The sequence below is a fragment of the Centropristis striata genome, chromosome 14 (genome assembly GCF_030273125.1).
Source record: "Centropristis striata isolate RG_2023a ecotype Rhode Island chromosome 14, C.striata_1.0, whole genome shotgun sequence".
In the NCBI taxonomy this organism is placed as follows: Eukaryota; Metazoa; Chordata; class Actinopteri; order Perciformes; family Serranidae; genus Centropristis; species Centropristis striata.
The window spans coordinates 10,078,815-10,150,903 of record NC_081530.1 but is presented as its reverse complement, the minus strand read 5'-3'; the positions used below and the strand labels follow the sequence as shown (position 1 = coordinate 10,150,903).

Genomic DNA, 72,089 nt, shown 5'->3' with positions numbered 1-72,089 from the left:
CATCACCCACTATCAGAGTTTGGGGCCCAGTGGTTAGCTCTTTCTGTAGCCTTTTAGCATATGAATTAGCCTCATACCTTTCTCTGGAGCTGGAAGATGAGCCCACTTTCGGGGAGTCAGGATTCTGGGAGAGTGGAGCAAATCTGTTCTTCCGTAGAATTCCTGTGTCTTGGAGCAATTTGCTCTTCGTTTTTGTTGTAACCTTGGTCCATGGTTGCTTTCTCTTTGGTACTGGGGTTGAAGCGACATTCCTGTATGATGGTAGTGCAGGCCACTCTGTGTCATCGTAAGTCTCCAGGTGCTGGGTTCTGCCTGATAACCGTCTTCCCAAAACTGAGGGAGGTGATTTGTAGTGCTTTGGCTTTGCACCAAGAGAGTTCCAGGGAGGACTTGTTGGTTTATTGCCATTTACACCCAGCTCCTGCTGCGTCTTGGTGGTGCTAGTTAGCTTTCCGTTAGCCTGCTCCCTTTCACTGTTAAGGGAAATCGGCAGAGTAGTTTCATCCCCATTCTGTCCATTTACCTCCGCATTCACTTCGAGCCGGTGAATTTTTGTTTCCAGTACTGCTATCTTCTGGAACAGTTTGTGGTAATCATCCGTGGAAAAGGGAGGCATCTTGCTGCTGTAGTCTGCTAATCTTATAAGAGCTCACAAATACACGTCTGCACTCCTCTGCTGCCGGAAGTACTTAAGAGGCAACTGCCTCTTAAGAGGCAACTAAGGTCTCAACACCCCAGTCCTTCAATCCCATCTGGGACCTATTCACTCTACAGAGAGTAAAGAATGTGCAAGTGTTGCCTTGGTCAAGGATAATTTAACATGTTATATATGAATGTGTCTCTGTGGACTGTTTGTGTCTCATTTCTAAGTTTAAAAATGGACTAAGTCAATTTTCAGCATTGTGTAGACTTTATTTTGTTAATTTATCTGCGGTTGATGAAGTTATCACTGCAAACCACAACACAACAGAAGTGTTTCCAGAGGACACTTAAAAGTGATGCACATGTGGACATGCATGTGATATTATCACATTTTTTCAAGATAATGATATTTCACGTTATAACCTTAAATTACCACTTTATTTCAAGATAATGATATTTCACGTTATAACCTAAAATTACCACTTTATTTCAAGATAATGATATTTCACGTTATAACATTAAATTACCACGTTATTTCATGAGAATTATATTTTCATGCTATAACGTGCTAGCCTGTATCAATCACAATGCAGTTAAACAAATCAAATAAATGAATCATACACATTTTAGTTGGTCTCTCTCAAAGGCACGAGTTGGTCTTGGTCTTGCTAGCCTGCTAACGTTAGCATGCTATCGATTGCTCGTAAGCACGATATAATCATTATAAAAATAAAGGAATTAATAATTATCTTAAAATAACGTGATAATATCACAAGCTTATCCAGACGTGTGCATCACTTTTAAGTGTCCTCTGGAAACACTTCTGTTGTGTTGTGGTCTTTGCATGTGTTTTCTTATTGTGTTGTGTTGTGGTCTATTTGCAGGACTTTTTCTCATTGGGTTGTGTTGTGGTCTTTGCGGCGCGTTTTCTAAATGCTGCGCTTGTGTTGTCAAATTGATGAAGATGTTTTCTCAATTTGCTTGTGTTTTGTGTATTTGCATGTGTTTTCTTAAGTTGCAGCGCTGTGAGCTCTCAGGGCCACCATAATTATTTATTACAAAACTCTTTGATCACAAGTGTAAAAGAACAATTTACAGAACATCTAAACTTTAAAAGTCAATTTTCAACATTGTGTAGACTGGTCCTCTGTATTTTGTTAGTTTATCTGTAGTTGATGAAGTTATCTACACGAGTATACTTTATTATTCTTGAAATGGTTTTGATGATAATTTAACGAGTGTACACAGTGTATATATTTATATATGCCATACTTGTTTACACAGAGGAGTAACAAAACTAGTGAAAGAGTATGGTTTAGTCAAAACAACCAGAGAAATCTCCCAGATGACCTGGGAGAAAGGCACGTTTGGAGGTAAGCAATAACCTAGAGTTAGGTTTTACCCCAGCATGAATGGAGAAACACAAGGAGATAAAGAAAGCTGTGATAGGAACAATTATGTTGTGAATGAACCAAAATAGATTTAACCATAACAATTGACAACCATGGCCAAGGTTTTGAAAGGTGGAAATTTGCTGATTGTTTGCAGAAAAGAACAGAGAGAGCATGCTGGCAGGATGTAGGAAGTAGAGCGGTTTAAAGTGGTTAAGTGCAAGACGTATTGAAAGGAGAAAAAGGTAGTGATTTGAGGGGTGCCAGACAGAGTCAGGTAAAAGGAAAGATTCTGAAAGGTGCAAAGTGATGGCTGAGGGAATGAGGTAAGATGGTATGCATGTTGTGTTTGATTTTGAGGAAGAACTGCTTGCAAAAAAAGAGACTCTAGGCTTCTTGTGCTGTAGCATAGGAGAATACCCAAAGCCAATGAGATGTTACACCTGTATCTAAATGACTGGGTTCTTAGGGTTCCCACAAGCTCCCCTTTACAGACATGCACACTTTATGTTAATCTCACCAAGGTATGGAAATCATATGATTTCCTAAGAAAACTTTTGCCGCATTATAAGTATAATATCCTACAAAATGTAACATGTGATTAGCGCTGTTTTCAACGTGTGACCACTATACTGCCCTACAAAGTCTAACTGCAACGTTTTTAAACTACATGTATTGATGATGTAATTTTTATGCTCAAAAATCATGACGATTTATTTGACCCTCGACCCCAAAAATGTAGTTACTGAACTCTGGTTTTGCATTACAATTAGAACCTTTTACAGCAATGGAAAAAAACAGAGTGCAGTAACTACAATGTTGTTGTCTTCTTTCAGCTTTTATACTTTGTTTTCAGTGAATAAACATTTTAAAATTGATTTTGTTAAGTAAGTAAGTGCATTTAAAGTGTTTAACAACTCTATTCAAATATTTGTGTATTTTAGACTTAATATTGTAAAGTAATGTTATATTTTAGTCTTAATCTAATTTGATTTGATTGAATTTGAATTTATAATATAGTTGTCTTCACTATTCAACACAATAAAGAAATAAAAGGCTACTCTGCTTTTGTTTTTCTTTAAATGTGTGTGTGTGTGTGTGTGTGTGTGTGTGTGTATATATATATAAAGCAGACCATGGTAAGTGCAATTACTGTGGTTTGCTTTGGTTTTGAGTTGGATTTTGCAGTTACTGCAATTTTTATATCATTATTTCTCTGAAATAAAGCAAAATTGGAATCTAAAACTCTGTCCCAAGATAAAACAGACATCAAGGAGTTCATTTTTATTCATTACTTAATTAATTAATTAATTGAACTTAAATCGACCAAAAATGTAGTTACTGCAGTTAGACTTTGTAGGGCAGTACACATTGTCCCAACAATTGGACATGAACACCGACCTCCTGGCTACAGGCTATCAACTTGGGAGGAATCTACCTTTTTTTCCTGGGACATGAAGCTTTAGCTACTGATGTCGATCCTCATGCTTTTCATGACTGATCTGAAGGTCGGTGGTTCGATCCCTGACCGTGGCAGCCTACATGTGGAAGTATCCTTGGGCAAGATACTGAACCCCAAATTTCTTCCAATGCTGCGTTCATTGGTGTGTGAATGAATCCATGGTAGTGGCAGGTGGCACCATGTAGAGTCGCCTCAGCAACCAGTGGAGAAATCTGTGTGTGAATGAGCACTGCCTGTAGTGTTAAAGCACTTTAAATGGTTGCTTGATGTAGAAAGTTGCTATACAAGTGCAGTCCACTGACCATTTACCATATAAAATAGTCACATAATACTCAAAGACAGTTATCTCATGGAGAAGAAATCAGCCCTGATCATAAGACATAAAGTTAAACATGAAATACTTTCATTGAAACAATTTGAACTCTACATTCGTGTAGCTTGTCAGCCTGTTTGTTTGTCTTTTAAAAATCTGGGATATAATTAAAAAATGTGTTTTAGGAAAAATAGAGTGTCAATTAGAACATTCCAGGGGGTCCACCCCAAAATGAGGAATAATTTAATTTAATGGTAATTTCATTCAATATCCATTATCACTCTGTCCCATTTTGCACAATGCACACACTATACACCATTATATAGTTTATTACAAAACAACATGGTAATACTCCCAAATGGCTGCTGCTTCATGTGGGTCTGTTTGGAGGTGGCTGACCTCGGTGCCTCGGACCATATCTCCCTCCTGCTGGTACCTGCATACTGTCCAGTGTCAAGGAATCAGAAGATGGACACAAAGACCATCACTGTGTGGCCTGATGGTGCTGTGGCCATGCTCCAGGACTGTTTTGAGACCACGGACTGGCAAATTTTCAGGGAGGCTGCAACATCTTTTCCAGAATTTCTGGATCTAGTCCAGGTGGAATTATAAATGTTCACAAGTGTCACTGCTTTATTCTCTACATTTCCTATAACTAACACATATCTCCCTTCTGTCTTTTACATTTTTTTCAACTTAAATGCACTGAAAAGTATAACCTTGCTCAAACTAAAGAAAATGGTGTCCAGATATCACATCTAAAATATTTGACTTCATAGAATCTAAATTGAGTAACTTCTTATGACCTGATTATTTTATGTTGATGTAAACAATAATTCTGCACTTGACTCAAACCTTAATTCTTTGCCTTGATCCAAATTATTTTCTTAACATTTTAGTTATTGAACCAAACTAATAAATTTAAATTGAACCAACCTAATATATTCACTTTCAACTGAATTAATGTGTGCATTGACACCATTTATTAATCTTTAACATATGAACCATATGCAACATATTACATACACAGTCTGACTGTGCAGTGCGCAGTGCTTTCGACTCAAACTAAAAATATTACCTGCAGGTCATGAAGAAGAAAATAAAAACTCAAAAATCTCAGAAAACTCTCAGAAATCAAAAACTTTGTTTTGGGTCCTTAGGACGTATATTTAGTTCAATATGAATCAAACTTGATGTCTCTAAATGCAAAAAGAATGAGTTTTACAATCAAATCAATAATTATATCCTCTTTTAAATGGCCGGTTTTAGTTTGAATGAACAACTGCATGTTACACTTTTTTCAGTGTGGGATGTTCTTTTGAATGGGGATAGCTACACCTCTTTCAGTTATACTGTGGAATGTTGCAAATATCTGAGCTTTTTTCAAACTTAAGATATTCCTCGTTATTCAAATATGTTTCATCTAAAGATATTATCTCCCATTTTCTTCAGTCGTTGTAAGGTTTATAAAAACTTGACACTTATCTTCCCCTTAAGAGCCCCTGTCCCCCTAAAACACTGGTATATGGGAGAAGTGGACTGGAAGAGGCCAAACCTTTTGTCTGATTTGGTGAAATGTGTATGCTCAAGGGCACTTCAACAAGGCAGATTCTCTGAACTCTATGCCATGAACTGGCAGAGAAACTTGCAATGGCCAGGAATCGAACCCGGGTCAGCTGCTTAGAAGCAGCTATGCTAACCACTACACCACCATCACTATTGTAGAGAATGCTGAGCTTGTAGAGAGCCCCCCCCCCCCCCCCCCACACACACACACGGACACAAGTCCCCCCCCCAACACACACACAGACACAAGTCCCTACCCCCCCCCCACACACACACACACACACGCACACACACACACACAAACACACACACACAGACACACACAGACAAGTACAGGACAGGATAAAGGACAGTACGATGAGAAACGCTAATAACAATATGATATGTGTGCGTTTGTCCGCCCGTAATTACTTATTTTGAATTTCTCTTTGATTATTATTTTTAATTTTTTAATTTTAAATTCATTATTATTATCATGTTAGCATTTTACATTGTTTGCTGTCCTTTCCTGGACTTTTAAATTTTTTTTATTATTATCATTACTGTTATTATTATTATTATTGGTAATTGGTAATTTTTTTGTCCTAGAATAAAGTTGAATCTCATTATTATTATTATTATTATTGTTATTATTATTATCATTAGCGTTTCCCATTGTTTGCTGTCCTTTGTCCTTTCCTGTACTGTGTCTGCATGTGTCTGTGAGTGTGTATGTGTATGTGTGTGTGTATGTGTGTGTGTGTGTGCTAGTGTCTGTTTGTGTGTTGACTGTGATCTGTGTAGCTCTTAAAAGAGCTTTCTGTACCACTTCTCTTTCTTTTTTTTTATCTGGCTCTCTAGATCTTCCAGCTGGCTTCTCATCAAGCTCTCGTTCTGCTGCCACTCCTGCTCCTTTTCCTGCAGCGTCTGCTCTAGGTCCTCTGTGGTCTGAAGGAGGGAAGACATCTCCTCCTTCCACTGGATATGATTACTGTCCAGCTGCTGCTCAGCCTGCTTCAGAGCGGCCACCAGGTTCTTATTTTCTTCTGCTTGCACTTCCAACAGGGCACGATGGGTGGCCTGTGTTGTTACCACCTGTGCCTGGAGGAAAGACTTGTCCTCCTGCCACTGGAGGTGTCCAATCGTCAACTGCTTCTCAGCCTCTTTAAGTGCAGCCATAATGGTGGTGTTGTCCTGTTTTTTCTCTTCCAGCTGAAACAGATAGGATGCTCTGGTCTTGTTGTTCTCCTGTAGCAGGAAGGTCTTCTCTTGCTGCCATTGGAGACGGCTACTCTCCAGCTGATCTTCTAGTTTTTTCTTCAGTGCAGCCATGGAGTTCTTGTTTTCGTCAGCCTGCATCTTTATGTGGGCGAGGTGGTCGGCCTGGGATAATTCCATCTGGGCCAGGAGGGAAGACCTGTCCTCCTGCCACTGGAGATGTCTCATCTTCAGCTGCTGTTGGACTTCTTTAAGAGCAGCTGCAATGATGTCCTTGTCTTGTTTTAGCTCATCTATCTGAGACTTCTGTGATGCTCTCGTCTCCTCGTGTTCTACGGCTTGTATCTTTAGCTGGGAAAGATGACAGGCCTTGGATTTTTCCAGCTCAGCAACGAGAGAAGACTTGTCTTGCTTCATGGTCTCTACCTCAGCCATTAGCTTCCTGTTCTTGTCTGTCTGCTCATTGAGTTGAGCCAGACAGCAAGCTGTGGAGTTCTCTGTCTTTTGCAGGATAGACTTTTTTTCCTGCTGAAAGCGATGGCGTTCTGTCTCCAGCAGATCTTGTGTATTTTTCAGGGCTGCTGCAAACCTTGTAGCCTCCACTCTCTGTTCTTCTTTGTGTTTTAGGAGAGTTTCTTCCATCTTGCTCAACTCGTGGCGTAGCTTCTGAGTTTGAGCCCTCTCTATTTCCAAATAGCTCTCCAGCTCCAACTCCACATTGGTTTTGGCCACTGCAATCAGCCTCTTGTAAGCACGGAGCTCGTCGTTCTTTGCCTCCAAATGGTTTTGAAGGGCCTCATTCTCTGCTTTCATCTGCTCTAACTCTGTTTGCAGATCTTTGGTGTTGGAGGTCTGATGTTTGACATCCTTGTGTTCTTGAAGCTCATCCAAGAAAGTGGCTAGTGAGTCTTCGTGGATGTCCAGGAGGACTCGACCCTGAGTGTTAGTTTGGGTGAGCCTCGCTTCTTTGTCTATCAGCTGACACTGGATTTGTTCCTCCAGTGAGCTGAGGTAGAAATTAATCGGGGGTTCAACCTCCCTGGAGTTAGACTGCTTGTTTTCCAGCGTTGTTGCTTGCTGGATTTCAGCCTGTCTACTCCCCTGTCTTTGTTTTTTACAATTACCGCCTGCCATTGTCAAAGTCAATTCTCTAAGAATCAAACTTTGGATTGAGTGAAATTGTGTCTGAAGTGAAACTCTGTCGTAACTGAATCTCTGTCTAAACTGGATCCCTCTCTGAAGTTAAATTTCTGTCCCCCATACACAGACTTCGATTCAAACAGATTGTGACATCAGAATGTGACATCATGAAAACATCAAAGCACCGGAATCCGATGGCATCATAGTCATCATGACATCACACATTCTAATCCTTGATCTACTGGATACCAGCTTGTTTTGATATTAACTAGAAAATGCTGTCTGGTTGCTATGGTGATGAGTGCAGCATTAGAGAGTTGAGAGGGGCACAAACCCAAACTCCTTATTGACCTCAGTGACTATAACAAAGGAAACCTCAACCATGATCTCCCCAAATACAACTCCCCCTTAATTACTCTACAAGCTCAGTCTACAATAGTGATGGTGGTGTAGTGGTAAGCATAGCTGCTTCTAAGCACCTCTAACGGGAGGCGCCCGGGAGGCATCCTTACCAGATGCCCAAACCACCTCAGCTGGCTCCTTTCGACGCGAAGGAGCAGCGGCTCTACTCCGAGCTCCCTCCGGATGTCTGAGCTCCTCACCCTATCTCTAAGGCTGAGCCCAGCCACCCTACGGAGGAAGCTCATTTCGGCCGCTTGTACCCGCGATCTCATTCTTTCGGTCACTACCCAAAGCTCATGACCATAGGTGAGGGTTGGAACGTAGATGGACCGGTAAATCGAGACCTTTGCCTTCAGGCTCAGCTCCTTCTTCATCACGACGGTCCGGTACAACGCCCGCATCACTGCTGACGCTGCACCAAACCGCCTGTCCATCTCACGCTCCATTCTACCCTCACTCGTGAACAAGACCCCGAGATACTTGAACTCCTTCACTTGAAGCAGTACCTCTCTCCCCACCCAGAGGGGGCAGTCCACCGTTTTCCGGCAGAGAACCATGGCCTCAGACTTGGAGGTGCTGACTCTCATCCCAACCGCTTCACACTCGGCTGCAAACCGCCCCAGTGAGTGCTGGAGGTCCCGGCTTGATGAAGCCAAAAGAACCACATCATCTGCAAAAAGCAGAGATGCAATTCTGAGGTCACCAAACCGGATCCCTTCCTCCCCCCGGCTGCGCCTTGAGATCCTGTCCATGAAGACCACGAACAGAATCGGAGACAAGGGGCAACCCTGGCGGAGGCCAACACCCACCGGGAACGTGTTTGACGTTGTGCCGAGTATGCGGACACTGCTCTCACTTTGGTTATATAGTTTTTATTTATTTTTTGCACTACCTCAGACCTGAAGTGAACTTGTTATCATAGGTGCAGTTTCTTTTTGCACAACTGTATTTTATTATAAATATTTAACCTGTGGTTCTGTTCATTTTTACATGTTGCATTTTTCTTGTTAATAAAAATATTTCTGTTAAATTTTGGGGTCTTTGTTTTTATCCTGGTGGTCGAAAATGGTATTGAGTATCGAATATTTTCCTGAGTATCGGTATCAAATTGAAAATTTTAGTATCGTGACAACCCTTCTTGATATAATATAGTTTCCATTGACTTCCATTCATCAAGAATTGTATCCGTTATTGTATTCTTGATTCTCTGTGGAAAAATCACATTTTCTTTAAGACTCTTACACAAATGGTCATTTTGTGGTTGAAGTACCGGTATTCATTTCAGAAGATGTCATAAATTCAAGAATATAATTAATTTAATATCAATATAAACAAGTATAAGCAAATGATAGGAACTTTATACGTAAAGCAAGGTGAAGCTGGCAGATTTTTTGTATTCAAATTGGTCGATCAATACATACAGGATCATTAGGAGTATGAGAAGAATGACAGGGGAACAGCTGTATGCAGTAGAGGGCAGAGGAAGCAGCTGGGTCCGATAAAGAGAAGGCAGAAATGGGAGTGAAGGCATTGTCTCAAATCCTAAATTATGTTAACTTGGCTGAGGAGGGTAAAAGAGGAAGGGTACACTGCAAAAAAGGTGTGTCTAAAACCAAAATAAAAACACTAAATCTGAGGGAAATTATCTTGCCGCATGGACAGATAATTTCACTTGACTAGATTTCTTAAATTAAGATTATTAAATATAGAAATAAGCATGTGGTATGCTTAAAATAAGAAATTAACTCTTAAAACAAGACAAATTAAAGCTGCAAGCAGCAATGAACTGGCCCGAGCAGAGTGCACTGCAAATTATTTGTTTCTTACCAAGATAAAAAAAACCTTTAGATTTAGAAGTGTTACATAATGTATCTTGTTTTAAGAGTTAATTTCTCATTTTAAGCGTTAAACATGCTTATTTCTAGATTTAATAATCTTAATTTAAGAAATCTTGTCAAGTGAAATTATCTGTCCATGCAGCAAGATAATTTCCCTCAGATTTAGTGTTTTTATCTTGTTTTTAGACACCTATTTTTTTGCAGTGGAATTCTTGAGAGAAGAGATGATATTAACAGTAAAATGTATGTTCCATTAACAATGTAAAAAATGAACGGGGGGGGGGGGGGGGGGGTATATAATCTGTTATGTCATGTAAAAGCATGTCTTTAAGCACGCATGAAGCTGCTAGATTATAATAAAGTCATCTTGGGAAGTGGGAAAATGCCATCTGGTTGAAAAGAGGTAGTTATTATTCCTATCAGGAAGCCAGGGAGGGACCCATCAAGTCTAATAACCTATAGGCCTATAGCACTGACAGCACATATAGAAAAAGTAATGGAAAGAACGATTCCAGAAAGATTGCAATTTTAGAGAGAAATTCTACCATCTCATCAGAGTGGATTTAGGAGGAGTAGAGGATCCATGGACCCTGTTATGGAGCAAAGTTAAAGAAAGCTCAAATAATATAGAATCTGGGAAAAAAAACGTTATGACATAAAACTTGCGAAGATATGATTTGGAAGGAAGGAAGGCTTAATGATTATATTAAATATGATAGGAATGGCAGGTAGAGCATAAAATTGGATTGTAGACTTTATTTGATAGATTTATGCAGGTCATAATAAGGACAGCCTTATCATGAAGATATATGGTAGATAATGGTACCCCTCAGGGTGGTATCATTGGCCCACTACTCTTTTCTATTATGATAAATTATGTTTCTTCTCTCGCTCAGGGCGATGTGGACGGTCATTGTTAGCTGATGACGGAGCATGTGGAAAAAGGCAAAGAACAGCAATCATATTAAGAAAGATGTCTAAGAGGCTGTTAATGTGGTTGAAAAAATGATATTCACTGGGATTTAAGTTTTGAATAGAAGAAACCAAAACTGCTAATTAGATCAGTCTTAGGCTATGGGTGTGTTGCTTATAGGTCATCAACAAAACCCTCATTAAAGAAATTGCAGGTGGTGTAAGCTTTTGGTGTTCTGTGTCTCTTTGTAGTCATTACGCATCACTCTGAGGTTCTGTTTCTCTTTGACACAAAACAACTAGGGCCAGGACTCCATTTTTAAAAATAATCTTAATAATTAGAGGCTTTGTAATTAATTTATCGAAATGAATCGCATTTTAATCGCATATAAATATTTGACCTTCCGTAGGTAGACCTTCTGTAAACTATAATACTTTTGTTTTTTAAGTAAAACACAATACTTTCAAGTATATTCAGAACATTGGAAACCCTGACTATTATTATTACTTATCGACGCTTCCATCCGTTGTTTTTTTTGTAACAAAATGTCCCATCATCCACGGGGCAAACCAAAGCGCTCTCATCAGCTTCTTCCTTCATGTTCACTGTGGTTTTTTGTTGTCTTAACTCATGAACGCTAGTTGGTGCTCCAGTATAATCGGTCCACCTGAAACTCATCCAGTGAGAAACGTTCCTCGGTGCAAAAATAAGTGCAATTAAAATGCGTCAATTTTTTTTACGCATCCATTTTTGTGTCAACAAAAAATTAAAACAAAAAATGCACACAAAATCAACACACTTTATAAATGTTTTTCTTTTTGTAGAGCTGTTTTACGTCTCTTTGTTCATTTTGAGCCTCTTTGTGATTGCTTGTAGTTGTTTGATGTCTCATTGTAGTTTTCTCCTTTCATAATGATCATGGTCTTCCATGTGAGTCTTTGTGTAGGTTTTTTTGTTTTTTGTGGTCATTTTTCTGGCCAAACCATAGACTGTATATAAATAATGGACGTAGTCACCGTGACATCACCCATTGGTTTGTGGCCCGTTGGAAGCCTCGAGTTCAGCATTACACTCGTCGGCATCTTGTTTCTGATACGGGGAGCAGACCATATCTGGACTGTGGAGGAGTGAGAGGGATCTGATCACTGACTACAGCCTCTCTACACCTCAACCTGACTGAGAGAAGTCGCTGCTAATTCATGTTAGCATTAACTGGAGCATTAACTGGGATGCTAGTTTTGGCTAGCAACAAACAAAAACAAAATGTATGTTACTTACCTCAGAAAACTGACCAGCGACTCCTTGAAGTGTCTGTTAGTCCAACCAAACGCTGAACAAGACATTTTTACTGAACAAAACGTTCAAATAAACTGTCATGAAGTGAAAATACAGTGAACGGGTCAAAGTTATGAGACCAAATCTGGAAACGTCCTCTTTTCTTTCTATATAACGTTATATATAACTTTATTGACTCGTTGCCATGGATACGCATTGCTCTGCTTCTCTCCTGATGACGCCTCGCCTTGTCAGTGACCTGTCAATCAAAGCTAGAAATGCCCCAAATCATACGATTCTTTATCTTCTATTTTCTTCTAAATGGGGCCATTATTAGAACTATTGACATCAAATTGTCATGAAGATGATTTTTTACTAGCGATTGAGACCATAGTGTTGTCCTGAAAAAAATTTCTGAAGTAATAAATCAAGTGAGAAGTTTTCAAATTTTGCACTGAAATGAATGGGCAGATTTTTTTTGCAGCCAAACTTGGCGCCCCCTGCTGGAATTTTCGGTGGATTGCAGGCTTAAGGCAATTCCTGGTTTGCCTCCATGCTCAGACATGGAGCTTGCCGCCTGGGCCAAACTCATTAATCCAGCCATGAATACAGGGAGCACAGGTTTTGCTTTAAGTACCCAAGCCTTATAAGTTATTGTAAAAAAAATAGCATCAGCATCAAATAATGACTTAGTATACACAGTTGAAATGCAGCGACAATACAGTGGAGAAGAGCTACAAAAAAGGATCAAAAGAAGGTATTTTTCTCAGTTGTTTTTCGCTGAGGTTATTGCAGTTGTTTACAGCTTGCATTAGGCAGGATATAGATTTTTAAATACAATAACATTCATGCGTATATCATTTCACAGAGGGGGTTAAGGACAACGCAATTACCACGGGATTCCAGTGGATGCGTAACGACTCCGAAAGGGGTCTGTCCGCAACGGCTGCATATCTCTGCAGTCCGTCAACACACACCTGATCCGTCCGTGTCGGAGCTGTTGCGGACAGCGTAGTCCCGAGGACGCACGAGATCTCGCAAATTCACGCCTAATCAATTGATATAACTGGAAGATAATCAACATCTCCTCCTTAATGACTGGAGACAAATCCAGCGACTCCGTCTTAACGAGCGCTAACGAGGTCGGCCGGCTTGTTAACAAGAGCCTCTTGTTAACAAGAGCCTCTTGTTAACAAGCCTTACGCCTGGATTCCACTGGATGCGTAACGACTCCGACAGGGGTCTGTCCGCAACGGCTGCGTATCTACGCAGTCCGTCAACACCCACCGGATCCGTCTGTGTCGGAGCTGTTGCGGACAGCAGAGTCCCGAGGACGCACGAGATCTCGCGAATTCACGCCTAATCAATTGATATAACTGGAAGATAATCAACATCTCCTCGTTAATGACTGGAGACAAATCCAGCGACTCCGTCTTAACGAGCGCTAACGAGGTCGGCCGGCTTGTTAACGAGCCGGCCGACCTCGTTAGCGAACCCGAGGTATTTTATTTTGAAAATATACCGGTGTTTTATTTTGTGTCTGTGCAAGACTTCCTGTCCCGAACGATCTGCTCTGTGCTGAATTTATGCGTCGTGCTCCGTTGTCCGACAAAAATAGAAGCTCTGCGCAAGTGTTGCGAGGGCTGTCGGATGGCCCTGCGTTGTCGGACTCATTACGCAGCGGATCTGCAGTCGGTGGAATCTCACACATTGATTATAATGGGTGCGTAACGGCTCCGACGACGGATCTGCAGCCGTTACGCATCCAGTGGAATCCAGGCGTAAGTGATCTCTGTTTGTTTACAACAAGCACCGGAGTGAGCGGTGTCAGTGGGGTGAAAAGACGAGTGAAAACCTCTAACCTGTTGATTTCAGGTCTTCAAGTTATGAAATACGATCAGCCGTGAACCCGATGTATTTTATTTTGTAAATATACCGGATGTTTTATTTTGTGTCTGTGCACGACTTCCTGTCCCGAACGATCTGTTCTGTGCTGAATTAATGCGCCGTGCCCCGTCGTCCGACAAAAATAGAAGCTCTGCGCAAGTGTTGCGAGGGCTGTCGGATGGCCATGCGTCGTCGGACTCATTACGCAGCGGATCTGCAGTCGGTGGAATCTCACACATTGATTATAATGGGTGCGTAACGGCTCCAGATCTGCAGCCGTTACGCATCCAGTGGAATCCAGGGGTTATGCATGCATTAGCAAAACAGGCCCTGAAAGACAACGATATGGACATTTCACTCTTTATATCTGAAGCAACACACTTTAATACAGTACAGTGAGAAATGGGCACAGTGAGCACTGCTATAAAGAGAACCATAGAAGAGAAAATCTCTGTAAGACTGAGTGTAGGACATACCAGACTTAATAATATACTGCACTCCAGAAGTAAACATTTCTCAGGATTATACAAGCACTGTCGAGAAGAGGAATCAGTGAAGTGTGTTATTTTTCACTGCCAAAATTACTCTGAAGAATGAGAAACATTAAAGAGGGAAATCAGAAAGCTTGGAGACAAAAAATGGTCCCTGGTATTTCTGGCCCAGACTGGCTCGCCACAATCACTGCGCTTCCCTTTATAACCGGACCTAATGTGCCATACAGATCTGTCTTTATGTTAATGGTGCAATTATGTTATCTCGCCTTATGATCATTGACATTAATGGAATGACTCTAATGGAATATTTGGGAGGACAGCATAGTGTCGCAAGAGAGCTCTGCCCTACAAAGCCTAACTGCAGTCACTAAATTTTTTGTCAAAATTGAGTTATAACTAAAAATGAACTACTTGATGTCTGTGCTATCTTGTGACAAAGTTTTAGATTTCAACTAACCGTGGTCTGCTTTGGCTATATATACTAATTCAGACATAAAAATAATAGAAATTATAAGTTTATTTGAAAGGGAAAATATTATGTAGATAGTGATGAAGTAAAAAAGTCAGATAAAATTATATCAAGACTAAAATATAACATTTCTTTATAATATTAAGTCTAAAATACACAAATCTTTGAATAGCGTTATTAAACACTTTAAAATACACTTATAACAAAATCAATTTGAAAATGTTTATTAACTTACTAACTATATAAAAGCTGAAAGAAGACAACAACATTGTTGTTACTGCACTGTCGTTTACATTACTATTAGAACCTTTGACAGCAATGCAGTAACTATGTTTTTGGGGTCAAAGGTAAAATAAATCATCATGATTTTTGAGCATAAAATTTACATCATCAATACATGTAGAAATAAGTGTCATATCACTGACCTAACTATAATCTGTTTGGCTGGCCGGTTAAAAACGCTTTATTTAGACAGAGTTCTGCCTCAACTACCCGGATGTTCGTAGCAGAAAATTTAATTTGAATTGTGAGAACTGAATGTTCAGTTCCAAACTAATAAACTCAATTTCAAATTACAATTCAGATTCAGTTTTTCAATGCAGTAATTCAAATTGAACAATACAAATTCAAATTATGTGATTCAAATTCAGTTTTTTAATGCAATTATTCAAGTTAAGCAATTCAAATTCAAATATAAATAATTCAAATTCAGTTTCTGGTGGCACATATTTCAGCCCATAGATATAAGACAGGTGGAGTGGAGTGTCTGAAAGATGGGTACATCAACTTCAATGACTGTCTTTTAAACATTGGGAAATAAAAAACTTTACGTCAAGGTTTAAAATAGTCGTATTTTTCAATTATTCCAGATAGGTCTTGCGCTGGAGGGGAAGTCTGCTGCTCTCTTCTTCTTGGTGAATAAATAAAGCTGAAGAGGCGTCACTAATTTGAACTGGGAGGAGGATTAACAGCAGCAGAGGGTAAAGCCCTCTTCGAGAGAAATATGAAATGGGGGAAAAGCACTCTCCCAGTGCACCTGCATACATAATTGTCAGGAGAAGATAATGATTACTAATAGGGATGCACCAATAAAAATATCGCTGACTCTGAATGTTTTTTCAGTCAGTTCAGAAATCAATGATGTATCCACCAACTGAAATGATACATTTTACCCAAACTGTGTTATTAATGTACCTAATCTGTAAGCAGACAGTGAGCATGGACAGTAAACTTCAAATGTACTGTAGCAATAAAAAAATGGCTTATGAAAATCTCTGCATGTCAGTGTGTGACTGTGAGACTCCATCACTAAAAGTGCAAGAAATGTCCTTCATTGTGTCAGCAGCTGTCAGCACTAGATGAAATGTTGCTATCTGTCATGAAATGGTGACTGCTGCAAATTGGTTTGTGCTGTTTATGGAGTTGAGGCAGTTTTTTTTCTAACTTAATAATTATAACATAGCCTATTCAAATATTTTATATGCATTTACCTTGATCAGGCAGTTTAATGGCATTTTCGTAATTAAAATCATAAATTGGATTTCAGCACTCAAAATTACAAAATTGCATTTCCTATCTAGTGCTGGCATTCACAGAGATATTCAGCCTGTCCTGGGCTTAGTCCATCACAGCCACATGTTTCAACAAGGCCACCATCAACACTGGAGTTTGCCTACTAAACCTTTTTTTGTTGTTGCTTAAATTGGCTTTAGACAAACTGTACTTCCATGCACTAAATGAGACCTGTGGATTTGATCCCCTATCACTTACAAAAAACATTAGGAAGGGATTTTCCAATATGTACCATGACTTCGTGATTGAAAAGGTTAATGGTAGCTTTTTAATGGACCATGTAGCCATGAATCAGAAGAGAAGAGCTACTGTAAATGTCACTGATACAGAAACCATTTTCTCAGATTTCAGTGCTTCTCTTTTAACCTTCTTTAACTTTTCTTATGGAAATGCAGCTCTGGTGAACTTCACTTCCCTCCCTGACTCTCGCCCACTCACCTGTAACAGCACAAATGGACGTTTGAGACTAAAAGCAGCCTGTCTCTTGACATTCCCTTTTTATTTTGCATCTAATTACTTCACTTGTGATATGAATGCGCCAACTACACTGTAAAAAAAAGAAAAGTTGGGTGAACTCAAAATTTCAAGGCAACAAACTTTGATAAAATTTTATGTTGGACAATTAAACTAAATATTTCAAGTTTTGTTTTTGAGTTTGCTCAACTCTGAATTCTGATTTTTGTCAACTCAACTGTAAGTTGTACTAACTTATAATTGACATTGTAATAACTTTTAATCCTTACTTCTGCTAACTTCTGCAATGTGCTGAATTGGCACGATTGTAACGCCGCTATGAAATGTCAGCTAATGTTTCGACCACAATTTTGCACTAATTGATACCCTAATGGCTACTCTTGTAGCTGTAACAAGCAGCTCCGCTAGCATCAGTTAGCCGCTAGCATCAGTTAGCCGCTAGCTTTCGCTAATGACCAAAAACCTGTTTGTGTTTAAATGTTGAAAATGTGTAGGTTGCCTTCTCCAACAAATAACTCAGTATAAAATTCCTGTATCATTTTGATAGATTTAATTAAGGGTTGATCACCTGTGTGGACTCGAGGCAGCGCAGCATCAATGAGACTTCAAGTGCATTGCCAACTCGGAAAGTTGGCTTTCCCGCGTTTCACAACAAAGAAATAAGAGTTAGCAGAACTATTGTCCCTTATTGTGAACCCCAACTTAAAGATATAAGTAACAACAACTCACCAACTTGTTTTTGAGCATACAACTGGCTTGCTTTGTTGTGCTAACTTACATTAATACCCTAAATGTCAATAATTTATATTTCCAAGTTTTACCAATTTAAATCACTGTTTTAGACCAAAAAATACAAGTTGGCTTTTTTGCAGTGTACTCAGACTCATTAACAAGACTGTCCTCATCATTAGGGTGAATACTTGAACTGTGAGATGAGGTGAGTCAGGGCAGATGATGGTTGAGCTCAATGGGGACAGAGAGGGTTTCCTTCACGCTTTCTGGACTCTTAAGTGAAGCTGCAAATGGATTTTTTTTTATAAAGCATCATCATCGACATTTAGCTGATGGTTGTCAGTTCCAAGGGTATGAATAAAAGCTTGTAGTTTCTGATGGTGTGGTGCTATACTTCGCTTCCCTTTGGATGGCTGCCCATAGATTAAAGGCACCCTGGGGTGTAGAAACTACCATGTAAAGCATTTATTTTATCTCTCACAGGCAAGAAACCCCATGTAAGATAACTCCACACTGCAATATCCAGAGTAGAGCATCATGGAAAGAGAATTTATTCCCTTGCTTTGTATCTTTTTGTGAAATTTAACCCAAGTAGTGATAGAAGAAATGGTCAAATAAAGCTGTAACGGAGCTTCAGGGAAAATATGTAATATATGCCCCATAATTGACCTCCATTCATTGCAAAGAATTGTCATTCCTCCTATGGTGGGATAATACTTTGAATCAGTTACTTTGAGATGATTCAATAAATATTTTAAGTAAGAAAAAAAAATGTTGCTGTTGACGTTCTTGCAAAGTCTTTTGGAATTTGGTTCTGCCACATAGGGCAGATGAGAAAAGATGAGCTGATTTAAAAACAGCTTGGAAGACGTTTTTGTACCCTGAGTTTAGTCTCTCAGTACATGCAGTCTGTTCCCGACTTATTGGTAAAGGTCATTGAGGCTGTACTGAAAGTAATTCCTGCAGACACCCCTAATGCTGGGCTTACACCAAATGATTTTCCTAGTCCCAGACTAAAAACTGAAAGTTTTACTGGAGTCACAGCGCGCTCCCGTCATCCCGATCGTTAAGTGTAAGGTAATAATTTGCGCTGTTCCATATCAGTCTTTTCCTAGTCTTTGGTTTGATATGATCGCAAAAAAGTTACATCACAATAATGTTAGTAAGCTCAGTCCTAAATACAAATATAGAGATACAATATCTTTACGGCCACAAGCGGGATTTTGGGGGCGCTGTTTCTTAGTAAAGAGAACAGTCAGGAGTTAAAATGTATAAATAAATGTATACATAAATAAGTAATAAATAATTGATGATTAATGTGTGATCAACTAAATGAAAGTTGATAGAGCTGATAAGTATAATTATTCTTATTAAACAAATTATAATTGAATAGGACATAAATGTATATCATGAATTATTTTCTAAATTTTCCTTTCCTTTATTCTTCCTTATCTATTCTTCTTGTCTATTTTTACTGTAAAATAGTCAACTTTTCATGTCAGAAAAACAGAAACCCTTTTTCAGCTTTGTGAGGGGCATTTTGTGGCATCTTCTCTTCTTTTCTTTTTTTTTTCCAACACAAACCACTGCACACACAAACATTGCATGGTAGGTAAAAAATGCTAAAGAAAATCTAGTTGTAGTCTTGTAAATAGTGACCCTGCAAGATTCACAGTCTTTGTAGATACTCAGTCTGAGACTAAAAACTCTAAACACTTGTCTTTAGATTTGAGCAGGTGTGAGCTGATAGTCTTGCAGGAGTATTTCCAAATCTTTTCAAAGTCTTCTGATGTATAGGTAGCATAAAGCTAAAGTTTTTTGTAACAAAATGTCCCATCATCCACGGGGCCAACCAAAGCAGTCTCATCAGCTTCTTCCTTCATGTTCACTGTGGTTTGTTGTTGTCTGAACTCATGAACGCTAGCTGGTGCTCCAGTATAACCGGTCCGCCTGAAACTCATCCAGTGAGAAACGTTCCGCGGTGCAAAAAAAGTGTGATTAAAATGCGTACATTTTTTTAACACGTTAATTTTTCTGTAATTAATTAATCTTAATTTACGCGTTAAAGTCCCGGCCCTAATATTAAGTAAAATGAAATGACTACAAAATCATTTATTACAGTGCATGTTGTGCATCAAAGGGTTAAAAAAGGGAGGAAATAAAGTAATTTACATACAAAAAATAGGATATACTATAGTTTAATGATTTGAATAATACCTCTGTTCCCTATGCCACCAACTCTCACCAGTGGACTATATAATTAGACCACTTCAGGTGTGAAGAGAAGAAGCTTCAATCAAGTGTTGGGGTTTCGTCTCTTACAGTGGAGAGGCGGACAGGCCATGGTTGGCCGACTGGCAGCCAGGCCACTGGTGAGCTATTCTTTTCTCTCAGCATCCACAGGGCCACTCATGCAGTCTGTGAAAAGCTCTTCTATCAGCATAAACAGCCACACACAGGCCAGAGTAAAACCCTGTATGAGTCTGATAAGGTGGGCAGCCAAATGTAAGCTGCGGGGTAAGCCCCGTCATTATGTCCACGTGCAGTCTACTGTAAACGATGAGGCCTATCTGCTTTTGATTTCAATCCCTCATAGAGCGAGGGTTAGCTCCCTCCATGGATTAAAGCCATCTTCAGCCAGGCAGTCACGTTCTGCTGGCGGACGCCAGCGCCGGAAGTGGACTGGCAGGTCTTTCTGTCGTCATGACGACTTCAGTTGAGCCCATGACAAGGACACTCGGATAAAGAAGTGCTGTAATTTTAAAGTTTAGATATTGTATAGGAGCACTTGACAGCATTTTCCCGAATTTAAATCCTATATAGATTTACATATATACAGTGTTTGGAGCATGTTTGCATAATCCAAATGTGTTTACGTCCATCTGAAATTGATTTAGAGGGGTGGGAGTGAGAGGGGTTCATCCACAGCATACAGATCTGCTTTGTAAAAGACATTTACTGTGCTTTCTTCTTAGAAAGCAGTCACACAAGAGAGAATAATGTGTAGAAATGATGAAGGGGAAAGCATGATAAAGGTAATTCTGTTGTTATCAAGTGTTGTTTTAACCCATAAGAACCCACGGTGACACGGGTGTCACAAACATTTGAAATGTTCTAGTAATGTTCATTTATGTTTTCTCAAGTACATAAGTGTGTTTTTTAGTGTTCTACAGCTACAGTAGCGTGTTGAGAAGCCATTAAATGAGACAGTGTCATTTATATTTATTGATTGATTGATTGATTGATTGATTTATTCATTCATTTATTTATTTATTTATTATCGATTTATTATTATTTTGTTACTTAAAAACAAATCTGAAATGGAATTTGTTGTTCAACAGCACTATAAATGTCATAATTTTTATATATGTGGTGGAGATGCAAAAAAAAGGCAAATTTGTGTTTCTGTAAGCAGAAAATGTGTCTAGTTTATTCAATTAAAAATACGAAATATCATAAATCATAAATACATATATATTTTTTTAATGGAATGAATAAAAAACAAATAAGCAATTCTTATCAGAATGCAACGATGTTCAGAGCAGACAAATAAAAATGTAAATGAACATTTTATTTCTAATGTGTGGACTGGCAAAGTAAAAACAGAACTCAGGTTCTGTTCCTAAAGTAAGAAAGATAAGAACACACTAAAAAAAATAACTTGTTCCCAGAACAAAATAAAATTATGGAAATAATTTCCACCTAACATAAATGCTTTAATTTAGCGAGAAACAGTTTTGTTAAGTGAACAAAATGTAAATATGTTGGGTCAACATGATGTATTTGCGTTACTGTTAATTAATTACCAGGGGTCAGTCCAACTAGATTTGTAAGGGTAATTGTAACATACTAACATAATTTCCTTGGGCCATTTAAACGCGTATGACATTATTAAGAGTTACTTAATTTAATAGGGAAGTTACAACCACTTTTTAAAATAGTGCAGTACATGAATTAATTGTGCTGAGCCAACAAAACAAAGTTGGGTTGAAGTGGTTTATCCTAAAAGATTGCCTTTATCATATGAAAATGAACATAATAGTAATTATTCAAGAAATAAATAATTTTTAAACAGTATTTATTTATTTTATAGTATTATATTCAGCAATTTAATTAGCTTGTTTTAACATAAAGTATTCTAGTAAATTTTAAAGTGTTGCATTTTATGCTAAAACTACATGTTTAAAACTGTTCAACCACAAAACATCATTTTATTTAGTAGAAGCTACATGTTAGACTAAGGATAAGGTAACAGACACCCAGTTTGCTTTTTTTGAGTGCATTTAAAACAGATCAATGGAGCACATGCACTGTGGTTCCCCCCTCACTCTGGCAGAAGTATGAACGCTCTCAAAATCAATCAGACTCCAATACAATTAACACATAAGTTGAGACACTGGACTAGTGCACAACAAATGTTCCAAGTTTAATAGGTATAGATTTTTTTCTTGCAATTGCATTGTGTTGACAAGCACTGATTGGTGTGGTGGCTGACATGGCTCTGTGGAGCTTTCAAGTGTTCAACTCTGTGGACTGACAAACACTGGCCTCCATTCAGGCAAGGCAAATATGGAACCATACACAATTTTAGCAACAGTAAAAGTAAAAAAATAAATGCATTTAAAAAAAACATTTTTATTTTTTATTTTGAATGATTTTGTGACTGATTTAATGTGACTGCTAAAATTTAGATTGTTATCTATAAGGACACACAGGTTTTTTTTTTTTTTTTTTTTTTTTACCACATCTTTTGCTATCAAGCCTTTCTTTCAAGCAAGGATTCAGGTCAAACATAATAGAAGTTTGAAAAAAGGTTGAAGAATTATTATAAAACCAAACCTGGGATTTAATGAAGGTTCTGATGTAAATGGGCCAGCAACCTTGGGAGTGAAGTGGAGATTTATGGCCCATGTCTATGGTTGTGATGAACATTATAATGTGGAGGAGGATAACACCCACACCAGCCTGCACCAACCTTGGTCTATATCCACCAACTCCACCAGCTCTTACTTGAATTTCATGAATTTCTCTGATATCCGTATTATTTGTTGCTCTTGCTGTGGTATGTTTGCTATTCTCTACATCCAGTTACATCATATTTAAATGTATATGTAGAAGGCTTTAATATATGTAGCTGTAAAACGGGGAAGTAGCTGATAGAAGACTACCACAGACATAGCCTAAGTCTCTTTGCATGTGTTTGCCTCTATTCCCATTCTCCACACATACGTTGGACATACATTATTCATCACCTTTTGCCACTTCTCTAATCCTCTACTCTTTTTTGCTCATACTGCTCTCTTTCGTCTCCGCTTCCATTCTTTAGAATCTCTACACAGTGAAAAGAGCATAATGTCAACCATACTGCATGTTATCGATTGCTTGTTTACAAGTTGGGGTCTACAGAATTTATACTGAAGATCACAGAGCATACCTGTATATAATGAATGTCTTTGAAAGGCCTATACACTCAAGAACCATCCATTTTTTTCCATTAGCCTGGTCTCTGCGCTTTCAAATAAAAAGTCTTTGTGCTGTCTCTATTATTTTGCTGAGGTCGGGCTTCTTAATCGAAGAAAAAGCACTCAATCCTGCTTTATTATTTGTGTTGTTGTGTTGGTGAATCTTCCCAACATTTTGATTGAGCAGATGGAAAGACAGATTTGTGTATTTTGTTCTTAATATGAGTCTAGCTGGAAAGTAGTATGCTTAACCTGAAAGCAATGCAAAAGCAAATCAACACGGTTGATATTTAAAGTAAAATGCTATGCTGCAGTTATCACCACAAACACTCTCTCACAGGAAATTACACTTTAGAGGGTCCTATGCTCATTTTTATGATGGTCTCTACTGGAATATGTTTACATGCTTTAATTACCCTGTTTACCCTCCATCAGAAATTCGCTGTTGGCTCCAATGTGTTCTATATATGTATAGGACTTAATGGTGAGGTTCCGGAGTGAAAATCCTATTTATATGCTCAATCATGATTCTGACAATTTATAATGTTTTAAAAATCAAAGGTTGTCTTACCAGCAGCTATGAAATAGTGAAACGATGGTATGATCCTGTAAAAGCCTCAAGTCCTTTTGAAATCAACCTTGTTTTAAGAAATGTTTTATTTGCGACATCATGGAGGAGTAATACACTACACTGCAAAAAAGATGTGTCTTAAAACAAGATAAAAACGCTAAATCTGAGGGAAATGATCTTGCTGCATGGACAGATAATTTCACTTGACAAGATTTGTTAAATTAAGATTATTAAATTGAGAAATAAGCATGTTGAACGCTTAAAATAAGAAAATAACTTTTAAAACAAGATCAATGATCTAACACTTCTAAATCCAAAGGTTATTTTTAATTTTGGTAAGAAACAAATAATTTGCAGTGCACTCTGCTTGGGTCAGTTCATCGCTGCTTGCAGCTTTAATTTATCTTGTTTTAAGAGTTAATTTCTTATTTTAAGTGTTCAACATTCTTATTTCTAGATTTATTAATCTTAATTTAAGAAATCTTGTCAAGTGAAATTATCTGTCCATGCAGCAGGATCATTTCCCTCAGATTTAGTGTTTTTATCTTGTTTTTAGACACACCTTTTTTGCAGTGTTCCAATAATCCTTAGGTGTAACAGCAATGTCTCTGATCGGTGGAGCTGACTGTTACCAAAAATTTTTTTTTGCAAAATCTGCAAACTATGAATGGCTATAGTGAGTTGGCCAGCTTCACTGCCGCCAAGAGTGACAAAGGGGTAAAAAATGTAAAGTTAAATTCAACAATTTAATCAAGTGTGCTCAATTATTGTTACATTGAAAGTCTTATTATTTGTAATGGGAATAAAAGTCCCCTCTCTCTTAAAATTCAGGTGCATCTCAATATACTAGAATATCATGGAAAAGTTAATTTCCAGTAGTTCAAGTCAAATAGCCCCAACCAAGTTGTAGCGGTTTGACAGTGCCAGTCAGTTATTCTGACAATTTTTGTTTTTTATTTTGATTTGTCAAATTTACACAGGAGCCATGCCTACCCATGCATGGTCCTTTCTATGGGCTGAATACGTGACACCAGAAATTATTTATATTTGAATTTGAATTGCTTAACTTCAATAATTGCATTAAAAAAACTGAATTTGAATCACATAATTTTTTTTTTTTGGGGGGGGGGGGGGGGGGGGGGGGGGGGTTGGATTGTGACCTACATGGATAGTGTAGGATAAATTGTAGTGATTTTGGTGAACCCTTAACTTTTCACCATCAGGTACAAACCTAAAAATCTTCTAACATTTTGGTTTATTAGCAAATACATATGCAAACAAAATCCCCAGCTACTATTCGTGGAAATTGTTGTGAAATGAAATAAAACACATTGTCAGCAAAAAATTTTCACATGCATTCTCTATGAATATTTTGTGACGTCACCGATCCATTCATTAAAAACATTTCCTAGTTATGTTGACCAAAAAGTTAACCCAGGCAGCATTGCAAATTAGTAGTATATATAGTCTCTAGGAGATCAGATTGTTCATGAGGAAATTGAGCGTTGTGACTGCAGCAGCAAAGTATCTGCATATTTGAATAAATATATTGTGAATATTACTTGAGGGATATGAGTATTCCCACAGTTCTTTGAGTGGCTAGCTCTTGGTTTATCTGCAGGGAGGTTTCTACGTTGTTGTGGACAGAGCAATCAGTATAATTGATAAGTGGCTGCTACTAAAGAAAACTCTAATTAAATTGAAAATCATCTGCTCTTTCAATGGAGCGATGTGTGGCTGGGGTGCTGCTGGTCTCCATGGTTACTGCAAGATGCTGGTCTTTGCAGAGGAGATGCAGAATTGGTTGTTTAATTTTCTGATAGCAGTGGATAGCACACTCTGGGCCTCTGAGCAGCCTCGGGCCATCTCTTGTGTGTTTATCTGAACTCTAGTGGAAATGCACTTTGCAGTCCGATGTCACAAAAGACTATTTCTAAGCACTCTCCACAGTTTCAATTGAATCATGCCATCATGCAAGATGGATTATTCCATTATGAGCCCAATTATTTTCAAGCAAATATTATGCTATCCAATTTCCTTGTTTCCAGGAAACCAAAATTGAGACTTTTCAGAAAGGGAGCTCATGCATTTTTCTTTCAGCTTTATTTTCTTTTCTTTATTTTTGCCAACAATTTGAGTTCTGCTTCAAACACAGCTGCTGCATGAGAAATATGTTATACAACAGATTCACCAGAAGAAGCTATAAAGTAATGCTTTAACACTGCAAAAGAGAGTGAAGTATATTCAGCACAATTGCCTTACACACTGTACTGCAGTCGGGTTATACAACAAAGTGGCATCTTACACAAATTTACATATTTATATTCACACAGGCTTTTCAGTATTCTGTTTACAGTATAAAGCAGTCTTATATCAAAGAGAAAAATGAAGAAATAGTTAACAACAATAATGCAAGGCAAATTACTAAAGAGCAAAAATGAGAGCTGAATGAAGGAGGGGCATTAAGCAATCAGTGACAGGAAATGTTGAGTAACATCGATTGACAATCAATAGGTTCAGCATACGTGACAACAGCCTCGGCTCTACTGCCACACCTCATTTAACAGGCTCTCTCACCCTTCCTTCCCACCTGTTTCACACAGTGTCGTTTAGCTAAATAAATAATGACTCGTCTGCCAAACAGTAAAATACAGTATGGCTACAGCCAGAAATCACATTGAGGGCAGATGTAAAAAAACAAAAACAAAACATGAATTGATAAAAATGTGCCTTTCAATTTGAAACAAACTTGTGATCAATATTTACATCATTTAACTCAAATTCAGTCATGTAAATAACTCAAACCTCAAATTATGGGATACATTTTTGGTTTCTTAAGACATAGTTTAGTGTAAATGCTCTTTAGAGTCTTGTAGACCAGTGACCATACTATCAGGACTGTCCTCCCCCCAAAACGACCCCATGTGTTGTTTGTACCGCAGCCTAAAATTCCCCATATCTGCATTTGTACACATTCTAGTGGTGACTGAGATTGTAGCTGCCTCACTTCAAGCAGCCCGCCTAACCATGTTCTTTTTTATCCTAACCCTAACCCTTTGATGCACAACATGGGTCTAAAGTGACCCGATATGTATGAGTTTTTATGTTCTCTTTGCGATTAATTAATTTCACCACCAACAGTATTCCAGGTTTTCCTCAACTAGTTTGTTTTAGATCATCATACATTCTAGTTTTATGTTTTCCTTCATTATTTTTTAATAAAATCCCTTTTTGTGTCACTACTCTTCTAATGCACAACATGGGTCAAAAATGACCCATATCCATTTTTTAGCTAAGTAGCTTGCTAAGCTAACTACCTTCTTGGCTAAGTATTTAGCTAAGTAGCTTGCTAAACTAACTATTTAGCTAACTTCCTGGCTACGTATTTAGCCAAGTAGTTAGCTACCTATGTAATAATACAAAAACTTTTTTTCTTCATAAAGTATGAGAGGCAAAATGGAAATAATGATCTGTTGTTATCAAAAACAAGACATTTAAAGAATACTTGGAATATTTAATCATAAAATAAGTTGATATCAAAGGATAGAGCACAGAAACACACAGCAAGCATTAAATTACATGGGAAATGAATGTGGGTCATTTTTGACACATGTTGTGCATTAGAAGGGGGGGGGGGGGGGGGGGCAATCATAAACTGTATAATATATGTGCCAATATATTGTGCATCAAAGGAAGTGGTTTTGTTTTCTAAGCAACTGAAACTGTGGCCATTTCACAATGTTAGCATGTTGAAAATGGTGACCATTACGTTGATTATGAGAACATGGTAATCTCCTGCTCCTGGTAGGGGAGCTAATTTTGGAAACACTCCTGTGGGTCATATTTGAGGGTAGACACAAACAACATACAGGTCATATGGCTTGGAGGACTTGTATAACTGGAATAGTGGGTAAACTTCTGTAGCTGGCAAGCTCATCACTAACATGCTAGCTCATTCAGTCACATTAGTCAGTGCAGCTTTTCTCGTTTTTTTCTACATTGTTCTGTTGGCTTTTCCTGGCACTTTGTTCACCACTTTGCACAATTTTGTTCAATCAGACATTATTAAAGGGAAACAAAGCGTTTCAGAGACACACTGTATATTCAAAAGATGGATTTGTCTCATTGGCTTCTGTCTCATAACTGCGTTTTGTGGAAGTTTTTACTTTCACAAAGGAGGGTAAGTTAAAGTAAATGGTGTAAAGCAGCTAATTCATTAATATTGCTCTCTCCATTTTCGATTTAGTACTCAGACCCTCAAAGGTCAGCACTGTCAAAACACATTGCAATTATATCAGATGTCCCAATATTTGAAAAATGAACTGAATTCTCTGAAAAAATCTGGCATTATAAATGTGTGGTCAGGCCTTAACTATATTTTTTAGGGTGAGGGTTTAGATTGGCTGAGTGAAAAAAGAAAAAGAAAATAAAGTTGCTAAGGGTAGCTATAATTTCGAACGTAGTCAGAAAAAAACATACTGTACTTTGTTCTTTTTCAACGCGCCAATCACATCACTGTTCAAAGGCACATCAGTAAGCATTTGCTCCAACCCTGTCTCTTAGAGATGATCTTAATGTCCTACTACTTTATTTTACCAGTTATGCTGTGAGGGATGTGCTATTTCAGCTGGGATCATATTTTAATGGGAATGTTTTTTTTTTAAGTGTTGTTTTACTACATGGACATTGTGGGGAGGTGCAAGACTTGTGCTCTTTTTTATAAAAACTTAACTATTCTTTGGTCTGCTGATTTTTCTAAATCTTCTTATGTGAATTTTTTTTAATTTCAAATGGTGCTTGGCCAGGTAAAGGAGCTGCGATTAAATAAAGCTCATTACAGTGGTGAAGAGCTGCCAGGACACATGTATCGAATGTCATATGTGTGTTACAAAGTGCCTGCTCCACCTACTAGTATGTGCAGAAGGTCATTATCAGTGGTTAAGTTTAGCACTTCATTGAAGGATATAAAGACACACACATGATATAAAGATGCTTTCATTTAAGACTTCTGGTTGGAAGTCATGTACATAAAGAGCCATCCACTACCCCAGTTTTTCTCCCTGCATAGCTATTTCTTATATGATGTCACGTCCTCCTTGGCTCCTGCATTAATTACTATGGCCTAGAGATCGGTGTCTAACAATAACATTAACATGGCAGCCCATTTAATGTGCTGACAAAGACTTCCCAACGTACTTAAAATTGGAGCACGCCCATTTGGTTATGTGATAATGTCAGATGTCAGTAACAAGCTGTAATGCTTACCAAATAATGTGCTGAAACACACATTCTCCTGGCAACTGTTTTTTATTCCTTAATGATAGTGAAGCAACGTTTTGTCAAAGCAGACTTTAGAGTGTGTATGAGACGAACCAGGCTTTCCGTTGACTAAAATGTAAACCAATCAGTGGTAGTATTAAAGACCTGGGGGAAAATAAAGTTATATGAGTAGCACAAAGGTCCAATCAGGGCAGGAGGGAGGGGAGGTGGTCAATGTTGTTTTGTTCAATATCAACCAGTTGTTAATGTTGTCAATGTTGTTTTGTTCAATATCAACCAGCGCAACAGCTTGGAAGTTATTTTAAGCCCAACCCTGTTCTTTACCTTAGTCAAGGGGTATAATTAGCAAAATTAACCACTCCCTTAAGTTTATTTTGAACTTCCACTATAGCTGTGTTTCATTTAGGGGGAAGAGTGGCCACAGGGAAAGTCTCAGGCCACGCCCTCTCAAAAGTCCGCTCACACTCCATTACAAAAAGAGGGATTTAGAGACTCCAGAGGTGACTTATGGTTTTCGATCGTCGCGGCGGATTAAACACGGGAGACACAACTGTGGCCTCCGTCGCTAACTGTGCACAAAGTCAGCAGCTGATCATAAACAAAGCAGCTTGGCTAATTATGCACAGCGTCTCCGATGATCATAAACATAGTGATCGTGAATTAACCGTCGTCGCTAACTGTGAACAGAGTGTCTGGTGCTTGTTGTAAACAAACAAGAGATCGCTAAGTGAACACCTCCTGTAGCAGCAGCACATACACACTGTACTGCTACAGAGCTAACTGTTAGCCGGCTCTGTGACTGCAGCTGGGAGAGACTGCTGCAGGAGGAATGTGCCGATTCGACTCATTCTTACTACTCTTGACGAGCCGCCTGCCCCCATAGCTCGTTAAGAAAAGCAGAAAAGTTGCTAATCATATCAACAAAGTCGCTAAATTGGCAACACTCCTACGCTGGCTTTTACAAATGGCGAGTGTCGTTGTGGCATCGAGTACTACGTCACATCCTGCTTAGTGATCTATCCAATCAGTAACCAGAATTTTTTCAGGGGAGAAAAATGACCCTGCGCTTCGAGAGGGATGCAAAAAATGTCCCAAGAAAAGCCCGCTCCAGACTGCTTGTATTCAAATTAGGGGCGTTTTCGTCGAGTGAGACCCGCCTCATTTTGGGTATTGCCCGGTAGTGGAAACAGCCCTTATGCATGCAACTAGCGGAAAGTGACACACTGTCCCCATCACGAACTGAAACTGAAGCAAAGGGTTCTGTGTGCATCCATTGGGTAAGCATCATGTGATGCTCCAGGGGGCGGGCCGTGGACTAGACTGCTCCTTTGTAAAGACTGAAATCTATGCTGCCATTACAGCAACATTGATCAGTAACACTTTGATCCCTCCGCTACTTTGTTATTGTCACTTTGTGCACCAAGGTGGTAAAAAATGTCTGACTGGTGGTTTTTTTGGACATGACCGTGCAAAGAAAATTTCCACCATTACATCATGTTTAATGTAACTTACTGTCTCCAGCAATTGAAAATGATTAAATCTAAAAAGAGTGAAACTAATGAGGCTGCTCAATTCTGCTTCTACAGTGAGATAAAAAATGACACAAGGGTTTTTTTAAATTAGCCAACCTCATGGCATAAAAATCATGCACACATACCGACACGCTTTATCTACCCTGAATGCACATTACAGTTTGTTTAACCCATTAATTAATTAGAAGTAATTATTTTCTGTTTATTTGTCAAAATATAATATACCTTGTACAACCATTAAATCATTATTTTTTGAAAACTAATTCTATACATTTCTGTCATTGTGCCCTTATAGAACTTGCAAAAATAATGGTGGCTGAGAGATGTCCTGCAGGGTTGGTCAAAGCTACGCAGGTATATACAGTACACTTTAAATCACCATCGTCATTGTAAGAAAATATGCAGAAATTTATCATGTTGCAAAAATGTCAATCTACTTCACACAGAATAGTCAACATATATTGTCTCTCTCGGTCTTTGTGAGTGCCTTTAAAGTCAATCCACAACCAAACAGTATTATCTATAAACAGAGCAGAAATTCATTTCCAAGCATGAGATTGTTGTCTTCCCTTTTTTCTTTGTTTTTTATCATTAGAGCCACATGAGTCGAAAGCTTTGTGGTGACATATTAAGCTTCAAAGAGTGTAAAGAAAGCGTACAGAAACACACAGTCATTTTAACTGTGGCTGAAGCCAAATGTGTTAAAATGCAAAAGCTTTATAGTATCTACAAATTCACATTTATTGACTTGTTTCCTTTTTCATCGGTCAAGTCAATTTTATTTATATAGCCCAATATCACAACTGCCTCAAAAGGGCTTTACCCTCTTCTTTTTTAATACATATTCAGTTTGGCTGCATTTGATCCGTTCCACATTTACCACATTAACTTAATACTTCAACATTAATCAAATGGCATATTTTGACGTGTTTGCATGTCATTTAAACTTCAAAATATTTCCACATGACAGCTAATTCTGCAAAACTGCATGATTACCACTGACATACCGCCATCATTTGGTATGCAAAGTTGAAATGATCATTAACTTCACAGCCTCTATTTGGTGTCAAGATCCACTGGATTAAATAAATTACCCAGAATAAATTACCATTCCATATGTTGTTAGTGCCACAGATATATTCCATGTGACAGATGACAGGCTTTATGCTCATTTAAAATGCAGATCAATAAACTCCTTGAAGCAGTTTGTTTGTTGACATGAAGGATGTGCCACTCTATCTACACTGGTATGGAGGAGGTTGGGGGTGTTCATTGACTTTACATTTGCTTTAAACTATGAATCAATGGAGTGCTGGGGCTGCCAACAATGTTCTTCAGTTTTGCCATTGTTCAGTGATTCTGCTCAGAGGCTCTCTGCAGTCTTTGACACCACTCATGAAAGTCAAGTAGGTTAGCAGAAAAGACGTCCACAGAAATCCAAGCTTCAGTGGTTTGATGCCATTCTGGATTTTTCCATCTGAGCACAACAGCCAGCGAACTGGATTATAATTTAATGTCCTTCATGATATTTTCAAATCCATGGGACAATGAAAGCCACATTTTTCATTCATTATGTTGATGGTGAGTCTAAAGGGAAAAAAGAAAGTTTCTGTTTTTGCTATAAAAAGAAAAAAATACACAGAATACCAAACAAGATTTACCTACTTCTCCACTTAGAGAGTGGTTGACCTTGTTGTGCAACAACTATGCTGTAATTCATCATCCAGCTGTCGACGGGTAAGAGTCCTGTGGGTTTTGCTCTGTAAGGCTCATTTGTTTTGTGTTGATTTTAAAGATACAAATAAAAAAAATCTTTGTCTGATGTTCCCATTTTCAGAATACTCCTTTATCATCAAGTCTCTTTGTTTCTTTGAATATATCGGCAATTGTTTGTTTGAAGAAATAATAAGGTTTGACTTGAAAAGCCCATTGTTTCCCACTCCTGTCTTTTGTTGAACATGTTTCACCCTGACAGTCAGTCCGTTTTATTACAATGCACTCTGATGGATGGTGTCTGAACAATGCTTTCTTTGCAACCTGCAAGAGTTTCTTTATCCTTTTTGCATCATCAAAAAGTCACGTACTGTGATCTTTTGAGCAGACAAATCGTGAGCTGTTCTGTCTCATAATCTTGCTTTAACATTTGGATGAACGCTTTGGGCTATCACCCCATCTGCTGTCACTGCCTTTGACGAAAGAAAAATACATTTTTCAAGACATTTTGATATCTGAACTTTAAAAAAAAGAAGTAAGATCAGAGTGAATCTTGTTTTCCATTATCTTTAGCTATTCCTTTTTAATGTGTCAGCCAAATTGGAGCGAATAAGCAGCACAACTCTTTCAGACAAACTTTTTGTCCTTAAGATCTTTTAAAACTCTGTTGTGGAGATCTGAGTGACTTCTGATTGCAGATCTTGCTGGATCCTCCTCGAGCGAGAGCTGTGGGGGACCCAGTCCATGCCTAGTCATGCCGGCTTCTTCCCCACTTCTGTTGGTGCGCAGACGGACACCGGCTCCCTCATGGTGTTGCGGCCCCTGGTCAGACTGTGCTGCTCCACGCGGGTCCGACAGGGAAGGCAGAAATCCCTGAAGCATCGCTTAAAATTTTCATCCAAAAATGCGTAGAGGACAGGGTTGAGGCTGCTGTTGGTGTAGCCCAAGGCAATGCACAGGTGCCAGCTGGCTATCACAAAGGGGTTCCTGGTGTCAATCTCCACCATAGTCTTCACGATGATGAAGATGTGGATGGGGGTCCAGCAGATGATGAAGGCCGCCACCACCACTAGGACCATGCGGGTGATGCGGCGCATGTTGCGGTCTTTCTCCTTGGAGCCTGAGAGCAGACGAACGCTCTTTAGACGCAGGATCATCAGGCCATAACATATAGTGATGACCATCACAGGGACCACAAAAGCAAAGATGAAGACGCAGATCTTTGTGACTGTATCCCAGTACCAGTCAGGGTCAGGGAACTTCAGCATGCACATGGTTTTACCTGGAAAGAGGGCAGGTAGAATTTGAAAGATTGTGTTAATTTAGGGCTATGGGATCAAGCAGGTTTAGACAAAAAATTGGTTTTAGGATTACAGGGTTCGTACACTTTTTCAGTGGTCAAATTCAAATTGCTTTTCCAGAACCTTTCAACAGTTCTAAATGGCATGTTTCAGATGAGTACTTCGATACTAAAAGGGGTAATTTTACTGAACCATACCACCAGCAATGGTATTACTTACAACTAAAGGTAGTTTGCTAATCTCATAAAACATACTGGTATGGGAATCTTGGGGCTTGGAGCAAAAGTAAGTTCACAAAAATCATCATCCGGCAGCTGGTGGAACTATACACTACCCAAACCAGGAGGAAAGCCCCACAAATAGGCCTACTTCAGGACCCTTTACATCCACTAGGAATTAGAAAAACTCCCTTCAGTAAGAAGATACAGGGTAGAGCAACAAGAAATATCTCAGAAACAAGAAGACGCAGGCAGAGCGGTCTTCATTTCAGATAGGCTATAGGCTATTCAGTTTATTTTTTTTTTCATTGAAAATGCGGTTATCAGATTTCAGGAGAAATACAGTAAGAATTTCAAGCATATTCAAGCACTTAATCCAAAATCCAAGCACTTTTCAAACCTTGAAATTCAACATTAAAATTCAAGCACCTGTATGAACCCTGGGATTAGAAAAGCTAAATTTACAGAGAAATATCTGTAAATAGAAATTCTTCAACTCCAAAATATTGATGTGAAGCAAAAAGTAATTAAAATTACCTCCGCCAAGAATGTTTTTGGTTTGGTTTGTATATTTGTCCATCAGGACGGTTACAGAAAAACTACTGGCCCAATTTTTATGGAACTTTGTGAAACGATATAGCGTGGGCCAGAGAAGAATAATATCTTATTGAATGGGGAGAGATTGGACCAAAATGATTCACTTCTCCCCAAGTTTATTTTAATGTGCACTAGAAACTTTAGGTTATTTACATAACCCTGGTTCTCTGAGTAATATGAGTGAGATGTCTCACTATGGGAGGTCTGCAGCAGGGTGTGCATCCCATAGTGAGACATTGAACGAAATATTATGAAAGAGAACAGCTGTGCATCCATTTCCAGAGGAAGGCAAAACAACTATGATTGGTCGCATGGGCTATCCATTGATCCGACATGCCAATTTTCCAATGGTCCAATGGTCAGAGAAATTTCCCATTGGACCAAATCCCATTAGTCCGAGTTGAGTTGTTAGAGTCCAGTGACTGCTGACCTTTCTACTTACCAGACTCTGTTGACATGTTGGTCAGTGACGTGACATACTGTAATTAGGTTTCATTAGGGTTTAGGCACAAACACCACTTGGTAAGGTTTAGAGAAACATTGTGGTTCCGGTTAAAATGATGACTTTACTTGTATGTCAAAATACACAAATAGAGCAATGGCCCTATGGAAGAAATAGGTTTTTGTCTTTTGGGAAGAACTGTCCATGAGTCCATGAATTGTCAGAACAATCGCATGGCACAATCCGTTCTGCATTGCCACTGAATCATGCTTGCATATTTTTCCGATATGACAGATTTTCTAGAAATGCTGGACTTGTTTTTATGAGTCGGATAGGTCGTTCATATCCGTGTTTCTCCTCTTAAGATTCATTGATAAGCTCTTGTGCCTTTTCAAGGTCTACTTCGAGTGGAGCTGTCACTTGATTACAAAGACGCTGATAAATGGAACTAATCTTGGCTCATTCAACCTGCCCTACAACGTCATGCACACACACACACACACACACACACACACACACACACAAACACACACTAATTGTAACAGTTCTGCCAAAAAGTAACACCTTGAAAATCAAATATCCTGTGTTTCGATGAGTGGGTTTCGGAACCAGAGGTCTAAATGTTTTAAAGACTTTTCCACACACTTATTACATTATTCTTGCTTTTCCTTTGTGTGTCATGGAGGTTTTGATGAAGGTCCTACCATGCTAATTATGTAGATTAAAGAATGTTGAAGCTCTTTTTTTTTTGCTGTGAATTGTGTCGGTTCTCTGACACTTTGAGCCATACAGATCCAACACTCCTATTGTAGAAGAAAGTTATTACTGGTATGAAGAATTTGATTAATAACAAAGACAAAACAGTAAAAGAAAAAACTATCTCACCATTATCTGTCACTTTGGTCACAGCCATAATCATAATGGGCACCCCAATAGCAGAGGACAGTACCCAGATGAGCACGTTGATCATCTTGGCCTTGACTGGCGTCCGAAACCCCAGTGCCCTGACCGGATGGCACACGGCGATGTAGCGGTCCACACTCATCATGGTGAGGGTGAAGATGCTTGTGAACATGTTGTAGTAGTCGATGGCAATAATGAGCTTGCACAGGACTTCTCCAAATGGCCAGGTGTTCATGAGGTACTTGGCACTCTGGAAGGGCAGCGTGCTGGTCGCCAAGGCATCGGCAAGAGCCAAGTTGAAGATGTAGATGTTTGTCGCCGTATTCATCTTGGTGTATCTGATTGTGATCATAGAGCAGAAAAAAAGTGTTTGCAGTAAACAGCAGCAGTAATGAGAGCAGTGATAATAAATGGTAAAATGATCCTGCTTCTCATTTGATTTATTATCTTATTAGATATTTTACTAAAAAATGTATGGTCTTGACATTTAAGGTTTTATAGCATGGTGTGCATTTTGCAAAGCATGGTCCCATTTGGAGTAAAAAAGACAATAAAGCAGGATAAGCTGCAGCCTGCAGGGAGGGAGTACCTTATGATTGAAAGGTCACCACCACGGAGCGCTGTGTGTTTTGTCTTAGGTTAATGACTCCTTCACAAAAGTTAAATACCATGTTGGTGACTTAAAAATGGACTAAAAGACAGAGTTGGCTGTTCAGTGTGAATAAGGATTGCTGACGATTGGTTCTATTCATGCGCTGGTTGTAAAAAACAATATGGCGATGGCCAAAATGCTGAACTCAAAGCTTCTAACCAATGGGTGAAGTCGTTGGCCCTCATTTATCAAAAGAGCGCAGAAACGAGCGCAGATCTGAGCATATATTTCGTCTTACGACAGGGTTCACGTGTAAATCACAGCGTAAGAATGATTGGCTGTTGACAAATGTGGTGCCTCGAAACAAGCATCATTTAAATACCACGCCCTAAATGTGTATGCATATCTGTATATGTGGAAGTTCTGGGGCCCAATAATAAAATAAAATAAAGGGCGACTTCAACTTCTGAGGCCCAACAATAAAATAAAAATAAATAAATAAATAAATAATAATAAAAAAAGAAAAAAAAAATATATATATATATATATATATCATTTTACATTTGGATCACAGACTTAAAAGTTTTCACAGCCTTTTGGTTGAAGGAAGTAAACAATGTTTTAAAGTAAGTTTTAATTCAAAAACAAGAGGAAGCAGTAGGATATTATGTTAATCCCATCCAAGTGTTCATGAGGTATTCGGCACTCTGGAAGGGCAGCGTGCTGGTCACCAAAGCATCGACAAGAGCCAAGTTGAAGATGTATATGTTTGTCACCGTTACCATGTTGGTGTATCTGATTGTGATCATAGAGCAGAGAAAAAAGTGTTTGCAGTAAACAGCGGCAGTAATGAGAGCAGCTGGGTGTGGAAGTCTCTGTTATGGGATATGGGGATTTGAAAGTGATATTCACTGTGCCGCCTGTTTATGGCTTAGATGGCTTAGAGATAATTCCCTCATGCTATGGATGTGCAGCATTCAGCTATGAACGAGATTTTTTCCCCCTTCTAAATGATGTGAGATCATGGTTCCAATTGGCTTTTTGGCCTCTAATCAAGCAACCTACTTGCACACAAAGCACCAGAGAGCTATTGAACTGAGGTTCATATATATTGTATGTGTTGGACCTTGCTCTTACTGTTTATTTTTCTTTGAAAGTGTGACAAGAAGATATGTTTTTCCCATGTATTGGAAGAAAATTTAATAGTCATCAGCCATGAACTTATTTTCTTTCGTACAGTAATGGCTTATTGAGGTCAGAAATGCTCCTCCGGGGCGTAAGGCTTATTTTCACAAAGGCTTATGTCGTCACCTTGCAGGATGTATTCATATTGGATATAAAGCTTAAATCATTGCATCCAAATACAGTCCAACTTACATGCACAGTGTGTCCCCCATCAATACTATGGACAAGCATTAGGGACCAGAAAAGTACTGTTCAACATTTAATGAAGATATGTTTAATACATATTACAATGCTGTATGAGTAAATTATGCTATTATATGGAAACAAACATTGTATTTTGTATTCTTGAATGAAATGGAAAGAACTGGCTAAATGAATAAGGATAGTAGAGCATAATATCCTATGTAACTGACATTTTAATGGAACAAAAAAATAAGAAAATGAGAAATAATATTCATGATAGTGGGTCAATCTTTGTTGCTCTGTTCCATTAGAATAGACCCAAGCCTGATGCCTAAATGGATATGTGTATTGATTTTACCTTTGATCATTTTTCACGCAGTCTGTGTAGACATTAACCTTGGGGCCTTGGTTGTGGTAACAATGGGAGGGAGCAACAAGGTGTTCCATTAACCAAATCCAGCACAGAGGCACAGGATATATTTGCTTTTTTTTTATTGGACTAAGGCATCTTATGAGGGACAGACATTTGTGTTATTACAAAGGTGAAACTGCTCAAATGCTATTTACACAATAAATGAAACCTGGTTTGTTTGGTTCATGTTAAATGAGTATTAAATCACTCTTAAATTACAATGATACATCCAAAACAACCACTGGGGATTACAAGACAATGGAACCCTGGGCAAAGACTAAGGGCACTTTCACACCTATCTTGTTTGGTCCAGACTTTAGGACTTTTCAAATCAAATCAAATCGGCCGGCCGGCCTAACAACGCATCGTAACCAAAACAAAACGAGCCGCGGAAATACACAGGGAGATGACGTGTCCAGTAGAATTGTCTTGTAAAGTCCGTTATTCCTTTTGCAGTGTGAAACCAAAACCAACAGGACAAAATGTATACAATGGAACAGAACACGGACCTAGGTTCGGACCTTTGTTCGAACTTTCAGGTGTGAAAACGCCCTAAATCAGCAGCTGCTGTCTAATTTCTCTCTATTTGCATTCATGTTGACTGTTATTTATGTTCATGTTACTTAGCAATGTGTTTTATTGTGGCCAAAAAGCTTCTTCACCTTACATAAAACATTATGTTGGATCAACTTAAATACTTGCATTCATGTTGGCAATTATTAAGTTCATGTTACTTAGAAAAGGTAATTCACCATACTCTAAACATTGCTTTGAATTAATGTAATAGCCAGCAGTTGGCTTAACTTAAAAATTCTAGTGGAAAACGTTACCATACTTTTTTTTGTTGACCCAACGTTTCATCTATTAGAGTGCAGTCTTTTACACAGATTATAGTTGCTAAGCATCTTTTTGTGTGCGGTTATTTTGTGTTTCTTCATAGCAGTTACACATATTTCTATTTTTTGGTGTCTTTTTGTGGTCATTTTGTTTCTCTTTGTAGTCTTTAAACATCTCTCTGTACTTTTGTGTCCCTTTGAGGTCAATTCTGCCTCTTTGTTGTCATTTTGCATCTCTTTAAGGTCATTTTGAGTCCCTTTGTAGTTTTGTAGATATTCATAGTCATTTTGTGCCTCTTGCAGTTGTTTTGTGTATCTTTAACCCTTTGATGCACAACATGGGTCTAAAGTGACCCGACTGAGTTTTTAATTTTCTATATCTTTGCAATAAATTAATTTCATCATTCAGTATTCCAGGTTTTCCTAAATCAACTCCTAAATACATCCTCATTTTTTGAATAAAACCCCTTTTTGTATCACTACGCTTCTAATGCACAACATGGGTCAAACATTTCATTATGGGGTATCATGTGTATAATTTTAAGGAAAAATGAATTTTGGAATAAGGCTGTAACATAAAAAAATGTGGAAAAAGTGAAGTGCTGTGAATACCATCGATACACTATATGTGTGACAAAATGATACATAAACATGTTAAATATATTAAATATATGAGTGTGGAAAGTAACTATTTGAAACAAATTACTATAATTATAGTATTAGGTCATTTCATTTTGAATCAAATTTGGATGAATGAGTCATTTTTGACCCATGTTGTGCATTAGAAGGGTTGTCCATAGTTGTGCATCAAATGGTTAAGATTATTTAGATTTCCTTTGCAGTTGTTTTGTGTGTATCCATAGTTAATGTGTCACTCTTTATTGTTGTTTTGCCCCTTTAAATAGTCATCATGGTCCGTTTGTGTCTCTTTAAGATCATTTTGAGCCTCTAGTTTTGTTTGTATTCATTGTAATTTTGTGACTTGTTGTCTATGCAGCGGTTACATCTGTTTCGTCAGCTGTTGCATCTCTTATTTGTGGTCTTGGTCTCTTTGTCCTTCGTCAGCCTGGGGCTGTTTCCCTCTAGGCCGAACAACACTACAAGTACATTATTTAACAAGGGATTATATGGAGGAGTGATCATTAGAAAGAAGCAGGAGTTTAACTCTGAAATAGAGAGTATAGAAAGTTAGGTTTGAGAACAGCCTATAAATGTAACAAAAACCTGTCTCTACCACGTGCTAGTGGGACCCTGTAAGGCTGGAAAAAAGATTCTCAACTCATGTGTCATGTCATGCTTGGGCAAATGAGCCCTCTTTTCAGTTATCTTGCAAGATTTTGTGAGCTGTTGAGTTTATAGATAAGGTTGGATTATGAGCTGTAAAGTCATGAGCTGTAAAGAGTTAAACTGGTGATGTCTGTCAGATACCACTTTTTAGAGCTGGTCTATTGAGGGTATGAGACATAATGTCAGATATAATAAATCAGTTTGACGTCAACGCAGGCTTCAGCTGAATCAGAAAATATAATTACGATGACTGCTGCTCAAGAGACCCATCAGTTGATCCATTATTTACTGTCAGCTCCAGCATCTGTCTCCAGAGATGACATCATCACTACTGTATGTTCCTTCTCTGCTCGTCTGAAGGAGAATCAGGGTCAGATATACAAAATTAAAATGAGCTGTGTATCGCAAAAATAACATCCATAGATTTTTAAGAATGGAGGATAGGTCTTTTCGTGTCATAGTGGGAAAAAAACAGGTCCAACTGTTCCACGGAGCTACTATTGTGCATGATATCGCTAACTGGGAAACTTAATGGACCTAAAGCACCAATACAATGGTCATAGGATACAACAATATTTTCAGTGTCAGTCACTCAGAATATAAATATATATTTAATCCAAGCAGCAACCTCTGGGCCTGAAAAATGAAGCCAATGTGGAATGTTACTTAAACCTGCATTCTATTTAAATACCAGGAGGGGGCGACTCCATTGGTTACAAAAAGAAAATAAATGGTAAAATGACCCTGCTTCTCACTTGATTTATTATCTTATTAGATATTTAACTAAAAAATATCATCTTGACATTTAAGGCTTTATAGCATGGTGTACATTTTGCAAAGCATGATCCCATTCAGAGTAAAAAAAGACAATAAAGCAGGATATGCTGCAGCCTGCAGGGAGGGGCTACATTATGATTGAACGGTCGCCACCATGGAGCGCTGTGTGTTTTCCTATTAGGTTAATGACTCCTTCACCAAAGTTAAATAGCATGTTGGTGACTTAAAAATGGACTATAAGACAGAGTTAGCTGTTCAGTGTGAATAAAGTCTGTTTTCCACTGGGGGCGTAACTGCTGCGCCACGGTCGCCGTTGCTGATCAGAACGTCTCAGCCGCGACTTTCCGATCTGCAGCGCGATCAATCCGTAGCATTTCTATTTTTACCGCCAGCCGTTGCTACATTGCGTCAAACTCAACAGAGCAGATTGCACCAGAAAGAAAATCCAATTCAGAATCAACATAATACACTTCCGCCCCCTTTCAAAATAAAACACAACACGCAGTTCATGCAGCCTAAAACTACTTCACATCAACATTACGTCTTGACCGGGGCACCAGATCAGCAATCAATCAATCAATCAATCAATCAATCAAAGGGTCTCAGAGGGTCGGAGACATGGACGACAAGAGACTGATTGTTGAAGTGGAACATCATACAATCATTTATGACATTACACATTCTTTTTATTAGGATAGATGGTCAGATCAACAGATCTTCCTTGTCAGAGAAACAAAGTAAGCTGTTTGTTGTTGTTGTTGTTTACTTTATACACACAGTTTATCACGGGATCCCGCGGTCTCCTGTACATTCAGGATTATCGCGTGTTCTCGTTATCTTGCGTGTATATGGCTGGCTCGCTATGCTGCTGTTCCGTGCCCGGTGGAAATCCCCAGTAAGGATTACTAACTTGGTTAGCTTGGTTGTAAAAAACAACATGGCGATGGCCAAAATGCTGAACTCAAAGCTTCTAAGCCAATGGGTGAAGTCATCGTGACTACATCCACTATTTTTATACAGTCTATGCTTTCATGCCAGATTTTGGGTAACGACTCAGAGAAGCAGTAGGGTATTATGTAATCCCATCTGGGCTTGAGTCATAATTAATTCTATTATTTTACACCTGTGCTTCTCCTGCTGAGTGAGTTGGGTCAAAATGTCCATCTCCTCATGTTGTAGACCAGAGACCTTTCCATTCAATGTCAATTTGCAAAACAGCCCATGTGACCATGACTCTATAAAATTATTTTTGCCTTGATATAATTTCATTTTTCAATTACGGCAAAAGGAAACATGAAGTCAGCAGCAGATGGCTGGTTTGGAACATTCCCTGGTATGTTTGATCATCATAATCCACTGTGTGTATTAAGTTCCAGCAAAGGCAAGCAGTGAGCTTATGGTAGTTATGTAAGGGCTGTATGCGAAGCAAGCACAGTATTAATGTGTATTGAAGACAGGAAAAGGAAAATCATCAGTTGGAGTTTTGGATCACAACTGTCTTCTAAGACGAAATTAAAAGTGATTATAGTCTCATATAGTTAACAAACAGTTAACTGCTCTCGTGTTACTTCTGCATCTCAATCTGTTTAAAGCCTTTGATTAAGCACCTAAAGCCTGGCTTTTGACATGGGGAGAGGATTATGTGTGAGTGTGTTTATCGTCAGTCACTTTGATAATTGAACTGTGATTCCAAAGAAATCTTTTCCCCGCTCCCTAATCCAAACTGACAGGAAAGGCCCGAACAGCTCCATGTTCTCCTTCCCTTCACTGAGCAAGCACTGGGCATTGAAGTACCCTGAATATAATTAACATGAACAATGTATATTTTCTTCTTCTTTATTTTTCATCTATCCAAGCTCAATCAAGCAGGTCTGCAGCATTTTACCATAGGCTCTGTTTATACACAAGTACTGCAAACCAGAGGTAAAAAATAATTGAAAAAAAGAAAATGCAAGTGTAGCTTTCTTGGCCCTGAGATATTATGTCACAGCCAAGTTGGAACGTGGGTGCTTGGTTGAATTATGAGGACACCTAAGACCTGGTTGGGTATAAAGTAGGCACAAGTGGCTCCAGGCAGAGCCTTTTTATGCTGTTAATGCAGGAATCTGGGCTGCACAGTGTGATTCCTCTCAGCAGGTGACCAACACATGACAAAACTTTAATTTCACACCTCGCAGGGACAGTAGGTTATGTATAAAAATAACACAAATGTGACAGAAAACATTTACCATTTCCATGCATTACTATTGCAATCACATAGGCCTAAGTTCTCCTGAGGCTATGGTTAATTGCTTAGTGTATAATTCAGATAGAAAGAGTGGAAAGCTTTCAAAGATCCATCTTCCTTTTTGCAAGCTTGAAGAAACAATTATGTGTCGGGAAATCTCATAGTAACACCCTGTTTTTTATGTTACAGTGAAACACGTTTTTCTTTACATTCACACTCTGACTGATGGTTTAGTCACCCACTTCCACTTTTTTGTTAGTTTCCTGACAGCGTAGACTCCCTGCTATGAGGCTGTCATGGCTGTACAATCCCTTTACACACGTCTTTTGGTGGCACATCAGAAGGAAAATGTGTCTAGGCAGCAGATAACTGGAACAAGCATGCAATGCAGCTTCCACTGACAATGGCAAGTGTTGACCCTCTTGACCTCTGGTGTTTGTAGGTTATATGAACAATTTCTGCCTGTTCCGATGAAAGGATGCATAGATAGACAATTTTATAGGCATTTCTTTTACAATGTTGTTCGATAAGGGAAAATGCTTTTTGTGGAGCAGGGGAATTTATATTTAATTTAAGGGTCAAAGTATTAAGAAGGTAGCTTCCAACAGCATAACCTGATTTATCATCTATTTTACGCTAAATGGGACGATAGTTCACAAAATGAACATCATGCTATATTGAAGAAGGCTTGAAAGTAGCATGTAAAACAATTAAATCATTAGGGAAATGTTAACTGTTAACTGAGAAAACAAATCAAAAAGAGGTAGGCTCATTTTCCTATTGACTTTCATACAAACTGACTTTTTTTTGCAGCCAGTAGAGTCGCCCCCTGCTGGCCATTAGAAAGAATGCAGGTTTAAGGCACTTCCGCATTGGCTTCACTTTTCAGACCCGTAGGTTGCAACTAAGTGTGGTTTTATAAATAAAATAGTCATTAGTTTAGCCAGCAGTGTTGTCAGTTAAACTAACTAGCAACACAGTCCACATAAGTGTGTTTCCATTTGGTACTTTTTCCTCTAGTGAGTCGCTATGGGTGTGACTTGGGAGAGAGGATCCGCCCAACTTCACTGGTTAGCGGCTCAGGCAGTAGCTCAGAAAGTACCTGCCTCTGTACTTTTCTGAGTCGCTACTGAGCGGTGTTTTCGTGCATGCGTGATGCATTTGCAGACTGGTGCAAACTGGACGCTGAGGGGTTGACAGCTCCTGCTCTGCTGACTGCAGCTAGGCGATACAGCTGTGGGAGGACTATGCCGCTTCTGAGTGCTTTAGGACGGTGCTACTCGTTAAGAAAAGTAGGAACGAGTCTCTAATAACACCAGAAAAAGTTGCTAGATTTGTTGTTAGTCGCGTTTTTGTATAAGAGTCGCTAGAGGGGTCTGAATGGTTGCCAAATATGAGGACTGTTTCCAGTACCGGGCAATACCAGGAATAAGGCCAGTCTCACTCGATGAAACGCCCCTAATTTGAATACGAGCAGTCCGGAGCCGGCTTTTGTTGGGACTTTTTTCGTCCCTTTTGAAGAGCAGGGTCTTTTTTCTCCCCTGAAAAAAACTTGACATCACAACAACATGCGCCATTTGTAAAAGCCAGCGAAGCAGTGTTGCCTTCTTAGCAACTTTGTTGCTATAATTAGCAACTTTTCAGCTCTTCTTAACAAGCTGCAGGGCTGGCGGCTTGATAAGAGGAAGAACGAGTCGAAGTGGCACATTCCTCCTGCAGCAGTCTCTCCCAGCTGCAGTCACAGAGCCTGCTAACAGTTAGCTCTGTAGCAGTACAGTGTGTATGTTCTGCTGCTGCAGGAGGTGTTCACTTAGCGATCTCTTTTTGTTTACAACAAGCATTGGACATTCTGTGCACAGTTAGCGATGCCAGTTAATTCACTATGATCACTATGTGTTTGATTAAAGGAGACACTGTGCATAATCGGCCATGCTGCTTTGTTTATGATCAGCTGCTGACTTTGTGCACAGTTAGCGACGGCGGCCACAGTTGTGTCTCCCGTGTTTAATCTGTTGCGACGATCGAAAACCATATGTCACCTCTGGAGTCTCTAAATCTCTTTGGGGGCTAACTTGTAGTGGAGACACGCAGAGTGAGTGAATTTTAGAGAGGGCGTGGCCTGAGACTTTCCCTGTGGCCACTCTTCCCCCTAAAGGAAGCACGACTATTGTGACAAAGTCGCTAAATTGGCAACATTGCTTGCAGCATTGGTCTGTTGTCACATTCGAACTGCGTTGGTTAGCTGCTACAAAAGCACCTGTATGGTAACAGAGGCCAAGGGGAACTAACTGGTGGGCGGAGCCAAAACACTCACTTTCCCAAAAGAACTCAGAAAGTACTCAGTGTAAACACGCCTATTTGTTCTAAAGTTCTTACTGTTCTGGACAGACGAGAACACAACTGTTTCATGATTGAGATGGATAAACAGTAGAAATGTTTTAATGTGTGCCAGGACAATTTTTTTTTTTATAAACTGATTAGTGTTCTGTAAAAATACAAGCATCATACCTCTTTCTACATTACATTTTAATCACTGCAATTACTTTTTTTTTTATGGTATTCAATTACATTTTGGGACTTTTCTTTTAACCTTGCTGCCTTTTGTCAGTTTGGAGGCTCCATTCAGATCTACATTTAGCCCGTGAGAATTGGCCTTTGCATTAGAATCAGTTTTGTCCCTTCATCTCTATGCTAGTTGGAGTAACTCTGCCTGCTGTGACAAATTCAATCCTTTCTTTGTCACACTCAAATCTCCTGTGTATCCAGGTCTGAAGGCCATACACACTCCATTCACACACACACACGCTCATATAAATGCTGCTGTGTGAGATGGAAGACAAGCAGTGAGACAGACAGTGGTCATGTTGACTCTGGCAGGAAACAAACAGACAGATACTCACTCACACACACACACACACACATACACGCTCCTACTGGCAACAGGCTATGATATTTTCAGCCAAATTTCCATTTCCAGCCCCTGAAGAGAAAAAAAAAATTCCAGAAGCTGTATTGACTCAGAATGTAGCATTTTCTTTTTTCTTTATCAAAATAAAACCATGTCAGAAAAGTAATATACAGTATGACAATATGGTCCAATATTTGCTTTCTTGGAAGAATGGAACCTAATCTATAAGAAGCAGCAGTTAAGGATCCACTTTCACACAGACTAATCCAGCCAAGCACTCGCTGCACATCGAACCGATTTCAAATTGAGGCCACTTGATAATAAATTGCATGAGCACTGAGCCAGGTCTTATTTTAACAGGGGTGGCAGCAGCAGTGATAGAGGAAAGGATAGCTGCAAGATAAGAGCTGCTGACCTGTCCTGTGTGGACCATCTCACTGTCTCTCCATCAGCAATCAGACCACAGCAGCCCCAAACCCAATCGACACAGACGTGAGCATCCATGCACACTCTACTCTAAATGGAGTTGGTGTGCATTTGACTGTCTCTATCCAGGAATCTAAGTGGAGCGAAATATCTTAAATTTATGACTTTTGCGTTATTTATAAGCTGCCTGGCAGGCAAAACAAATTATAGAAAGATGCTTTCAAATGGCTTTTTGCTTCTAATTACAGCGGAAAGGATTGGTCAATTGACAAAATGTTGGCAACCCACTATTCATTTCTGTTAGTTCTTAAGAAAAACAAACATCTGCTGTTTCCAGCTTTGTAAATGTTAACATGAAAAACATAATTTTCTCTGTTTGATATCATTTTAAATATTTTTTTTCTCACCCTTCATGGACTTTCTCAAGCAACAGAAAATTATATTTGTCTGTAAGCCTATTGAGTGTAACAATTATTATTTTTTATTATTTGTTGTATGTACTGTTTTATTTTTATTTTTATTCATTTTATTTTATTTATTTTCTGTGTATGTGTGTACAGCAGGGTTTGCCAGCTTTTCATTATGTGGCTAGAGTGGTGAGTGCTGATGTGTTTTGTATGTTCTTATTGAAAATTAATAAAAACATTGTTAAAAAAAATATATTTTTTTCTCTCTTCAGGTTTTTCGAGACATTTCATCTATTGTCATGTCATGTAAGAGATAAATCACGAAACTACAATAAATTGTTGGTTTATTAGACGTAAGAAAACAGTATTATATATCTAATATTAAATTCATTACATAAAGAAGACAGCATTGTATCATGGGGTTCATCTTTCAACAATAATGTGATGCAGTTAATTCTATCAGCCCAAAGTTTGTTTGTAATGGCTGTGAACTAAAATTGCTTTTGTTCTATTGTTCCAACAGAGAAGCCTGTTTGTTGCCCCCGATGGTGTAATTTTGAGCATGAAACAGAACTGAAACACTGCAGTAAACCTGTGGGGCCAGAATGAATTCTTCACAGTTGACAAAATTTACTGTTCAAAGCATCATTGTTTTTAGAAGTTTGGCAGTAAATGCTGCTGACTTTCACCTCTTTTATTGTCCTACTACAGCAATCTTAATCTTGGTTTTTAAGTGTTTGAATTTTCTCTCTGATGAGTCAATTGTCAACATATCAAACAGACAGGGCACAGGAGGTTGTCAGTAGAGGTTGTTAAAATGTTAGTAGTTCAAAATGTATAGTATGTAGAGCCCTATGGAAGAATTATCCTATCTTTATTCAAGAGCGTAGATTTTCAGTTTGAGAGCATAATTTGTCTTTCTCATGCTCAGATTTGTTCTCCTCATGCTCACATTTTGCGCTCGCACTCAGATTTCTGCTGCTTTCTTTCAAAATGTGTGTGTGCACTTAAAAATCACATGCTTGTGCTCACATTTCTTCTTCTTGGACACAAACATTTTGCTCGCACTCAAATATGTCCTGTGCGCACTCAAATCTAAAGTCTACGCGCTCAGATCTCAACTCTGCGCTCTCAAAACTTTTGTGCTCGCACCCAGAACACACACGTCCTCTCAGGTTGAGGTGTCTGCTCAGACTGAACGATGTCCCGCCCTGCGCTTAAACTAGTGTGTTTCACCAGCCAATAGGGAGACAGCTAGATTGTGGCCCGGTCTTAGGTGCGTTCTCTAGCCTTTTTGAGCGCTCCGTCGGGGCGGGTATATGGTCTGTTTGTAAAACTGCTTCTCTCTTAAAATACACCAATTTACGATATAAGCCAGCTATTTGAATCGTCACCTATTTAAAACGCAGCATATTTATGTAGAATTAATCTTAAGTAGTCCTAAAAAGAGTTATGGTAGTTTAGATTATATATATATTTTTCAAAACACATCGATCATATACAGTAGTTTCAATAACAGTACAGTAATCATTTTGACACTCGTACTTATCAACATATATAGCGGGCCTTCAATGTAACATGTACAACGAAAGTACAATAATTGGCAACGTATGATCGTACCGGCGGCAGGTCGGCACACATAATGATGCGCGAGCTGAAGGGAATCCACGCTGACGTCACTTCATTCATAATGAGTTTCTGTCCCTAGTGCCGACAAAGGCCCGCTATATATGTTGATAAGTACAAGTGTTTTGAGTTGTAGCAACATTTAGCAATGAACTTACTTGAGGTCTTTGGCCATCCATCTGTCTCCCATTCATTCGCTGCCGCGCTCCGAATCCTGCTCAAAGTCTTCTTCTTGTGAAAGTGAAAGTATTACCAACATTAGCCTAATTATGCGCCCCCTGACTTTGACCGGGTAAATAGGACGGTGATACACGTTGCAATAAGAGAATCAGCTGGTTACACGGATTGTATTACTGTTACATTAATTTATCAATTAAAATTTTAAATCATAATAAGACATGCAGCAAGAGTGCGGCGGACGGGATGCGAACCGGCGTCCCATAGTTTAAAATGCAACAGTTGGTCGTGTACTTCACCACTGGACTATCGTGACACCACTGTGCAGATGAAAAAAAAAATATATATATATATATATAAATAATAATAGAAAAAAAATATATATATAATCTAAACTACCATAACTCTTTTTAGGACTACTTAAGATTAATTCTACATAAATATGCTGCGTTTTAAATAGGTGACGATTCAAATAGCTGGCTAATATGGTAAATTGGTGTATTTTAAGAGAGAAGCCGTTTTACAAACAGACCATATACCCGCCCCGACGGAGCGCTCAAAAAGGCTAGGGAACGCACCTAAGACCGGGTCACAATCTAGCTGTCTCCCTATTGGCTGGTGAAACACACTAGTTTAAGCGCAGGGCGGGACATCGTTCAGTCTGAGCAGACACCTCAACCTGAGAGGACGTGCGTGTTCTGGGTGCGAGCACAAAAGTTTTGAGAGCGCAGAGTTGAGATCTGAGCATGTAGACTTTAGATTTGAGTGCGCACAGGACATATTTGAGTGCGAGCAAAATGTTTGTGTCCAAGAAGAAGAAATGTGAGCACAAGCATGTGATTTTTAAGTGCACGCACACATTTTGAAAGAAAGCAGCAGAAATCTGAGTGCGAGCGCAAAATGTGAGCATGAGGAGAACAAATCTGAGCACGAGAAAGACAAATTATGCTCTCAAACTGAAAATCTACGCTCTTGAATAAAGATAGGATAATTCTTCCATAGAGCCCCCATTGCCTTTCCAATATCTACTGTATATTGAATTGTACCTCGCTGGGGCCCTCATACACAGTACAACCCAGCCATAAAAGTTCATGTCTGACCTTGGAGAGAATAGATGGAAAATATTTTGACTCAAGGTTTCCCAGCACATCTCAGTCTCTCATAAAAGATGGAGTATGCTCAGTTGTTGGGCAGGTAGCTCAGTGACAAACAATAAGTGTTTGCGGGGCCATTCGTCAAGGAAGACCCTGAGCTGTGATAAAACAAATCGAGAGAAAAGAAGTTTGTAAGTGGACCATGGTTTAAAAGTTGTGTCCATTGTGTAATTTCAAAGGTTACTCTGGGTCGCCACAGTATGTATATACTGGACTGGATTACTGCCTACGTATGCTGGGTACCTCAACTCCCCTCCCCCCTCCCCTTTGGCATGTCGTAAGTTTGTTCATGTTGGTTTTCTTTTTTCTTCTGCTCCCCTCTCCTCATGTTATGCTGTATTTCTTTTCTTTCATCCTGTCTCCCTGTCCTGTCACCCCTTTCTCATATTGTATGTATGTTATGTATATGTTTGGACGGGTTGATGGCTATTTTCGTTGTCCTCGTACTTGTTACTCTGTGCAATGACAATAAAGGCAATTGTGATGATTCTGATCGCGATTGCTGTTTTAAACATGTTAATGTCGTAAAACCAGTTTATTTTAGACACCAAAAACACTGTCTTAAAATTAGGAAAAAACAACGTTAAATGGCCAGTTATCTCAGGTTTAGCCACCAAAGCTACATGGTTAAGTTTAGGAAAAGGAAATGCCATGATTGGAATTTTGAAAGAAAAACTGAAAAACTGTGTATAGGTGTAGGTAAAATAGCTTTAAATAGGGTTAGATTTAGTTTAAAAAAAACCCAAACATGTAGGTTTTATGAAATGATATCGGATAAAGTTTAGTAGTTTTGACAGGATGTGAACCCTAACATGGTTTTCCACATAAAATGTAAAGAAAAAAGAAGGGCCATCTTCTCTTCCTCCTTGACTAATATATTCTGGCTCTAGCGCTCCACCACTGCTGCTTGTGTACTAGGTTGAGTACCTATAGTATACTAGTAGGTCGGCATCTGGTCTACTTTGTCCATTAAATGAGTCTGTTGTGCACTAAAATCTGGATATCCTAGTAGACGTATCAGAACGGTAAGTGTAGTTAGCATCTTTAGGTTGTTATTAGCTTGTAAGCTTGTAACTGGCAGTGGCTGACACAGCGTTAGTGGTTGTGAAACATACATTAATATCCTCTTTGATGTTACAGTGTGTTTTACTCCTTGTACTGACCAGTCTGCTCTACACTAGAGGATCCATGTTTCTTTTACAGCTTTTGATTGGCTTTCCGTAGTAGCGGCGTACTTGATGTAGCTTGCCTAACACACATTTGATGCACTGTACACTTGTGACAAACTTTGTACAGACACAAGTGCAGTGTAGTCACATTTTAGGGGTCAAAAACATAAGATAACACATTTTTTGAGTACAGGGGGACCTGAGGGAGCCATTCACTAACTCAACCTTCCACCTTTCTGAGCATTGCTGCTTAAAATACACTGTCACTTCCTCCTTCGCTGCTGTAATACTTCCTATGGCCACTAGAAGTCAGCACCTAAAAACATAAATATAGGTGCCATTTTAATAGGCTAACAATGACCTTCTGAACTGACTGGAAGTTGGAGCAGGCCCTTTCTAACCTACACCTATGAGGCTGATAACTGCTGATGATGCCCATTCTGTCAAAAATGTACACAAACGCTAACTCATTTTGGGTTTTTAGGACTCCTGCAGAATTGTATTCACTGCTACCATGAGGACAGTGCAGAATAAATCCACCTTTAAGTTGTTGTTAGACTAATAAATGCATACTATGCGACACAGAAAAACTACAGAATAATGAATTACGACCACATGAAGGCTATTGTTTACCCAGCTTTTGGTCTTTTCTTATTACAGCACTGTATCTGTGTCTAAGTTTGGGTTTGAGTTCATTTCTTTCAGATTTTACAGATGTTCCACAGGAGATAATATATTCTGTCCAGGATGGTTAATGTGCTCCGTTTCCCTCTGCCTCTGTCTCTAGGGGGTCTTGCATCAGTGATGAGTCTTCTCACTCACACAAACACAAATGCCAGACGAATCGCTGCGCACAATTTGATTCACAGCCTTTTTCTGAGCTCTCATCCATCTCCTCTCTGTCTCCCTCTTACCTCTCTCACTCACTCTTTCTTACTTGTCTTATGCCTTGTTTTGCCCATTATTTTCACTCCAACTCCTGAATGGAAATAATGGCTCAGGTTGTAAATATTTATGATTTTTTTCTTGGTTCAATATCCAAAGATGGCCACTTGCAGTAAATGTCTTGCTTGCAGCTTTTCCTACATTCAGCTGCATATTTTTTCTAGGCTCCTCTCTTTCATTATATACATTAAAGTACCACCAACAACCCTTTAAACCATGTTCACATCTTACTACGTGTCATAAACCATGACCAAAGGCCTTGACTGCTTCGCCTCCACCTGGCTGTGTTATCCTTCTCCGTTGAGATGGAATTAATTCTACCTGCTTGTTTAATTCACCGGCCCAGCTGCAGTAATTAATGCTTCAGGTGAGATTGGAGAAACACACGTACGGAGAATGTTTGAGATTAGTGTAATTAAAATGAGAGAGTGCAAGCAGAGCTGCTGCAAAAGCTGTTTTATTCCTGACAAGCATACAGGTTAGTGCTGGGTGGCTTCTCGGGAAATGACAGAGTGCTTGTACCTAGACAAAGTGGGTGTAGCCTGTAATATAGTGCTTTTAGAGCTGAGGGGGAATCTGTGACCTTGGACTGACAATTATACTGCAAACATTCACTAATGGACAAAATCAGCCTTCCCTACAAAGCCTTTTAGCCTTCAAATCCCTCAGTTTTCATTTACATTATTCATTTAACTGTAGAGCCTGATCAATAAATCAGTCGGATCATATTGGCCACAGAAATATTGGTGTTTATTGGTATTGGTGTATATGTTGTGTGCTGAAATTAAAACCTTTTTTACAGAACAAATAATGCAGAAAACATTGATGCTGATTTACAATCCAGATTCCAAAAAAGTTGGCACTGAAAATAATAAAAATAGATAAAAATGCATCAAATTTGGAACATTATACAGGTTTCAATTTTATATATGTCAAAAAGGATTAGCAAATTATCATAATCTTTTTTATTTATATTTGAGAAAATGTCCCAACTTTTTTGAATCAGGATTGTAGAAATGTCATATAGCTATTTATTTTACTTTATTTTTCTTTATTTAAATTTTTAATAATAGACATGTACTGAACACACAATACTAATATTTTTATTTAAATCTTCAGCAATTGACTAAACTTAAATTTCTGATGTTGATTTAGCTTTTTTTATTATTATTTTATTTAAATGGTCAGCTGTTTATTCAGCTATTTATTTTATTTTTATTTATTCTTTATTTTCTCAGTTATTATTTCTATACTTGGGAAATATAATGTATAGGGCTGGGTGATATATCGATATAAAAGATATGTTGATGTATTTTTAAATGTGATATGGAATTAAATCATATCACATATATTGATATAGTTAAATTTTTTTCTTTCTATTTAAATGCTGCCCTTACTAGGGTTTGTCATATTTAGTTCTTTTGTAATGTTCATTATTCTTTTCTTATGTATTTATTTCGTAAAGAGATTGGCCTATTTTATTTCATAGGCTATATTTATGTAGGATTTTTTTTTTATTTAAATATGCACTTTATGGAGCTTTGATTTGAAAAAAAGAAAGCTACTCCTGCTAAATAAAAAAGTTTCAGTAAAACTACTTGTAACATGTCATATTTGACTTTGACTTTGACTGAACATTTGCTCTCACTTTGCATTAAAAATATCATGATATATATCGTATATTGATATTCAGCCTAAATGTATCGGGATATGACTTTTGGTCCATATCGCCCAGCCCTAATAACATATAATAATGTTAAATGGTACATTTGCATCATCATATCAGTGCAGAATCCAAATTAAAAAGGTATTTCTTTCATTCTAGCTCATGACTTCTACTATATCGGCTGCCTTATCGGTAATTGGTGAATTCAGACCTTCTAAAATCGGTATCGGTCAACAGACATTTAAATAGAGCCTGACAACAGTCAGGCTCTATTTAAATGTTTGAAAGTAATGATGACAAAAGATGGGTTTATGAGTCATGGCTCTATGCCAAACACAGAACATGCACTTTAACTCAAACATGTCTCTTACTGCAAGATTTCCTCTCTCTCACAACCCCATCAAACCCAGTGTACAGAAGCTAAGGGTCCACATATTTGTGTGAACTAATGGAGAGTGTTTGAGCAGCCCTCTCTCCCAGAGGCGCAGTTGAGTCACACTGAACTGAGAAACTGCATCTGAGATGAGAAGTTGGACTGTCAGCAGCACTCTGCCATAAAACTTGCACATGCTCTCGCTCCAAGTAGAAATAATGAAAGAACACTGTCATGCTTTATGCAGGGAACCTTGGACCACATGTTTGGAGACCCCCACATGCATGCAACCAGGGATGCATGCAGAGACAATGCTCTCTGCTCACACTCAGAGACTCATGTGTATGTCGCCAGAAAAAGAGGTTGTTAATGGGGAAATAAGTCTGATCTCTTGGAAAAATTAGAATATGTTGCCTAATTGTATTAATTCATACAAGTTACTGCACCAAACAATACACTTCATGTGTATAAAGACCCATTTTTTTTTAGCTCAGGGTTGCAGAAAGTGTTACTTTAACATGCCACCAAAGCTTTCTATTTGGTTGAAATCAACATTTTAGTGCTTTCCTGGAAGAAAATGGGTAAAGTAAAAGACAAAAGCAAGCTAAAAACAAAATTAAGATTTAGATTTTGTATGAAAATGTGTTAAATTTGTGAGATCGTCACTAAAAATTACTCATTAATTGATGTCCAGTGTCAGTCCTTGGGCATCAGAAGGTTTGAATAGAATATGTTGCCTATTAATTCGTACAGGTTACTGCACCAAACCATACACGTCATGTGTATAAAGACCTTTTTAGCTCAGGGTTGCAGAAAATGTTACTTACATAGATAGATAGATAGAGAGAGATAGAGAGAGAGAGAGAGAGAGAGAGAGAGAGAGAGAGAGAGAGAGAGAGATAGATAGATAGATAGATAGATAGATAGATAGATAGATAGATTATTTTATTCATCCCTGAAGGGAAATTCGGTTGTCACAGCAGTCCGGTATTTAAGTACAATAAAATACAATAGAATAAAATACTGAGGTACAATAAATAAAAACAACAATAGAAAAAAACACAGAATAGAACAAGGACACTTAAGAAGTTAAAAAAAAGAAGATCAGTAAAAGCCAACAAAGCTTTCTATTTGGTTGAAATCATCATTTTAGTGCTTTCCTGAGGGGGAAATGGGTAAAGTAAAAGACAAAAGCAAAATTAAGATTTAAATTTTGTATGAAAATGTGTTAAATTTGTGAGATCGTCACTAAAAAGTACTCATTAATTGATGTCCAGTGTCAGTCCTTGGGCATCAGAGCAGACAATGGCACTAAGATGAGTGCAGGTGGGTCAATTTCACATAAGAAACGAAACAGTCAGTGTGTAAAAAGCGTTTACCTGACGACTCCATACATAACGAGGACGTTGCCCAGAAGTCCCACCACGCAGATAACGGAGTAGAGAGCCGTGATGGATATGGCTATGATTATCCCCCCGGCGCTCCGGACCGGACCCTGCTGCTCGGTGTAGTTCTGCAGCCTTTCGCCCATCAGGACGCTCTCCTCGTCCGGGAAGGTCACATTAAAGGGAATAACGGAGTAAAGGTCGGACAGGGAGAGCTGATCTCCCGGGACCGTGTACGGCTCCATGCTGCGGCGCTGTCCGCTCTGCCCGTGGTTCTGAAAACTTGCTCACACAATTATCTGACGGAACTCGATCGCTTGGAAAGGAAAGCGGGTCCGACTGAAGGCGACAAGTGTGGAGAAAGTGGAAGAGTTTCCAAAAAGAGACGCTCCGCGTAAAAGGAGCGAGGTCGTTCCTCTGATTTCTATCCAGATAGAAGAGGAGAATGTGGCCCCTGAACAGCGGTCAGCTGTGTGTGTGTCTGTGTGTGTGTTTGCTCCGGCTGTGTGTGCACCTCTTATACTCTCCAAGATCCCCACCTCACAGCCCGCGCGCTCTCTTATACCCGTGCGTCGACGTCAAGGCTGCGCACTTCTACGGTCATGGGCGTCAAAAGGGACTGACAAGGTGATGTGTGCGCCATACCTGAGATTTCAACTTGATGCTTTCAGCTTTAAAGCTGACCTTTAAGATGAAGAAGTAATCTAATATATATATAATCCATATTTTGAATCCATATATATATATGGATTCAAAATATGGCTTATATTGAATTTAAACTTGAGAATCTTTTTTTATAGATATTGAAGAATATGAGAATATATGTTAAAATATGAGACTATAAATTGAAACCTGAGAATATATATTAAAAATCTAAGAATATATATTGAAATTTGAGAATATATATTGAAACCTGAGAATATATATTAAAAATCTAAGAATATTGAAACTTGAGAATATATATTGAAACCTGAGAATATATATTAAAAATCTGAGAATATATACAGAAACCTGAGAATATATATTAAAAATCTAAGAATATATATTGAAACTTGAGAATATATATTGAAACCTGAGAATATATATAAAAAATCTGAGAATATATAATAATAATAATTTCCTGAACGGCCTGCCCACTTATAAGCATAATGGCAGAAAATCAATGCTTCACAATTAATATTTTGTCTCCAGGTTAATGAGACCAGGTGGTGAATATTTACCAGAAGAATCTGCACCTGAAATCCACTTCTGTCTGCTTGCAAAAGCTGTAAATATAATCAACACAGCTGCCAACAAACAAACAAGTCCAAAATCAATAGAGTCCCCATTAAAGCAATTTAGGGATGTGTCTGATAGACAATTAAAACGTTTCACAATGTTCTAACTTCAAGGGGGTGGAAGCCTAATCAGTAGTCCCGCCTCACACACAAGCAATTAAGTAGTAAATGTAGTAATAAGTGGAAATGTCACTTTAAGATGTGACTGCAAATAAATAAGATGATACAGCTTTCTATTATATCATGTGATCTTTATCAGCGGATGGACTTTAACCAGTTGCCATGGAATTATAGACTTTATAGACTAGATTGTAGATAGAATTATAAAAAAAAATAATTTTTTATTACCAACAGTAAATGGCGGTCAGCATGCCCGCAGCTTGAAGGAGCAGGCAAGATAATTAATGTGCTGCTGTGGATAGGGCCAGCAGCTAAATGGATTTTAGCCACCTTACAATAGGCACACCTAAAATAATCAATATGACTTTAAGTGTAAGTTATATTTACAATATTTTCACTGCTTTACTTTGTCCTCAGACAGCCCTGTTTAAGTTTATGAGTCAGAAAAAGAAACCATTATAAGCTCTTGTCACAGCCACCAAAGTCTATTGACAAAAACATTCATTTTAGCAACAGACTGGCAGCTTTTTTGTCAATGAAATCTGTTGGTTTATTCAAGTTTACACAAGTATGTTAGAAAAACATTCCTCTTTTGTGGCAAAGTTTTTACTCCTAAAGAGGAGGTTAAATAAAACTGAATGGTGCCACACAACTAATGTACATTTTGGGCTCTTCAGCTCTCCATCCACTCAAAGGTCAGTTAATCAAAGTTTATTTTAATGTGAAAATGCGTCTGTGTTATAAACACGTCACTAGCTATGTCACTGATTTGGTTGAAACTGGATCATATTTAATGGAGCAATTTTTTTTTCTGGTTTTCTCTTTCAAAGTCTTCCAGCTGGCAGAAAGCTTTACTTGTTGCTAAAGTAAAGCTAACAGCTAACTGCTGCTCACTGTACCTATACACTGCAAAAAAGGTGTGTCTAAAAACAAGATAAAAACACTAAATCTGAGGGAAATGATCTTGCTGCATGGACAGATAATTTCACTTGACAAGATTTCTTAAATTAAGATTGTTAAATCTAGAAATAAGCATGTTGAACGCTTAAAATAAGAAATTAACACTTACAACAAGATAAATTATCAAACACTTCTAAATCTTAAGTTGTTTTTTTTTTGGTAAGAAACAAATAATTTGCAGTGCACTCTGCTCGGGCCAGTTCATCACTGCTTGTAGCTTTAATTGTTTCTAGATTTAATAATCTCTGTCCAGCAAGATCATTTCCCTCAGATTTAGTGTTTTTATCTTGTTTTTAGACAAAAATTGTAATTTAGACTGAAAAGTCCCTTTATTTTTTGGGTAACTGTGTCCTTGTGACAATATGGTATTTCTCCATTACTTTTACATGAGAATTGTATATTTTTACAGTAAAACTGTGTGTTCTCTACAGTTTTTGTACTATTTCTTTTACGCTAATTAAAAGTGTCTATTATGGTGATATGCAATTTTTAATTTTACATCCTATTTCTGATGCAATTTGACAGTGTTTTACTGTAATTCCTACAAACATTTTTTACAGTGTGGACTTCTTGTGTTGGCTCTTAGATGTTTGGCAGTTAGCACAGCGGCCAACTTGTTTATGATCATGAGTAATGTAATCCTAACAAATATTTTTAGTTGCAGCTGTCGGGCGCTAAATTTTTAAAAATGACCAACCAATTACCAATTACCAAACTCATGAGTGCGAATCACCTATATATACATATACAACATGTTTCCCTTGGGATCATTAAAGCACATAACTATCTACAAATGATAAATAATAACAAATAAAAGTAGAAAGTGCATGGTCTCTTTTACTAGATATCCACATCCAGCTTATTTCTACACATTTATTCCCTTCAGTGACACATCCACCTGAAAGAGCCTTTGAGGTTCAGTCTATTCATTAGCTACTGTACATCATGGCAACCAGAGTGTCTTAACACATCACATCTCCCCTGAACTGTCCGTCAGTGGGATTGATCAAGGTGAGCCAAAAGTTCAGGCAAACAGCAATTGTAGAGTTGTCTCGTGGGCGGACATACTCCGATCGATCGTTGACACTTTCCACTTGCTCATCAACACTATCTGATGGCTCTGATGGGCCTTCTGGGAAATGTAATGCTTAGCAGATATACCAGCACTGGAATTCACATTGATCATTAGGAGCTTCAGAGCCATCACTTACTGTAACCTCATCCTCCTCCCATTCAACTTCTTGCTTGATGACAACATATAAGATCTGCCCTACAAAGTCTAACTGCTGTAACTAGGCAAAAGGTAAAACTGAGAAAAACTGCTTTAAAAGGTTTTTTTTACGTTTTTTAACTGGAAAGCCAAATGGGTTATTGGTAGTTTAGTGATATGACACTTATTTCTACTTGTATTTATGATGTAATTTTTATGCTCAAAAATCATGATGATTTATTTGACCTTTGACCCCAAAAACGTAGTTACTGCACTCTGGTTTTGCTGTAAAAGGTTCTAATAGTAGAAACAGAGTGGAGTAACTACAATGTTGTCGTCTTCTTTCAGCTTTTATATTTTGTTTACAGTGAATAAACATTTTCAAATTGATTTTGTTAACAGTGTATTTAAGTGTTTAACAACTCTATTCAAAGATATGCGTATTTTAGACTTAATATTATATAGAAATGTAATATTTTAGTCTTAATATAATTTCATCTCACTTTTTTACTTCATCACTATCTAGATAATAATTTCCCTTTCAAATAAACTTATAATTTCTACTATTATTTATGTTTAAATTAGTATATATATCCAAAGCAGACCGTGGTAAGTGCAATTACTGCTTGATTTTGAGTTCGATTTTGTGGTTTTTATATAATTATTTATCTGAAATAAAGCAAAATTGAAATCTAAAACTTTGTCACAAGATAAAACAGACATCAAGGAGTTCATTTTTTAGTTATAACTCAATTTTGGCCAAAAATGTAGTTACTGTAGTTAGGCTTTGTAGGCTGGCTACCTACACTGCATTTTCCCAGCAATATGCGTGTGTTTGAATGTAATGTTCATCACTTACTCCTCCTCTCCTGACTCCTTTTTTGTCATCAAGGCATAATTGAACTAGCTGTTTCTCCAGCAAGCCCTCTTTGGCATTTAATTAGCCTTGAGTTTTTCTCTCTGTAGTACACTTTTCATTTGCTTTAGGCTCAGTGCAGTTTCCCAGAGTGCAGCCCCTTCCTGGTGATACCATCTCAATTCCTAATTACCTCTAGCAGAAAATTTCTTATGAACACTGATTTATTATGTTGTTGTGCGTTTTACGGTCTCCAGACACCTTCTTTGTTATATTAGACAACCTGGTCCCACCTCAGACGAGTGATGGAGGGGGCACTGAGGTACAACAAGTATCACAATTCCCAATCCCACTGTAGGTGATGAATGAAAAGTGGAGTGTGACTGAACAGGCATTAGCTCAAATCCCCAGGGCTGGATGGTCAAAATTGAAAATTTAAAGGAAGGAGAAGCACTATTCACTCCATGAGCAATTGATTAAACCGTAATTTACTGTTTGCTGAAGCACTTGGCAGACAGATCAATGTTTGGATTATTCCACATGCCAAGCGGTCTGAAAAGTTAACGCAATATTCAAAGTTTTAAGAGTATGAAGGTATTTTTTAGCTTCTCAAACCAAAAACACATGAGTAAAAGTGTATAGATAACACTGTGGTTTTGTCTGCTCCAACTAACAACTTTACACTCTACGATTGTTGTTTTTTTTCCTACAAACTTATTTTATACAAAGATTTTGTTTTCCCGATATAACGAATCAATTACCTCATTATCTCGGGAAAACAACTGTCGTTTTTCCGAGATAACAAGATAATTTTTTCGAGATCTCGAGAAAACAAATGAAATTAACTCGTTATCACGAGAAAACGGAGGGGAAAAAATATATGATTACATGGCCGTTTAGGGCTTCCGTAAGAATCGAAAGCTTGGCAAACATATTATTAACAATTAAACTTTCTTCAGTTCAGCCTACTGGCTGAAAGGAGAATTTGGTTTAATATGTGCAGCATGAAGATATTGAAAAAGAAACATAAATAAATAAAAACATTCAATATGAATGCATTCCAACACACCAAGGTTAGAGTTCAATGTACCACAGTTGCCACTGAAGGAGAGAGACATCCTCCTCCACAGAGCTCTGTACCCTGCAGCGACAGGCAGGTGCTTGAACACAAAACGTTACCACCTGTATGTCATGGCAGCTCATGTCCCTTGTGGCATTCAGTTATTCTTCACCCCAAATCCTCGTCTTGTTTTGGCCTAAATCAGCGAAGCAACTGAAAAAGAGGTCCCAGCTTATGAATTAGTCTGCAAACCTGAGGCTCATACATAAGTCATGCAACCGTTACACCATCTTGGAAATACATATACTGTAAGTTTCAATGTTTGTCAGAATCCCCATTATTAAAGGGGACATATTGTGAATTTTCAAGTTCATTCTTTTTGAAACATAAATACAAAAACATATTAATTTTCTCATTCTGTCAGTCTGAATGAACCTGTATTCATCCTCTCTCTTAAACAATGACCGCTTCTTAAAGGCCCACTCCTTAAAAGCCCAGTCTGCTCTGATTGGTCAGTGTTTCATGGTCTTCCACATCTAAACTTGATCTCTGCACCTTCATTGCCGCCAGGGAATTACTGTATTGACACTGTGGCTGCACTTTCTACCTTTATATTGTATAGCTGTGACATCACAACCTTACAGATGTCCTGGTGGCTTGTTTAAAGGTTTACTGCCCTGTAGTCTAACTGCAGTAACTACATTTTGGGGCGAAATTGAGTTATCACTAAAAATGAACCCCTTGATGTCTGTTTTATCCTGTGACTTAGATTTCAATTTTACTTTATTTCAGAGAAATAATGACAAAAATTGCAGTAACTACAAAATCCAACTCAAAACCAAAGAAGACTGCAGTGACTTCACTTTGATTGTGATACAGTGTAGCCTTGTATTTCTTCATGTGTTGAATAGTGAAGACAAGAATAACAGACATTTCAATTTTATGTGAAAGGGAAATTATTATCTAGATAGTGATTAAGTAAAAAAAAGTGAGATAAAATGATGTTAAGACTAAAATAAAACACTACTTTATTATATTAAGTCTTAAATACACAAATTGTTTAATTTATTAAACACTTTGAAATACACTTATAACAAAATCAATTTGAAAATGTTTATTCACTGAAAACAAAATATAAAAGCTGAAAGAAGACAACAACATTGTAGTTACTAAACTCTGTTTATCATTACTATTAGATCCTTTTACAGCAAAACCAGAGTGCAGTAGCTACATTTTGGGGGTCAAAGGTCAAATAAATCGTCATGATTTTTTAGCATAAAAATTACATCATCAATACATGTAAAAATAAGTGTTAAATCACTTACCTACCTATAACCCACTTGGCTTAAACAACATTAAAAAGCTCCAGAATTTTTTTATATTATTATTATTATATTATAATATGCTATCAGAGAAACCATAAAAAGAGGCTGCAAAAGAGAAAAACAATCTGACCCTTGTTATTTATTTATTTATTTTATTCTTGTTATTTAAGATGCAATGAAATGCCACTGAGTCAGATCTGGTCATTGGCAAAATAAAACCCACTAAGTGCACAAAAAGGCAGTCTCTCAAAAAGGAGCCAGAGAGTTCTCCATCCAGACAAAACACAAGATTGGTTGCAGCTGCAGAAAAAAAAAAGATTTTGGCACCTGGCACAAAGATGTCAGTTGGACGGTCCGTTAGTACATCTGTGGTTTGTCAGAATACATCTCAATAACTAGTATCCAGAATGCCATGAAATTTGCTCTGAATCATAATGACTCTAAAAGCACTCTTTCTAATGACTTGAATGTGCCAATACCAGGCCAACATTACAGCACATGACATATCAAAACGAATGCACATAGCATTTCAATGTAATGTACCCATAACCATTTGCATGAAATAAGTACCCTCATGCTGTCTAAAGAATAACCCCTCTCTATGTTGGCCGCTCAAACTGTCAATTTAGCACACTACATTTCCATGGAATTTGTTTTGAATATTGAATATGGGTTTAGGATGAGGAATGGTGATGTTTTGAATGACCGTTCCTTTTCTGACACCCCAAGGTAAAAATTTCAACCTGTAAACAAGAAAAAACCAAATGTGTGCATGGCGGTGGATTGCCATAACATTTACTTAGATATTCAAAACTAGTTTGATAAAAAAAAAATCAAAGTGGTTAGTGAAGTCTTCATGTCCTCTTCATGGCTCTTCCAAACCATAAGAAAGCTCCAATTGGCATTTTTTAATCATGTTTCCAGTCCAGGCCATCTATAAAAACTAAATGTAGGAACGTGTCGATTGACTTCTGGTGCCTTGTGCCTGAAAATATTTGAATTTTACATTAAAAGCTATAGTATTAGGACTGCATAACTGCAAGAGCATGATCATTTTCGGTGAGCAGGTACAGTTGGCGGTTGTAGGTTGTACATGCAATTTCAGCATTATGAAAGCAAAATTATTAACTTAGTAACAATCAGTCTTTAATGGCCATAATGACTGATGGTTAGGAATCAGTCTTTTTTAAAGTTCTCAAGATAGAAAATCAACAGACTGCAACACATTGAGAGTTGAATTTGATATGCCAGATGTAACAGTAATTTCCTTAGATTGTCTTTTGGCAGTCCATGGTCTATGGCAGGGGTAGGCAACCTGTGGCTCTGGAGCCACATGTGGCTCTTCAGGCCACCTACAGTGGCTCCCTATGACTGTGACAGAAAAAAACTATACCAAATGACGTTACTTTCTTTACATTTTAATTTTCATTTACCATTGGTGTAGGCCTAAAGCAATCTGTAGTCTTTATTGTAAAAATGTGAATCTTATACACGCTATTTACATTTTTTAAAAACACTTGTGTCAGCTGTTGATCATATCTCACTTAAGTCTATGGTCCAGCATAACTAGATATGTTCAGATACTTTTTTTTCCCTCCTGATACCGATTCCGATAATAAGTTCTAGGATTTTGTCTGTTGTCTTGTTTGCTTTTACGCTCTCTGGGGAATTTTTCTCGTCGCTGGAAGGCAGCTTCTAGAGTTTGCTGCTGCGCCTCGTCCTTTTTCCCTTTCGTTTTAGAATATTTGTTGTGCTCTTTAGGGTGACGCATCTTCAGCTTGTGTTAAAATAAGCAACACTCGTTCCTCCCCTTGAGATTTTATCTTTGCACACATTACATTTCGTTCAAAACAGGAAGTGTTGCATATCTCCACATTGGTGTGTCTGAATGACATTAAACTCAGGTTACTACTTCCCCATGAACCCCTGAGGTAGTGTTGGGACAACGAAGCTTCGTGACGCATTTGCTTTATTTTTTGACCCCACTAGATGGCGGTCTTGGCTTAAAGAAAAGGCTTCAGCAATGGTATTTGAGTGTGTTTTCAGCCCTTTGTTGAACAAAGAGCGCCATCTCTTGGGCTCCGTAAATAAAACAAATGCTTCACGAAGCTTTGTTGTCCCAACACTACCCTGAGGCTCTGTGCAAAATTTTGGCCGATGACCACTAGTTGGCGCTCTTTAAATTGAAGTATTTTATATCTCCACATCGGTTGGGCAGATTAACACAAAACTTGGTACAATTATTGTCAATGCCCTCCTGAGGATAACCTTTGAAGGTTTTATTGATTTGCCCTGAAGCGGCGCTCTGGTGGCAGTCTAATTTAATATTTGGCACAGTGCCCACACCATAACACTTAAGGCAACGAAATTCATAGGGGTGGTATAGACTGGCCCCTGTAACTCACACATCCTGACAGCAGGATGCCCCGACACGCGTGGACTGCGAGGGCCCGTTCGGTGCTGGTTGCAGCCCTAGTTCTTTAACTTGAATTTCATAGCTAGTTGTTAGACTGGATTACTAACAGTATTTAAGTCAATGAGGGGTCAGCTTTCAAACTAAACAGATTTTTTGAAGCAAAACATTTTACATTTTAAACATTTTAGCCACCAAGGGAAGTCTGTAAATGGGCTTTTTTAAGATTTTGAATTCTCTCTGTGGAATTCTGCCTGCTGGTCCACATTTTTTAGTTATTACATTTTTCAAGGATTAAAAAAAAAAAAAATCACCCTATTCATGCCACTTCAATTACCCAAAGTGCAAAAATGCAGATCAGCAGCTTTAACTTCAGGGCTCCGGTTGGCTACAGGTTGGCTGTTTGTCCACAGGAACACATTAAAACTTCCAGTCAGGCATTATTTTTTGTTGGAGAGAATCAGCCTATATTTCAGTGTGTTGATGTTTATTACTGTCCTGTCATGCTGCCAGGTGCTCGATAAAGAATATAAGATCAATTACTGGCCATTTTCAGTTTTGCTGCAATAAGGCTGAGTTGTTGTTTTGTAATTGCTGATGTGTGTTTACTGTATAGATCATGTTGATTTAAATTGCAGAGAACCGAGCAGCTCCAAAAGCCACAGAATGGGAGATTTCAGGTGCAGGCAATTTGCTGTCTGGATCCTCTGACTCCATTTAAAGGCATACTATGCAGGAATTTGCTTAAAAGTTTGGAAACATATCATTAAAACCTCCCTGGCTCAATTAAACTGAAAGCAAAATCTGGATTCAATCTGCTTTTGGAACGAGCTTTGTCCGATTGGCGTTTCGTCTTGCTTTATTTGTGGGGTTTTTGCATGTCCGCTATTTTTTTTAAACCCTTTTAGCCTAAATGATGCTCAGTGTGTTTGTTTCTGGCCACTGACATCTTGGCAGTGCCTGATTCTAAACTCCAAGCCTATCCAAAAATGGCAAAGAGGTGAAGAATGGGTGAGCTGAGGGTTAGGGCTGAATGCACAAGCTAGCAACCTGAAACACTTCTTACAAAACTTTTTCTGAGCAATTCACAAGTATGGAGACCATTATTGGACATCAAATTGCTGTTTACAAAATATTTTTAATGCTGTAAAACTGTTTAAAAACCGGAGTAACCTACTCTAACCTAACTAATTTAAACTGGCAAGTTACTGTATATAAAAACCAACACCAGAAACAGCAAATGCAGGAGCAGCATGATAACTACTGCTGTCTGAGTCCAACTGTAAATTACAAACCCTGCGCAAAAGTGCAACACAACAGATAGAAATTGCTTTCAATGACTGCCAGTAGTTAAGTTCGGTCTCAAGTCTCATATCCAGTTTTGAAAGCACTTTTTTAAAGTCTTGCACTAGTCTTGCCTTGTGGACTCGGATTTGTCTCGGCTGTTAGTCAAGCTGTTCCCGGCAGCTGATTCAGCTGAGTTGTACAGAATGTTCCCTTCTACCAATAAGATGTGTTATATTAGTTTTATTTTTTTATTTTAGACGATATATCAATCTTGTTGCTAGATAGATTTTTTTTGTCCATTTCAACTCTTAATCACTATGTTAGCTCTGTAAAGCCACACCTTGCTGGTTTTGATGGCTGTGTTTGACTCCATTTGCTCTGGACTTGGCCTGGACTGCCATTGGACAGTGTCTTGACTTGGACTCAAATGAACCTGGTCTCATTAGCCATGTTTCGACTAGGGGGAAAAGTGGCCTCGATGAAAGTCTCAGGCCACACCCTCTCAAAAGTCCGCTCACTCTGCGTGTCTCAATTACAAGTTAGCCACCAGAGGGGTTTAGAGACTCTGGAGGTGACGTATGGTTATTGGCTAATTATGCACAGAGTCTCCACTGATCATAAACTTAGTGATTGTGAATTAACAGATTCACTAACTGTGCAGTATCCGGTGCTTGTTGTAAACAAACAGAGATCGCCAAGTGAACACCTCCTGTAGCAGCAGCACATAGATACTGTACTGCTACAGAGCCCGTTAGCAGCTCGTTAAGAAGAGTAAGAAGGAGTCGCTGGATTTGTCCCCAGTCGCTTTCTTGAAAAATAGTCATTAAGGGGGTCTGAAAAGTCTCTAAATTTAGCAACAAAGTCGCTAAGTTTTACAAATAGTGTGTGTTGTTGTCGTGTAGGGTACTACGTCACATCCCGCTTAGCGATCTATCCAGTCAGTAACCAGGCTGTTTTCAGGGGAGAAAAAAGACCCTGCTCTTCAACAGGGACAAGAAAAGTCCCGACAAAATATATGTAATATATGCAATATAAACCTATCATCCTATTCCTCCTGCTTGACTCATGCCGATGTTGGAACAGATGATGTAGTTCTCCGTGTCGTCTCCAATGGTGTTCAACTGAAAATTGGGATCTCTCTGGAAGCCTCTTTATCAGTGGCGTAACAGATGGAGGCGTGAGGAGGGAAATGTCCAGACACATTAGCTCCAGCCTTGTTTCCCTTCACACTCGGTGTGAGCGGAGCTGGATCTGTTTCCAGCTCAGTTTCTGCCCAAACATATGGTCAATGCTGCTGGTCTCCCATTTTACGCCAGGACTTTCCAGTTGAGCAATTATGCTTTGAGACAAAAGCAATCATACAATTTTCGAAATACTTCTCAGAAATTGTTTTATCTGTGTTTTTTCGGCAAATCTGTAGAACAAGTTTTTCAAGTATGAAATGACATGAAGCTGTCAGCCTGAGAAAACTAAACCTCTGTAGAGAGAAAAGCTCACGTCTGCTGCAGTGTCGGACATGTTCTGCTTCTCCAGGGTTCAATAATAAAATCTATTCCTATTCTTGCTGCTCGAGTTTAGAGAAGTGCTGCACCTCATGGCTTCTTTTGCCTTCACATTTCACTCAGTTTGCTGCTCTCCGCTAATTCTTTACAATGCATTACATTTCTTGCTTAATGTAAATGGCTTATCAGAGATTTGATGACCATTAGAATAACAGAGAGGGTGTTATGAGTGGCAGAGGAAATCTTAACCAGCTCTTTTCAAGATCATTAAGCAGCATTTAGCAGCCGGCTGCAGCTGACACAATGGCTGCCCTGCTGTTCCCAGTTCTAATGTCACAGCGTTGCTCTGGTTTTGCCCTCTTGGTTCGATCGGCACACAGCCTTTATTGATGATTGCGGTGCCAAGCCCACATCTGCTCTCAGAATGGTTTGGCATCAAAAAAATGCTGGAAAGCCAAAGAACCTAAATAAGGCCTGTCATTTTTTTTTCAGTTTGAGCTCCACTGGGCCGTCAGCTTTAAATAACGGTCACTGTGGTGGTAAAGTGGGCTGCCTTGTTATTTAGATATCATTGGAAAAAGGTGCTTAATCTTTAATATAAATCTTAACTAGTTATTAGTAATGCTAATATGTATGTTATTTAACAGTTTAGTGTTGCGCATATAATGTTTCATTTGCTAAGTATTTGTTAATGATTACAAAATTATTTGTAAACCATGTATACACATTATTTGGACTGCTATCATAAAGTTGCAGCTGATGATTAAAATACCCTTAGTGTTAGGACAGGCTGCTGGCAGGCCAGGCTGACTTTTTTCTTTCACTTCTACTTTAGAGAAGAAGGATACTTATTTTACTTTTACACTGAGTTTTATAATGTGAATGTGCGACTATCTGATTGGTCAAAACTGTTGGGGCAGCAACATGGTTTAAACTTTGATCTGCCCATTTCATTGGCACACAGGCTAGGCCTAGCCTCTTGGTGCTTCAGCTTCCGGCCATCGCCCTGTGGAAGAAAAAAGCCAACAGCACACTTCTGTATCTTGTCTAGTGTTGGTCAGTGCCTGTCTCCACCTGGGCCCGTGGCCTTGAATTGTAGAGTGCTTCAGTTTTTCATCTGCCCTCAAATATGTGGTTATGTGCAAAGCGTTATCAGTATATCCAATCTATTGATACTCTTATTTCTGTGTGCTGTGCCACATAAAATGTGTTTTATACTTCACTAAATACATTTCTAAGCAGCATTGTACTAAAGGTCATAATGCAGATTAATGCTGATTTTATTCATCTCTAACAAAACCCAGGATAGAATATGGTTAAATAATAACAAAACAAGCACAATTAAATTAATGTGAAATGATGCCATGACAAAATATGGACATATGGCGTGTTCTCACCCACTTTGTCACAGGGGTCCTGAACTTTGACCTCAAAATATCTGATATTTGATTGTTTCTGGTTACTGCAACTTTATGCTGTAGATAGTTTGGTAGATAGATAATAATACTAATCAGCATGGTTGATTCTGTTTTTACCAGATTTGTTGTGCAGAGCAGGAAAAAGATTGACAGTTGTTGTTTTCGCCTCATCATTCTGGCAGCGAGACATGAAAAGAGTAAACGCTGGCAGCAAACTGTTAGGGACCAACTTAAAAGTGCATGCAAAATAGCAAAGAGAGATTGCCAATTATTTCTCTCTTGGTTTCTTGGAGACTTAAGGCCAACTTTCTTTCCATCTGACCAGCCTTCCATTTTACACACAACCAGTTTAAAGTGGATATGATCAATATTTTTTTTATATCTGAATTAATTCCATGACCTTTTGAATGTCTCATTAGATTAATGCTGATTTTAGCAGAGCAGGCATCTGTTTTTATTGGGAAAAAAAGTATTAAAAAAAACAGCCATACATTAACTGCTCAGCACCAGCAGACCATAATCAGCTGTCTGGTTAACATAGTGGAGCATTCAGCAGCTAAAATAAGATATTTCCCTCTGGAGTTGGTGGAGAACAAAACAGGACCAAAAGAGAGGGACAGGTGGATAATGAGCAAATGAATGCAAATAGTATTCCATTCACACGGTAAGCTCAATTAAGTCTTGAACCCAACAGCAGACAAAGTCAGGTAACAGTTTCAAGTGTTTGTCTAAGTGCGTTAAAGTAGAAGATTCAGAGAGTTCATTGTAGCAGAGCAGGCGGAGCGAGCTGGGCTGATGGCTGGGAAGCAGAATGAGAAGAATCTTGGAGAGGCATGCACACAACAAAGGCAGAGAATGAACCAGAGGCATAGGCAAAACCTGTTTACCAGTAAATCAAGCTCAGTGAAAAACACAAGGGAGTACTAAACCTGAGTAATTTTGGCCAAACTGCAGCTTGATGGGTGGATGTGTTTCAGGTTTCGCTGTATGGCAGCAGTGGAGGATCGCCATGCACAAACAAAGTGGACAAATGTGACAAACTAGCAACACGAGGAGGGTCCATAGCACTTGTATTCAGATCGGAGAGCCGCTGCTAAGACGTTACGCTCTGCGTCTGGTGGGGATGGTCTTATTGACTAAAGTGGCAGCGATCAGCTCCGGTGACCATGGCGCAGCAGTTATGCGGGGGTTACGCGGCCGATGGAAATTAGGCTTAAGAGGGAGCAAATTCGTAGGGATCTGTACCGCCAATAAACCGTAATTTCTCAACACGATGCGCCTTTTCTTGTGGTCCAAGTCCTTCCTTATATGCCTTTGCATCGTGGACATGTTTTGATGAGCTTTGCTGTTGTGTAGACATGGCTACATTCACTTAAAGCAGTGGCTCTCAACCTTTTTTCAGTGATGTTCCCCCTGTGAAATATTTTTTCAGCCAAGTACCCCCTACTAAAGATTTTTGGTTTAAAAAAAAAAGCCTTAAAAACAGAGCGCTGTGCCTGATTTATTAAACTTTGGAACTGATAAACACATACAAAATTCAAACATTTGAAAAAAAAACAATTTTAAACATTTCAAATCTTAGTAATCCATGACTAAATGTATTGCAAATATTCCTCATCACTAAAATGTAGTGATACGAACTAATGTAGTAAAAACAGTGAACATATAACCATTTAAAACTATAACTACTACGCTTCAACCACGACTCCATCTTTGAGTTTTCAGGTGATTGACAGGTGATGCCAGGTGGCATGTGACAGGTTGGGTCCAACCATCCTGGTATGGGGTATCTGGGTTTTTAGGATAATAAAATTAAATAGCCTACTAAATATAAAAATTCATTTTATACTTATATTTTCCTCAAATATTTATTAAATAATAATTATTTTTAAAGGATTTTTGCATGGATGCTACCTTTTAAATGTATATTTTAAAAACTCACGTACCCCCTGGATTGCCTTCACGTACCCCAGGGGTACATTTACCCCTATTTGAGAGCGACTGACTTAAAGTATCCAAAGTGCACAATTGCCCCCAATATGGCATGTGGGTTCAAAAAAAAATAAATCATGCAGTTATAGCTCAATGTAATTCTGACAGCTGTCTCAAACCCAACTCATCAGTTACCAGCACCTTGTCACAGCCCAGGTGCCTGATACAAACAAACAAGACATATTTTAGTGTCTGTATAAAACACAAGCTTTCCATTCACTCCAATGTTAACTCATCTGCAGCAACATTTTGCCCTGTTCTCATTATTTTACTTTAGTCCTGATTTTCCGGACAGTTTTTTGAGCTTCCTGACAAAACCCCCAGATCAGTGGCAAATTGGCGTTAGCCTGACACTCACCATGTTTAAACTGTTGGCAGACGTGAGCCAAGGGACTTGCAGATGCGTCACCAAATTCCAGATATCTAGCTGGCTATATGTGTGAATCTGTCAGGGAACTACAACCAATGACAGCTCAAGACATGGGTTGAGACGGGGAAAATTTAGCGATGTGGTGGGTGTTTGAGATTTTTTTTTTTAAAAGAGTGGACGAATATGTGTGTCTCTGTGTGTGTGTTTGATAAATAAAAAAGAGGAAAAAGAGAAGGTGGAAGAAGGAAGATTGTAAGCCTACACAATGTTTCTGTAGTAATTCATAGTTTATTAGGGCCTCGGGGCAATCGCACCGATAGCTGTAGGGACAGCTATTGCTGTATGCGAAGCCCCGAGCACTACTGTTATACTGTTGATTTTTTCTTATTCCTCTTCCGGACGCTTTTCGTCCTGCTACTAGTCCTACAACTTAAAGAGTTGCAGGACAAATTATATATCAAAACGTGCGGTTTGATCGGGATCGGTGTGCTATTACTTTTCTCTACAGAATATGAATTTTTCGCGAAAAGTAAGTCGCGAAAAACTGCTCAAAATTTTGCATTGAAATGAATGGGACGGCCGACAAAAAATGAGCGAAAAAGAACAATGATTGGAGATTTTCAAATGTCTACTTCTCCGGCATAATTTCACCTAGAGACTCCATTTAAACTTTAAACAGTAGACACAAGTCTTGTGTATCGGTGTATTAATCCACGTTTCGATAGGTCATATAGTTTTTTATCAATCCCTGTTCAATGACCATGATAATTTTTGGAGA

The 72,089-nt window shown here is 38.5% G+C and overlaps 1 protein-coding gene across 1 annotated transcript; it reads right to left on the bottom strand.

Moving 5' to 3' along the window:
* Positions 1–31,328: 31,328 nt before the first annotated feature.
* oprd1a (opioid receptor, delta 1a) lies at positions 31,329–56,001 on the bottom strand. The gene is made up of 3 exons (XM_059349712.1): positions 55,516–56,001; positions 35,769–36,124; positions 31,329–33,607 (listed from the first exon to the last, which is right to left on the bottom strand). Exons 1-3 carry the CDS (start codon positions 55,764–55,766, stop codon positions 33,078–33,080), a joined length of 1,137 nt encoding a protein of 378 aa, XP_059205695.1. The 5' UTR covers positions 55,767–56,001; the 3' UTR covers positions 31,329–33,077.
* Positions 56,002–72,089: the final 16,088 nt, after the last annotated feature.

Coding starts and splice junctions, on each gene's coding strand:
- oprd1a (XM_059349712.1), bottom strand. CDS start 55,766: ATGGAGCCGTACACGGTCCCGGGAGATCAGCTCTCCCTGTCCGACCTT. Junction 36,125..55,515: donor GTTATGTATGGAGTCGTCAG/GTAAACGCTTTT, acceptor GATCACAATCAG/ATACACCAAGATGAATACGG. Junction 33,608..35,768: donor GACCAAAGTGACAGATAATG/GTGAGATAGTTT, acceptor CCCTCTTTCCAG/GTAAAACCATGTGCATGCTG.